General features: G+C 49.0%; 6 protein-coding genes across 6 annotated transcripts in view; 3 read left to right on the top strand and 3 right to left on the bottom strand.

Moving 5' to 3' along the window:
* The window catches only part of LOC311354093 (plastin-3-like), a 17676-nt gene extending 10138 nt beyond the window's left edge, over positions 1-7538 (top strand). Inside the window, exons 5-16 of the mRNA XM_084473890.1 lie at positions 1-46; positions 354-435; positions 2108-2273; positions 2387-2529; positions 2823-2918; positions 3426-3621; positions 3981-4059; positions 4331-4448; positions 4625-4755; positions 5103-5226; positions 5785-5909; positions 6419-7538. The exon at positions 1-46 is cut by the window's left edge and continues 87 nt beyond it. Of these exons, the coding sequence (XP_084330016.1) occupies positions 1-46; positions 354-435; positions 2108-2273; positions 2387-2529; positions 2823-2918; positions 3426-3621; positions 3981-4059; positions 4331-4448; positions 4625-4755; positions 5103-5226; positions 5785-5909; positions 6419-6551 (1439 nt within the window). The 3' untranslated portion in view covers positions 6552-7538. The remainder of the gene's footprint in view (positions 47-353; positions 436-2107; positions 2274-2386; positions 2530-2822; positions 2919-3425; positions 3622-3980; positions 4060-4330; positions 4449-4624; positions 4756-5102; positions 5227-5784; positions 5910-6418) is intronic.
* Positions 7539-12417: 4879 nt separating this feature from the next.
* Positions 12418-16005, top strand: cnga2b (cyclic nucleotide gated channel subunit alpha 2b; the record flags this gene model as incomplete). The annotated part of the gene is made up of 6 exons (XM_084473660.1): positions 12418-12518; positions 13239-13331; positions 13618-13788; positions 14009-14116; positions 14219-14325; positions 14537-16005. 6 exons carry the CDS (start codon positions 12418-12420, stop codon positions 16003-16005), a joined length of 2049 nt encoding a protein of 682 aa, XP_084329786.1.
* A 3060-nt stretch (positions 16006-19065) lies between these two features.
* rraga (Ras-related GTP binding A) lies at positions 19066-23326 on the bottom strand. Its single transcript, XM_084474707.1, has 10 exons — positions 23262-23326; positions 22720-22817; positions 22533-22632; positions 22384-22450; positions 21816-22038; positions 21604-21699; positions 21159-21281; positions 20855-20946; positions 20180-20295; positions 19066-19408 (listed from the first exon to the last, which is right to left on the bottom strand). The coding sequence occupies exons 2-10, from the start codon at positions 22744-22746 to the stop codon at positions 19305-19307; spliced, it is 948 nt and encodes a 315-aa protein (XP_084330833.1). The 5' UTR covers positions 22747-22817; positions 23262-23326; the 3' UTR covers positions 19066-19304.
* A 333-nt stretch (positions 23327-23659) lies between these two features.
* chmp1b (charged multivesicular body protein 1B) lies at positions 23660-27683 on the bottom strand. The gene is made up of 8 exons (XM_084474176.1): positions 27537-27683; positions 26707-26804; positions 26471-26617; positions 25910-25978; positions 25715-25822; positions 25023-25066; positions 24690-24762; positions 23660-24259 (listed from the first exon to the last, which is right to left on the bottom strand). Exons 1-8 carry the CDS (start codon positions 27550-27552, stop codon positions 24215-24217), a joined length of 600 nt encoding a protein of 199 aa, XP_084330302.1. The 5' UTR covers positions 27553-27683; the 3' UTR covers positions 23660-24214.
* Positions 27684-30154: 2471 nt separating this feature from the next.
* LOC311353950 (uncharacterized protein) lies at positions 30155-32479 on the top strand (the record flags this gene model as incomplete). Its single annotated transcript, XM_084473736.1, has 1 exon — positions 30155-32479. The coding sequence occupies one exon, from the start codon at positions 30155-30157 to the stop codon at positions 32477-32479; it is 2325 nt and encodes a 774-aa protein (XP_084329862.1).
* Positions 32480-34940: 2461 nt separating this feature from the next.
* Positions 34941-55488, bottom strand: brwd3 (bromodomain and WD repeat domain containing 3). Its single transcript, XM_084474683.1, has 40 exons — positions 55323-55488; positions 55111-55169; positions 54967-54996; positions 54709-54768; positions 53615-53765; positions 53267-53365; positions 52609-52769; positions 51746-51967; positions 51373-51473; positions 51219-51289; positions 50526-50626; positions 50303-50343; positions 50080-50184; positions 49584-49734; positions 49089-49223; positions 48831-48959; positions 48324-48549; positions 47817-47966; positions 47436-47658; positions 47247-47340; positions 46879-47052; positions 46519-46592; positions 44992-45253; positions 44534-44644; positions 44200-44307; positions 43674-43798; positions 43153-43235; positions 42665-42776; positions 42445-42506; positions 41824-41979; positions 41518-41638; positions 41046-41171; positions 40589-40664; positions 40248-40301; positions 39875-40015; positions 39519-39671; positions 39038-39210; positions 38629-38756; positions 38200-38337; positions 34941-38018 (listed from the first exon to the last, which is right to left on the bottom strand). Exons 1-40 carry the CDS (start codon positions 55354-55356, stop codon positions 37033-37035), a joined length of 5706 nt encoding a protein of 1901 aa, XP_084330809.1. The 5' UTR covers positions 55357-55488; the 3' UTR covers positions 34941-37032.
* Between the last annotated feature and the right edge of the window lie 13660 nt (positions 55489-69148).

The raw sequence follows: 69148 nt of genomic DNA on the forward strand, positions 1-69148 counted from the left end.
ACACAGAGGCCCTGTTCCGGGCCATGGGGGACGGCGTTCTGCTCTGGTGAGTCCTGCCCATTCCACGCCACCGTCGGGGTCTGTTAGTGGGGGTCAAGCTGAGGCTGGCCACCCTAAAGTGGGGTAGCTTCAACTAACTTGTGATCAACTTTTAAAAATGTAAATGCATGCTTATATCAGCGATATGCATAGATACATGTTAATGATCCCAGTCTTTCGAGAATGTATTGCTTGTGTTACAGCACCCAGTATCTTGGGGGCCCCTCGACTAAAAGTATCTGGTGGGTCTGGACATGAGGTGGTGAACCGGTGGGCTAGGTGTCGAGTCTAAACTCTGTCCCTCACCCTCACAGTAAGATGGTGAACCTGTCTGTGCCAGACACCATCGATGAGAGGACCATCAACAAGAAGAAGCTGACACCGTTCACCACACAGGTGGGTGACGCTATCATTTCCCCAGTCTGCACCGTCTGCTGGTCCTAAGGACCTCATTTACATTAAATGTAGGGCATTTAGCAGCTTTTATCCAAACTGACTTTCAGTAAGTACACTTCAGAAAAAAGAGAAACAACAATATATCGCTGTCAGTACAGTAAGGATGTTCATAGAACCAAGTGCCAAGCACTAACAATTAAGTTAGGTTAACCCATTCCCTGTATACAACAAAGATGGCTAGGATAAGATGCTACACAATGCTAAGTACTATTTTTAAGTGCCAGGACGTACAACATACAATAAGTGCGTACATTAAGTGCCAGGACATACAACAAACAACTAGAAAATGCATTTCCTGCAGAAAATGCGGTGAGTGCTGTAGTGCAAAGTGAGGTTAAAAATATGTTTTAATAAAGACACATAGTTTAAGACGTAAATAACAGTTAAATGGCTGTGACTGTTAAAATCAAATGAAGGGATTTGAATAAAAGTTCAAAAGTCTAAATGGAGTAAACAATGTAAACATGCACACCATTTAAGAAAATGTAAATGGTTGGAAACAAATAAAGTGACAGCTGAATGAAAAGCGCAAAGCATTGCTAAAAATGCAGAAAGGTCAAATGTATTGCCCTTCACTGCTGAAAAATCGGAAAGGTCAAATGTATTGCATTGCACCTGGAAGCTGAAATCGAAAACTGACTGACGCTGAATTAAGTTAAGTTACCCTTTACATTACCTGAAGAAGCAAAGTGCTGAAATATATTGTTACAAAAGCTGGAAGCTAAACTGTAATACTGTCAAAGGTGGAAGGTAGTAGTAGTAGTAATAAAGGTGTGGTATTGATTGATTTAATTTTTGATTGATAGAATTATAATAATCCCGCCAGTTTTCTTTTTTTTTAAACCAGCCGAAATTGTATTTACTCGCCTAATGCTCATTTTCCCAGCCTAACGTTATTAAAAGTAGTCAAATTGGACGGGAAACTGCCCAATCTGGCAACACTGCCTGCACGTCCTCGTGCTCTAACCTCAGCGTAAATCAATGAGACCAACTGAAAACAAGCTGACATGGAACTTAAACTCTGATTTAGAAAAAAGTATAAAGGTAATAGAAATTCTGTTTCCAGATTATTGAAGATACAAGTGTGTTGATTTGTTAAACCTTTGAACATAGGTTAACGATGAAATATTGACCAAGTTACGAAGTGTCTGACGGCTCAGCCGTCCTCCCATTGACTTCCATTGTAAAAAAATAGTATTTTAAAAGTAGAATATCTTAAAAAGTATAAAATATTTTAAAAATCTGAAAAGAAGCGCGTGATTCCAAGCTTATCTGAACATTTTAAAATTGGAATGGAGTCTCTAGGTGAAAAATTGAGGTAGGAGATAGGTCCCAAAGTTTGTAGCGAATAATAAAGAAGAAAGAATAAAACTTGAGAACAATAGTTGAGCGCTGCATGCAGCACTCACCCAATTAGTGCGTACATTAAGTGCCAGGACCTACAACATACAATAAGTGTTGACATTAAGTGCCAGGACGTACAACAAACAATTAGTGCGTACATTAAGTGCCAGGACCTACAACATACAATAAGTGCGTACATTAAGCGCCAGTCACCTCCTTCTGACGGCGTTCTCCTGACTCCACTCCTATGCTCTGTTGTGTTTGGTAGGAGAACCTGAACCTGGCTCTGAACTCGGCCTCGGCCATCGGGTGTCATGTGGTGAACATCGGAGCTCTGGACCTGAAGGAGGGCAAACCCCACCTGGTGCTGGGCCTGCTCTGGCAGATCATCAAGATCGGACTGTTCGCCGACATTGAACTCAGCCGGAACGAAGGTGCGCTCACATTTAAAGGCCTGCTCCCATGCCAGGCATTGTGTTTGGGTTTGGTGTTTTCAGCCATCAAGGTATAACTGTCCTGCTCCTCCTCCTCCTGCTCCCCCCTCCAGCCCTGGCTGCTCTGCTCCGGGACGGTGAGACCCTGGAGGACCTGATGAAGCTGTCCCCAGAGGAGCTGCTCCTCCGTTGGGCTAACTTCCACCTGGACAACGCTGGCTGGCAGAAGATCTCCAACTTCAGTGGAGACATCAAGGCAGGGAGACACACTGTGGTTATGATCATCAGGATGTTAGCTAGTAGCAATGACTCTAGCATCCTGTAGACATGGTGCATTCCATGCTTGTCTTTTAAAATGCTGGCTCCTTTACAGGGTTATTGGCAAATATACACACGCATACCATGCACAAACATACACACATGAACGCACACAGACTAAAAGCCTACACTGACCTCTTTAATATACAGTCTTAACATATCATAGATAGATTTTATCATCTAGATTTTTTGACTAAAGTTTGGGAGTAATGTTGACCTCTTGTCTTCCAGGACTCCAGGGCGTACTTCCACCTTCTGAACCAGATCTCCCCTAAAGGCACGGAGGAGGACCAGCCCCGCATCGACATCAGCATGGCCGGCTTCAGTGTAAGGTTCCCTCTCCACCAGACAGCTCAATTTGACCTAGTGTAGGGAGCGTTGTGTCACTTTGTGTGTAGCTTGGCTGCATGGAACACCATTTTGTTTAGCTTAGCATATCTGGAGCTAATGCATATAATTTTTTAGCTTAACTTTTAGTGGGGGCTAACATTGTTTAGAGTCATGTAGATGAAGCTACCATAGCTTTGCGTTGTTTCAGCTAACTTTGTGTTGTTTAGCTTATAGTATCGTAGCCTAGCTGGATCCAACCTTTGTTGTTAGCCTAGCTCTATCTAACACCATGCTGTGGAGCCTAGGCTAACATAATGTTGTTTTCCTGGCTCTATCCAACAACATGATGTTTGCCTAGCTCTAGCTAACGTCCTGTTGTTAGCCTAGCCGTAGCTAACGTCGCGTTGTTAGCCTAGCTCTATTCAACATCATGCCGTTAGCCTAGCTCTAGCTAACGTCGTGTTGTTAGCCTAGCCGTAGCTAACGCGGTGCCGATCCCCGCAGGAGAAGGACGACCTGAAGCGGGCGGAGATCATGCTGCAGCAGGCCGACCTGCTCGGCTGCCGTCAGTTTGTCACGCCCACCGACGTCGTCAGCGGCAACCCCAAGCTCAACCTGGCGTTCGTGGCCAACCTCTTCAACAAATATCCGGCGCTCACCAAGCCTGAGGGGGAGGACATCGACTGGGGACTGCTGGAGGGTGAGTCCGCCTGGGTTGAAGCTAGGGTGGTTAATGATGATGCCTATTGGAGTGGAGATGGCTGTTTGAGAAGCTATAGATGTGTAAGGGGTTAGCTCTCTTAACGGTCCTATACAAGCAGACGGTTTATAGCCACAAGCTAACTACTGTGTTGAGATGCTAATACCTTCATTATTGATATTACAGTAGGCTGAAAGGCTACTGTAGTTGATTAAAACGTATCGATGCACAAAAAGATGTAGTTGGTGCACAAACATTTTCCAATCTAAAGTTTTGATCCTGGGCCAGAAGAGGTTGGACACCTCTGGGGACGGGCTTTTAGGGTTTAGCCCCGGTCTGATTGTTCATCTGCTCTACAGGTGAGACACGAGAGGAGAGAACGTTCCGGAACTGGATGAACTCCCTGGGAGTGAACCCACACGTCAATCATCTCTATGGGTATGTAAAAAAGGCAACCTTCTTTGGTTCCATCAACTTGACTGACAACCAGTCAGTCAGGTTTTAAACCAGGAAATGAAATGTGTAGTGACTCTGACAGTGGTTGTCTGATCACATGGCCGAATGTGTGTAACACAACGCCCTCATTCGCGTAAAGGATATGGTCCCTCCCCTTTAACACGCCGAAAGCCGACGCACAACATAGGCTGTCCCATGATCCTTTTTGTGATGGTGTGTGTCAAATAGTTGTGTGTTTGTGTGTGTTATGTAGGGACCTTCAGGATGCGATGGTCATCCTCCAGCTGTATGAGAAGATCAAGGTTCCTGTGGACTGGAGCAACAAGGTCAACAGACCCCCGTATCCCAAGATCGGGACCAACATGAAGAAGGTAGAGAGCAGTGCATCAATATACAGTATATACAAGCTGTATCTGTTCAGACCTGCTTCAGACCTGCTTCCGTTTACGAAATACTGTGTTTTGTACGTTGTGGCATTTCATGCTTTTACAATACACTTACAAATATTGCGTTGTTTTTACAATCTCCATGGTGTTGTTTTGTGTAGCTGGAGAACTGTAACTACGCGGTGGATCTGGGGAAGTCTGCTAAGTTCTCCCTGGTGGGCATCGGAGGTCAGGACCTGAACGATGGAAATGCCACCCTGACCCTGGCCTTGGTCTGGCAGCTGATGAGGAGGTGAAGACCCCTCCCTGGTTACCCAGGAAAACACTTAAAAAACACTTTACCAGGAACAGTTGTCCTTTGATCTGCTGCGTTAATCAGAAATTCCAGGAATAGAGAACTTTCTTTTTTCTTTCTATTGAACTTAGACAGTCCTCTTTGAATTGTATTTGATTGATTGGTCATGTCTTTGATTAAGACAGAGTAAGCGTGACAATACACCACTCTGATATCTGTGCTACTACTATGCTAGTACAGATACTAGGTCGCTGCATTGTCTTCTGTCACTGTAAAGTAACAGGAAGAGTACTGCCTAAAAGTGCAGTTTTCCCAGACTGAAGGCCTTGTCCTCCTCGCTCCAGGTACACCTTGAACGTTCTGGAGGATCTGGGAGACGGGCAGAAGGCCAACGATGACATCATCGTCAGATGGGTGAACAGCACCCTGGCCGAGGCAGGGAAGACGTCAAAGATCAACAGCTTTAAGGTGGGTCCAGTTCTACAAAGTACTGCAGTAATACTCTTTACATTCATGGTCTACTGCAGTAATACAATATTAAAGTCTGGATGCTTGCTGATCAATTTTATGGATATTAAGGACCTTACATTTTCGATCAAGTCTTTTATCATGTTAATTTTATGAACTTGGTTGGCTATTAGTATTGTTATAAAAACGCTGTGGAAAACGGAAATGTTTTGAGCCCCGATTTGAAAGAGGAACTTTGTTCATGTAGTAATGTGAAGCTGTTCTATCCAACCTGTTAAGATCTATATTTGATACATAATCTTTATATGTTCTAGTAATTACAGACAAATGTATCCCCTGTCTATCTACATGTGTGCTAGCATGAGATGTCTCACCTGTCTAGATCTACATACATTCATTAACATGATGTATGTATTCAGGTCTAGATCTGCACTTCATCCATCCATGATGCATGTATTACCTCAAGGAGAGGGAGATCAGTAGCAGTCTGGTGCCGATAGTGATGTTAGATGAATGGGGATGTAATAATAAGTTACTGTAATAATCTTGTACCTTCAGGACAGGGAGATCAGCAGCAGTCTGGCCGTGGTGGACCTCATAGACTCCATCCAGCCCGGGAGCATCAACTACGACCTGGTGAAGACCAGCGACCTATCAGACGAGGATAAACTGGAGAACGCCAAGTAAAACCATTCAATCTAACTTTATCCATACACGCTCTTTCTGCACGACAGCAGGAATACAAATAGCTGAACAGATTTGTCTAGGTAGATTCAAACAAAGAGGATTACTAATGCATTGGAAGGAAGAAAGCAAAACTAAGAATTGGTTTTAAGATGTTGACAGATGGATTCCCTCAGGTCCAGAGAGAAGACCATGAACAATACTTAATGCTTAATTATGTACAACAGTATAACCGCACTAGCCAAATGCTGAACGTTTCTGATGTTCCCATTGTGTCTTTAAAGAGAAATCTGTGATATATATATTTTTTTTTTCTGTGAGAAATCAGATGGTTTCACCTGACCTTCTGTCACACATAAAGTTCTTGGAACAGAATTCCTCTCATTTTTAAAATACCAAATCCCTTGTTTTGTCTTGCTTTATTTACAGAGTAAATTTTTTAAGAAAGGAAAAACGACTGGAATTTGCACAGTGATGATGGATAAACAACATCTCTTACCTTCCATAGATACGCCGTTTCCATGGCGAGGAAGATCGGTGCGCGGGTCTACGCCCTTCCTGAGGACCTAAAGGAGGTCAAGCCCAAGATGGTGATGACGGTGTTTGCCTGCTTGATGGGCCGCGGGATGAAGCGGGCGTAGTCGGGCCGTGACCTCTGACCCCGTGACCCTCCCCAACCTACCCCCACCCCCTCTCTTTGACGGAGCGCCCCGCGACCAGGAAGGATATGGATGATGTCAGGGTGGCTGCCAGCACCCATAAATGTTGGAAAGGTGCCGGCCCCTCCCCCCATGTGTTGCCTGGACGAGGCCGGGTGCTGAACTAAGTCGTACGGTGGTCTGGGAAGAGGTCGCCTGCGTTACCGCGTTGCTTTGCAAAAGAAGAAGAAATTAAGGGAATTGTGTTGGCGCCTAACGGAAAGCCTCGTCGATAAGAATGCTGTTTGCTGGTATTGTTTTGTGATCGTGTATGCGTTTCCAGCTGCAAGGTTGTTTACATTATATTGTTCTCACCGACAGAGGAGTTAAAGATGTCCACCAGATGTAACGCAGTCCTTATTTTTATACCAAAGGAAATTTCAATATGGCAAAAAAATATTGAAAAAGATTTTTTCAAGTTTCATATTGAAATTAAAATTTCATTATAGCAAAAAATATAGAAAATCACAAGATTGTCACAGTAGTTTAGAAAAGTGGACGTGAAGGTTGAAGTGGTATCTGGTTAAAATTCGGCATCGGCTGGTCCTCATCTCCTGTATTGTAGCCACACCTACAGACGCCATGACTCCCTGAACCTTAAGGATGCCTGTGTTTAATTCCTGGGATTGCGAAGTGTGTGTGTGTGTGTGTGCGCTGGTGTCGTTTCTTCCGGCGTCTGGCCTGGCGATGAATCAGACGGTTACCATGGAAACAGGATCTGACCTTTTGCTTGTCCTTGATTTCTGCCGTGCCTTGTCGTCGTGGCAACGACCCCAAGCCGCTCTATGAACTGTCTTGTCTCCTACCCTTATTATAATTCTTTTGTATTCAACTCGTTAGCAAATATAAATAAAAAACGTCTCATTCCAGGTAACTTTGTGACTCTGTGCGACGGACCATGTGATATGTTAACGGTCACGCCTGCTATGCAAATGCTTTATACATAAACAATAAATAAGTCTTTAAAAAATACATTTTGTCTGTTACTGTTAACAGTAAAAAAAAAAAGTTCTTTTTTTAAAGGTGTGCCAAGGTGGTCCTGTCCAGCCAGATGTGAGATGGTTCAGCCCGCCAGTGGGTGTGGTCCACTGGGTAGGCAGTTAGGTTGATCTTCCCACCATGCAACTGGTGTGGACACACCCACTTGTGATGACACCGAGGGTAGAGCTTACAATGGCTCAATCAATATCACACCTGGTTGTGAAATAGTGACCCTTTAAATTATCTTGGAACGATATCAGGGACATTTTGTAAAACCTAAATAGAAATTAAGTATTTATTTAAAAAAAAATGTAATCTAGCCCGTAAACATCAAGTCCAGTCCCTTTCCAGGAAATAATTAAACTATCTTCTGCCGTGCATCACGTTGAAAACGAGGGAGCTAGGCCATGGGTACTATTTGCCATTCTCTAATTTAGCCAACGATGACTCCATCTTGTTCTTCCAGTACCGGAACATCTCGGGGTATTCTCTATGGGTCAGGGTGTGCGGCTCCCAGCCAAACGGTTCTGGGTTTGATTTCCAATGTCCTCACTCTTACCTGTAGGCGTCTTTGAGCTAGATGAGCCCTAACCCCTACCTGTTCCTGAATGACATGGATCTGAGAGCAGTCTCTAATGTGTCTGGCACATGTAGCTCCCAGTTCGGAGATGATGTCACCAGCTGCTATCCACACTCCAGCATCCTGTCCCTCTGGTGGCGGTTGAAGTGATCTGTTTCAGGAGAGGTCCCAGCCTGCTGACACGCTCCTGCAGGAAATGCTGTAAGCAGAGTTAACATCTGCCGACCCCTTTAAATCCAGGTCTATCATGAACAGCTGTGAAGATACGTTGTTATGAATGTCAAGCCTAGAGTAGGTGACAAACACCAGTACTGTTGTCCTGATTCCAAGTAAGGGCTTAATAAATATAATCTTGTCTCATCTCAGACCTTCTAGAAAACGTCCATGCGGTCCAGTCCTGTGATGGTAAGGTCCAGGGGTGGAGGGATCTGAGGAGGAAGGGGGGGGGGGGGTCCTTCACACATGTCCTCCCCTCTGCTGGTTACCACGGTGACCCAGGCTGGAGGGCCGTGGCAGGTGGTCCACCTCCCCTCAGAGGATAATCAGATGGGATCACAGCTCCAGAGATGATCTCCTCGTTCTTCAGCTGGACTGGAGTGGGAGGTCCCTGGGGCCACAGAATGAGACCCAGACAACACAGAGCCTCATTGCTCTGATGGCTTCACTGTTGAGCACCAGCGGTCATCCAGAGAGACATACAGGGCAGTCAGAGACAGGTCATTAAGAAGCAGGTAGGGGTCAGACAGTAGAAAGACAGGTCATTAAGGAGCAGGTAGGGGTCAGACAGTACAGAGACAGCTCATTAATGACCTGGGATGCCTACAGGTGGGCTGTGAGTGGATCAAACCCAGAACCTCCTGTCTGCGAGTGAAACACCCTAACCACTAGACTATCCTGATATAAAACTCTGAACAATAAGTAGGTCAGAATTTATTTTTAAGCACACTCAATGTAAAATGGAATGCAGTTAACTGTTAAAACATTGCAATTCTGCCCGCTATTAAACAATGGAAACTGTGAGAGTACTCTCACTTTCAGACGTTATTTATTTTTAGACAGCAGGAATTCTCATCGCTGTTATTCTCATTTTCCCTGAAACGAGACACTGGTCTCTGGACATTTGGTACCCCCGCTACACTCCATTCACCGGCAGATTGCGGTTCACTGTTCATGGGTATCAGGGCGGGGCTGTGATTAACTGACAAACTGCAAGCTTGGAGCAGTTTGATTAACGCTGAGTTTGTCACGCTCCGTCAGAGACCTGGCTCTCTCTGTTCAGCGAGATGAAACCTAAACCTCCATCACGTGAGGAATCATCACTTCACTTTGAAGTACTCTTGTACTTCAGTAATTAATTTACTAATAATGTCAAAATATTCTCAAAGTGTTTGTGTGTGTTTGTCTCTGTGTGTGTATGTGTATGTGTGTGTGTGTGTCTGTGTGTGTGTGTGTGTGTGTGTCTCCACTCTGTTTGCCTCTGTTTGCCTCTGCTGAGGACATGAAGGGTTCTCCCGGGTGGCCTCGGGTCTCAGGGAGGTATCCGGGGAAGATCTCCACACCCTCCACATCTCCTCCCCCGGGTCAGCTCAGCCTATCAGAGGAGGCCCTGGCTCCTGTGGAGGAGCAGCCCGGATCACGCAGGAGGCCCAGCAGTCGAGCTCATCTGGGCTGGGAGGAGGAACCGGGGGAGGACTCTTCTGTACAGCCATCTCTGCACCTTTATCCACCTCCGACTCCACCTCCACCTACCATTTGAACCTCTGTTCCTACCTCTGTCTCTATCGCTACCCTCCATACCTCCATCTCTACCCTCTCCACGTTATCTCCACTGCTATCTACCTTTTGTACCTCAATCTCATCCTCGGCTTTCCACTCCTCCACCCCTACCTCCACCCATCCCTCCATCCCTACCTCCACCGGCTCTATCTCTCCCTCCATCTCTGCTGCCATGGCCTGGGAGGGGGGCCGGGCTGTGGGCAAGCAGGCGTCTGAGTGCTGGCTCTCTGGGAGGTCTTTGTTGGATTAAAGGAGCAGGAGGAGCAGGTTGAGGGAAGCAGGTGAGCCACAAATCTCTCTCCTTATCTTTCATTTACATAACTCGCTTGCCTCTGATCATTGTCTGCTGTGAAGTGCTTTACATCTCAGCCCGACACTGCATGAACGGCAGGAATCAACGTTCACCAAGTTTAATACTCATAAGATGACCTGATAGGAATTGATCAATCAATTCAATCATCAATCACATGATAACAACATAATTGTAAACTTAATTTGTTGATAATTATGCGTAAAAAAAAGTATAAACATATAAACTTAACAATAAAGAATATGTATTTGCATAATTTGTATAATCTATTTTAGTTTAAGTTTTAAACTGATGACAGCCTACCATGTTTGAGTAACTTTCATTAACTCCATATAAAGTGACTTAGAACAGTCTTCCATCTGGGGGATGGTGTGAGTGGGCTGCTTTGATACGTGATGAGTGCTTGTTTAGCTCCAGTAAATGACACAATAAGCCCACATATTTGTTTAGCGTAGCGACTAGCCGTCACACGCACTCACTGCGTTCCCTCGCCTGGCCGGTTACCGTAGTGACGGCGGTCCTCGGAGACGGCCCTGATTGGCTCTCGGCGCGCGTTGGTTTGTGGCAGGCGGTTAGTGTGTTTTCCTTAATGACACGCCAATTAGCCACATGATGATAACAGTTGTCTAAACACAACACTCAGCTGTCTGAGGATCACGGCTCCCACCGACAGAGAGAGCATCTTCTCCATCTGATTCAGTGTTAGGAGTGAATCAATGTTTACCTTTTATATTGACTACTTAGTGTCCAAGCTTTGGTCCAGAGAGGATCACGAGTCAGTCTGAGAAGGGTTGAGGTACAGAATCTGAGGAGCACCTGAAGATGCTGTATTTCTATATTAAGTCTCCATGTTGTGTTCTATATTAAGTGTCCACTTTATGATAGCTAAAAACATGCTCAACTAGGTTCCCAAGGTCGACCTCTCATTGGACGGTTTGACAGTGACTCGTCATGGTCTCCGTAGCAACGTGGCGGACCCCATGAGGGAGCTAGGCCCTTCTAGACCAGTCTGGTCCCCCGGCTTTAAGACATAATACTGAGCTGACACCGCAAACAACCAGCCTGCGTTACATCCTGTAGTCATAATACTGGGCTGACAACCTGTGTTACATCCTGTAGTCATAATACTGGGCTGACAACCTGTGTTACATCCTGTAGTCATAATACTGGGCTGACAACCTGTGTTACATCCTGTAGTCATAATACTGGGCTGACAACCTGTGTTACATCCTGTAGTCATAATACTGGGCTCACAACCAGCCTGTGTTACATCCTGTACTCATAATACTGGGCTCACAACCAGCCAGTGTTACATCCTGTACTCATAATATTGGGCTAACAACCAGCCTGTGTTACATCCTGTACTCATAATACTGGGCTGACAACCTGTGTTACATCCTGTACTCATAATACTGGGCTAACAACCAGCCTGTGTTACATCCTGTACTCATAATACTGGGCTGACACCGCAAACAACCAGCCTTCGTTACATCCTGCACTTCTAATACTGACCTAACACCACAAACAACCAGCCAGCATTAAATCCTGCACTGTTCATACTATATACAGTATACACCGTCCATCGGGGATGCTGGGCCACATAACAACACATTGGGTGAGTGGCTGTCTGACCTTCCTGTAAATGAACAAGGCCATGAGTATTCCCAAACACGTCACATTCCCAACACAAGTCACAATGCTAAACAAATACACTGGCTTCATGCAGTTTATCCAAGCCCTCCAGTAAGGGCGGTTTGGAATCAGTACCCCAGTAAACCCAGCTGCACCGTATACGCTACAGATACTGTACAGATCCAAGTGTATAGGAGGGTAAGAGAGGTCCATTTGAGGGGCAGCCAAGGCTTATGGGTCAAGTGGGTCAGTGGGTTCCAGCAAAAAGGTTCTGGGTTCAATCCCCAATGTCTGCAGCCTAATCTGTAGGCATCCTTGATCAAAGATGCCCCCTAACCCCTACCTGCTCATGAACTCTCTCCAAACCGTAATAGAAGTCCCATAAAAAACAGTATTCAAATGCGGAAAACGCTGGAGTTCGTTCCCGGCGTGGCACGTATCCTGCTTCTAGCAGGCTAGGAAGGGTAAAGCAAGACAGATTATTCACCATCTCTAACCTGAAGCCATCTTCTCTTCCAGAAGAGGTGAAGATGACGGGCCAGGCTGCGGGGGAGGATCTCTCCCCCCACCACCTCTCGGTGAAGACCACCCTGGAGGAGGAGCGGGGTAGGGACGACAGGCCCCTCAGCAGGTCAGAAGTCACATGCTCTGTTTGGTTCTCTTAGTTCTTCAGAATACTGGATTAGCAAGATGGTTTTCTCAGAAGTTGTGGGGGCCGGATAATGTAGGGGAAAGGTTCTCGATTCGATCTACAAAGATCAACAGGCTACCTGTAGGCATCCTTTAACAAATGCCCCCTAACCCCAACCTGCTCCGAAATGACCTGTCTCTGTGCTGTCCAACCCCTACCTTCTCCTCAATGACCTGTCTCTGTACTTTCTGACCCCTACCTGCTCCTTAATGACTTGTGTCTGTACTGTCTAACCCCTACCTGCTCCTTAACGACCTGTCTCTGTACTTTCTCACCCCTACCTGCTCCTTAATGACCTGTCTCTGCTGTAAGGCCAGATTGTACCTTTGCATTGAATAGCTATCTTAGGCCTCTGTGGGCTATACCAGGGACATAGCGGCGTAAGCTACATGCACCAAATGGTAGAACTACAGGGCAGGGCATTTTCGTCTTTCCTGCTACATTCCTCGGTTCATTTATGACAGGTTACGTTAGAAAGATTGTAGATGTCGATGTAGAGTAGAGAGAGTAGAGCAGTAGATGTCACTGAACTATATCGGGATCCCATAACAATAACTACACTTCTTTGTTTTGTAGCGTTGTACACACATTTGATGCAGAAGTTGAAACCCATGTCTCCTAGTTGGGAATCATGGTGGTTTCTGGTGTTCCTCCTCCCAGGGTGTCCTCGGTGTGTGATGACACCTCCTCGGAGCTCGAGAGGGTCGCTGACATCGAACCAAGCACCTCCTTACGAGTTGGAGCCATATCGAGGTAAGGACCAATCAAAACTGTGGACCAGGGTAACGGTAACGCACCATCGCACACTTGTACCAATGAGGGCGAAGCTGCTCCTGGGAAATGTAGTTTTTGTTCTTAAGAACTCTGGTGGAAGTGGTCTGTCCTCCCCAAGTGTGTGACTCTGATGGGTGTGGTCTGTCCTCCCCAAATATGTGACTCTGGTGGGTGTGATCTGTCCTCGCCAGATGCGTGACTCTGGTGGGTGTGGTATGTCCTCGCCAGGTGTGTAACTCTGGTGGGTGTGGTCTGTCCTCCCCAGGTTAGTGACTCTGGTGGTGACGCTGAGGGAGTGGGCTCACAAGAGTCTGAAGGAGGAGGAGGAGCGACCAGATTCCTTCCTGGAGCGCTTCCGGGGCCCAGAGGTCCGGGTGGTGGCCAGCCCCAACCCCCAAACAGACGCGAACGGGAAGACAGAGAAGAAGAAACCGAGGTAGGTCGGTCGGTTCATCTGCCTACCTGCCTGTCCTTCTGAGTTACTTTATTTCTGTTGGACTGTCTATCTGTCTCCCTAGCTGTCTGTTTGTCTGCCTTCCTCTCTGTCTGCTGAAGGAATGCTAAACCATGACCATATCTGTTTTTTAGTAACTCAGTAATGTATTCTTGAACTTCATGCCAGTTTAATCAATATAATTCATTCCTCAACCCTCCAGGAAGACATGGGCCGACATGGTGGTGTCTCCCTCTGATGACAGCTACTACCACTGGCTGTTTGTGATTGCTGCTGCCGTGCTCTACAACTGGGTCCTTGTCGTGGCAAGGTAACAAATGGAAGAGATTTTCTTAAGCTGTCAATCTATGTGTATAATATATATGCCGGTGTTGTAATGCTCAAGTCTGTTGGGTTCATGATCCATTCCCAGGGCCTGTTTTGACAAGCTGCAGCTGGAGATGTACATCTGTTGGCTGGTGTTGGACTACATCTCAGACCTGGTGTATCTCATGGACACATGTGTACGACTTCGCACAGGTAGATCAAGATCAAAGCATGTTTAGAGGAAGGCTCTCCCCTCTGGATTTGGGGCTTTGGGGGTCAGGGAAGCTTTGAGATGGTTGCTGTTACTGAGGGTAATACAGACAACTGTACACAGTTGGACACGATAAGACATCACTTCACTATTACGAAATGATGAGGAGAGGTGCCGATTACGATGCCATGTACTTCCTTCCTTCCTTCCAAGGGTTCCTGGAGCAGGGGCTGCTGGTAAAGGACACGGCCAAGCTGAGAAAGAACTACTCCCGCACATTCCAGTTCAAGCTGGACGTGCTGTCCATCCTGCCCACGGACCTGGCCTACATCGCCACTGGGATACACACCCCCCAGCTCCGCTTCAACCGTCTGCTGCGCTTCCCACGCATGTTTGAGTTTTTCGACCGAACCGAGACACGCACCAACTACCCAAACATCTTCCGCATCTGCAATCTGGTGCTCTACATCCTCATCATCATCCATTGGAACGCCTGCATCTACTTCGCCATCTCCAAGTCCCTGGGGTTTGGCTCCGACACCTGGGTGTACCCCGACATGTCGGACCCGGTGTATGGCTCTCTGACGCGGTGTTATGTCTACTGCCTGTACTGGTCCACCCTGACCCTTACCACCATTGGAGAGATGCCGGCGCCCGTGCGAGACGAGGAGTACCTGTTCGTGGTCTTTGACTTCCTTGTCGGGGTGCTGATCTTCGCCACGATCGTGGGAAACGTGGGCTCCATGATCGCGAACATGAACGCCACTCGTGCTGAGTTTCAGGCTCGTATTGACGCCATCAAACACTACATGCACTTCCGCAGAGTGAGCAAAGAACTGGAGGGGCGTGTCATCAAGTGGTTTGACTACCTTTGGACCAATAAGAAGGCAGTTGACGAACAGGAAGTGCTTAAGAACTTGCCCAACAAACTGAGGGCAGAGATCGCCATCAACGTGCACCTGCTGACCCTGAAAAAGGTACGGATCTTTCAAGACTGTGAGGCAGGACTGCTGGTCGAGCTGGTCCTGAAGCTCCGCCCCCAAGTCTACAGTCCCGGAGACTACATCTGCCGCAAGGGTGACATTGGTAAGGAGATGTACATCATCAAGGAGGGGAAGCTGGGTGTTGTGGCAGATGATGGTGTCACGCAGTACGCCCTCCTCACTGCCGGCAGCTGCTTCGGAGAGATCAGCATCTTGAACATCAAGGGCAGCAAGATGGGGAACCGACGCACGGCAAACATCCGCAGCATCGGCTACTCCGACCTCTTCTGCCTCAACAAGGAAGACCTGATGGAGGCGGTGACGGAGTACCCGGACGCCAAGAAGGTGCTGGAGGAGCGTGGCCGTGAGATTCTCATGAAGGAGGGTCTTCTTGACGAAGACGGGGACGGAGCGGGAGGGCTGGGCAAGGAGGAGACGGAGGAGAAGGTGGAGCGGCTGGAGTCGTCTCTGGACATGCTCCAGACGCGCTTCTCCCGGCTGCTCAACGAGTACTCGGTGACGCAGCAGCGGCTGAAGCAGCGCATCACTGTTCTGGAGAGCCAGCTGAACCACATGGCCGACTGCGACTTTGACATGCTAGAGGAGGAAGCGGCCCTGGAGACAGACAGCCTGCTGGCAGCCCGTGACTTAGAGGCCTCCACACATGGGAATCATATGCAAACCAAGGCCAGCGCTTAGAGGGAAATGACAGCGATGAGGTCACATTAACTCTGAAGCTTGGAATAAGCCGTACAAGAACACCTAGCGTGTGCATGTTCTTCCACCCAACCCTGGGTATCGGACTACCTCCTGGGTACCAGGACTTAACCCTGGGTACCAGGACCACATCCCGTCGTCCAGGACAACCCGCTGTTCCACCTCCCTACTCCCCCAGGGAGTGCGCTCCTCTGAGGGATCACAGAGATGAGCGCTGCCTGCAGAACCACCACACTTATTACCCAGCTTCTCTCCTTTAAGTTATAAAGAACTTCTCTGAACAAGACAGCTAAACACTTTTTATATATATACACATCTTTTGCGATGAATTGTGGCTTTTGTAATGTAATTATACATTTTCTGCTGCATATAACTATTTCAAGAAATAAAATGCACTTTACGTAATGCAATATACACGTTATTATTAGTATGGCCATGAAAACGTACTGCCAATATAGATGGACTGATGTGGGACTAAACAAGACGGCTGAATTGTATAACTAGTGTTAGAAATATACTTAGAGTTGGTACACTTTTTCAGTTTCTATCTACCAATCAGGCAAACAAACGTGGTATCCAAAACACGCCAGTATGTGGCAGCAGCGCCCACTGCAATACAAACGTGGAGCGTGTGTTGTCTAAGTTGAACATGGACCTATAAAAGTTGAAACAATAAACCCACAATGAAGAGCTCAAATATGGCTCCTTAACTAGGTCTATTTGTTAACCAGAGCTATGGTCTGCACTAGGTCTTAACCAGAGCTGTGGTCTGAACTAGTTCTTAATCAAAGCTGTGGTCTTAACTAGGTCTTAACCAGAGCTATGGTCTGAACTAGTTCTTAACCAGAGCTGTGGTCTTAACTAGGACTTAACCAGAGCTGTGGTACTGGTCTTAACTAGGTCTTAAAGGTCCCATGGCATGAAATTTTCACTTTATGAGGTTTTCTAACATTAATATGAGTTCCCCTAGCCTGCCTATGGTCCCCCAGTAGCTAAAGATTGTGTTAGGTGTAAAACGAGCAGTAGGTATCTTGCTCCGCCTTTGAAAAAATGAATGCTCAAACGCGCGGATTTGGGATCAAGTTACCGCCCCTTTCTCTGCTTGGCCAGCCCAGAGAATTTGGCCCGCCAATGAGACAATGAGCTAGGACCGTGCAAGCGCCACATGTGTGTGTGAATACACACACTGTAACACAAGTGTTCTTTGTATTTTGGATAACCGTTCTGCTGTTGGTGTTATGGCGCATAACATGCAACACAATAACGCAAGCATTGCACGCTTGCATAAAGCTCCCATTTGGTGAAAAGACTAGTCGGGTTCTCTGAGGTCTCTGGTATTTCCACAACGAGATTCGTAGTGAGGATTATCTCGGCCATGGTTGAGAAGGAATTGGGAACCGCGACATGGAGGAGAAAAAGATTGTTGCCCAGGATTGTCCGCCGGAGCCCCGCTGCCCGCTGAACGCTGCCCGGGGTTGTCTCCCGCCGGAGCCTCGCTGCCGCGGTAGCGGGGCTCCGGCGTGGGCAACAATCCCTTTCTCCTCCATTTCGCGGTTCAGTCTGTACTTAATATTGACGTGGAAGTGGAAGAACCAGAGGCGTCTGAGAACCCGACACAGTTGTTTGAGATTCATAATATCATCCGGAGGCGCAAACAGCTTTTGACCATGATAATATATATTATATTATATAGATCTAAATATAATATATTATTTCTATTATATATATATTATTATTTAAATATAGTGGCTGTAACTCTGCACCAAGGCTGAATTTCTTGATCTTCAAGTACTGTATTAGGGGCCCACTAACACCTATATTAAAGCATCCATAAAATAGCATGCCATGGGACCTTTAACCAGAGTTATGGTCTTAACTAGGTCTTAACCAGAGCTGTTATCAGGAACCTGGGAAATTCCTAAACGTGGGCCTATTTTACAATAGAAAACTACAATATTGTAAACCTTATCTCTGTATTAACTGCCGATTAAAATAACTACACAGAATACGAAACAAGAAAAATGGACAAACAGCCGCACTTTCAACCGCAATAGGCCTAATCTATATTGACACATTATAGCAAACAGTTGAAATATAGAAGATGGCGACGTAGACTTTCTAACGGTTTTAGTTCGTTATGAATAACCATTAAAACGTTACATGATAAACAATAACCGTTAGCCTTAAGTTATCCTGGGTGCTGTCGACCCCCTGCGGTGGACCAGACCACAGCCGTGTAACGTTACCGTAACATATGGTGTACAAAACCTACCGTGAACCACGGTCCTCTGCAGCCCGCCAACAGGTCCTGAAACCGGCTGGTGAACCCCCTCCTTTTCCTCACCCAGACCCACCGTCCTGGGAGACCCGAGACCAGCTGGTGAACGACCTCATGGTCCTCACCCAGACCCGCCGTCCTGGGATACCCTGGACCTAATGAGACCCTGAAGCGGCTGGGGAACCACCTCCTGGTCCTCGCTCAGACCCGCCGACCTGGGAGACCCTGGACCTAATAATGACACAATGTACCTGAACCTAATGAGACCCTGGACCTAATGAGTCGACTAATTAAGATGTGCGGACGAAGACCTCACTGGATCAAAAAAAAACCGCTGGTATTTAAAAATCGTTGGTAGACGCGGTACAATTTAATTTACGGGATTTAAAAAAATAAACAGAAATTATTACGCTGGAATAATATTTAGTAGCCTATTTTAAATGTAAAAATAAATAAACGAAGCTTGTGCGTCAAAGTCCACTTCACTCCTTCCCACCGGATGCGTTACGTACAGCTGGTCAAATAAGCGGTTAGCATTCTTTTAAGGTTCCCTTTTTTCCAAGGTGAAAATGAATATAAATAAATATCGTTGTACCATTGATGGACTATGGCCTGTGGTGAGAAATATCACATTTGACGTTATCAATATCATGTCCCACCCAGGACTGTCGCACCCCTACCCAACCTCCCCACACAACTGCGTTCAATGACCCCTGACCCCAACACATTACATCTTAGGTCATCTCAACAACAGCAAACAGGGGCATTCTTTGTCCTTCTTTAATATGTAACAAATTTCTGAGGAGCACAAGGTCATAGGTCATGGCCAGTCCATCCGCGGGGCGGCGGTAGAAAGAGGATTTCCAGATAAAATCGATCATAAAAACAACGACTGATTGAGTGTGACGAGACACAGGAGTGGGGGGGGCGGGGCTTCACACAGCCTGCAGCAGTCTCTCTATGCCGATTGGTCCATCAGAACCGCAGGCACGATTCCGATTGGCTAACGCATGCGCATGTGCAGACTGTGTTTGGGTCCGTCGACCCGCTCCAGCTTCTCGAAGTGCTTGCGGGCGTTCCGGATGTTAATCAGAGTGGCTGCGGACGCTGCAACAGAGGACAAACACGTCAACACTCACACACGGGCAGGGGAGACAGGGACACCTTTAGGGGGTCCCCCACCTGGGTGCCGTGGGGTCACTGATATGCATACGGAGACGGCTGACTTATAAGACGGCAGACTTATAAGATGTTCATAAGATGGTGCATTCTTTATCTAAAATCGTATTTGAAAAGGTTTGAAAAGTTCTAAGGGCCTGAGATAATGACCTCACCCACAAGAAAAGTAACTAAGGATGTCAGTAATTAACTAATAACTATGGATGTAAGTAAATAACTAACTAAGGATGTAAGTAACTGTCCAGTGCACATCCATTCCACCACTCAAATGGGTGTGGGGTGTAGTTGGTGTTCTTACGTACGTATACATGATTGCATGGCGTGGGTGTTGGAGATGGGTGGTGTTCTTAAAGGTGACATATTATACCACCAGGTGTGAGTGTGACAAGCCATTACAAGCCATTTAAAAAAAACTGACTACTACTACTACTGTCTACTGACATCACAAGTGGGCGTGTCCACCTAGATGTATCACAGATAGATAAGCAACGTTTGCTACAGTCCACTGTATAGGCTGGTAGACGGATCTATCCAGCACACCTCTAGGTGGACACATGTCAGAAGAGGCAGATTTTCAAAACGGCTTGTAACGACTAATCACACTCACACCTGGTGGTATAATATGTCACCTTTAAGTATAGAGGGGTCACATGATGATATGACCTAGGTGTTGGAGGTGGGTGTGGGTGGTGTACTTACGTATGGAGGGGTCCGACATGATGACCATGACGTAGGTGTTGGAGGTGAAGACGTCGATAAAGGCGGCGAAGTTGGAGTTCCTCACCTCCATACTCTGGAAGGAGGCGGCTAGTTTACTGTGAGATGAAAACACATTAATCATTAGTCATTAATGTCATGCTTCTCTGGACACAAACATTCCAAGCCGCCATCTTGGTGCTTTTTCACACGTTATTGTAGAATGTTTGGTCCAAGTACCAGGATGGTTCTTAAAGGGAACTTCTGATCACATGATGAAACCCTACCGTAGATTCCAAGAGCTATCAAATACCCATAAAAATATCTCATAATAACATTTAGAAAGCACTCAAACTAAGAGACAGAAAGAGGTAGAGGGGAGCAGGGGTGGACGTTAAGCAGAGTACAGGACCTGATGGGACAGACCATAAGGTGAGGCCTCAACGGACAGACCTCAAGGTAAGGCCTTATGGGACAGACCTTAAGGTAAGGCATTAAGAGACAGACCTTAAGGTGAGGCCTCAACGGACAGACCTCAAGGCAAGGCCTTATGGGACCAACCTTAAGGTAAGCCGTTATGGGACAGACCTTTAGGTAAGGCCTTAAGGGACAGACCTTGAGGCTTAAGGTGAGACCTTAAGGGACCTTGAGGTTAGGGTAAGGGTTAGAGTACGTTACCTGCAGCTGAGTTTGAACTGTTTGATAATGTTGCTGATCTTCTCGAAGCGATGGGCGTCGCGCTGCTCTTTGCACTGATAGTGAGAGATCACCTGCAACACACACACACACACACACACACACACACACACACACACACACACACACACACACACACACACACACACACACACACACACACACACACACACACACACGTTTGAGTTTACATAAGTTTAAATACAATGCTTTACTTGTTCCTTGTATCTACTGGATGAACTCAGTGGAACGCAATATGTGTGGTGCTAAGGTGTTGGCAGCATACCAGAAACGTAGCTCTCTCAAACAGCAGCACCTCGTCCGCCTCTATGATCTGAGCGAAGTTCCTCAGGTTGGTCTCCAGCTGCTGGACGTTAGGGATGAGCTGGTACACAATGCTGGACCAGGCCTGGGGAAGAGGGGCGGAGAAGAGGTGTTAGAACAGATCCGCCTTCATCATCATCTTCATCATCATCAGGCTCCAAGCAGAGGGCAGTGAAGGTCCACTACATAGCTGAAGTATTGCTATCATTTAAATCTCTGAAAGGTCTGTTAAGACACTTTTTCTACAGCTTTTCCATGTCTCTGATCTAATGTTCTTTCTACTGTGGTTTGTGTGTTTGAGCTCGGAGCCGTCTGAAGGCCTGTGTAGAACTTGTAGAAGAAGAAGTGTAAATGACAGTAAATAAAGATGAGGAGGATTCGGTTCTTCTGGGTGTGATGAAGATAACCTTGTAGAGCGTCTCGTCCCAGATGGACGTCCTGAAGCAGGTGCATGACAGTGGTCTGGACAGCCTCCTCAGGTCCTCCTGGCGCTCATTAAAGATCTGGAGCAGAACCACAGCAGAACCAGGGTCAGATGGAGTGGATCCACACACACCTAAACTACAATGTGACACACACACACACACACACACAGGGGGGGGGGGGGGGGGGGTCTCACCAGGTCTCTCTGGTCCTCCTGCACCAGGTCCATCTTGTGGACCAGGCAGAAGACCTTGGCGTCAGGGGAGTTCTGCAGGATGGCCTCCAGGCAGGACTGGTAGTAGTGCATGTCCTTTTCCAGCTCCCGGCTCTCCACGTCGAACACGTAGATCAGCACCTCCACGTTACGGAAGATGTTGTCCCTCTGGCTGGTGAAGTAGTTCTCCATGAAGGTGTCCTGGCTGGAGGTAAACATGTTGTACATGTTATATACGTTATATATGTGATATCTATATCATGACTACTGAACTAGTTCTCTATCAAGCTGTCCAGGCTGGTAGAATACACATATGTACATGTTATATATTTCTGATATCAATATCATGACTACTGAACTAGTTCTCTATGAAGCTGTCCAGGACATACATCATCCAGGTCATTGATAAAACATTACCCTATATAGGGTCAGGATAGTCTCGTGGTTAGGGTCTTGGACTCCCACAACCCAGGAGGTTTGTGACTAAATATGACTGAAATGTGGTGTCATGACAGTCCTGTTATATATATAAATTATGAACTCCACTTACCCTCCACAGTCCCATAGATTCAGAACCAGGTTCCCCAGGAATCTCACATGTGAGTGTTCCACATCAACTACGAGTTAGAAAGAAACATTATTAATCGGTGCAATACTTGAACCCTGTAAACACTGAGGTCGTGACGTCATGGAACTCACTCGTCGCCCCCAGACGCCGGGTGTCTCGAGCGATGTAGTTGGCGAAGATGATGGACCTCATGCTGGTCTTCCCGGACCCGCTCTTCCCCATCAGCAGGACCTGGATCGATTAGAGAGCACAGACGGGTCAGATCGATGCGTCCGTCCTCCACCACTGGACCAGTAACCCTAACTACCGAGAACGCACCTTCTTCTTCATGGCTGTGCTCGACATCCCGTAATACTGTTGAATCCTCCCGTTGAACTTGATGTTGTTGAAGCAGCAGATTTGTTACCGCACACGTCCTACAGCGGTTGGGGAAGACATATAACATTTGCAAGACATAAGATCTATATGATATATTTAGACCCATCACCCAGGTATGCACCGACACAGATGACCAGCCACCAGGGGGTCTATGCTCGGCTGGTTCGGACCCCGGACGCTAAATATAAAATATCGAGTTACACGTCCTACTCGGTGCACTACGAGTCGATAAGTGAAACCATCCAACACGATCATCACTAAACACCTGACCCACATCATCAACCGTCCCCGTAGCTAGCGTTCCCTCTCGATGCTACCGTGAAGCTAATGCTAGCCGCATTTACATAAACACAACCAGTGACAGGTCGGATAGCTGTTTTTTAAACGTCCGAAGACCAATTTGCAAGGCAGATAAAATCCTACCCATTCTACTTTATATAAATCTGTGATAAGTCATGCGAAGGAATCCTGATAAACATTACTTGGTCCAGGCAGCCAGAAGTCCAGATCAGCTGCTTCCTGTTTACGCGCTACAGTCACATGATTTTGTTATTTATGGCTGTCACATGACCTGTTCCTCGTTGTGGCCACTAGGGGACGACAGAAGCAACACCGAGCCGGACATCCACTGATAACCAGTGGTGACCGCTAGGGGGCGACAGAAGCTACATCGAGCCTGACATCCAATGTCGCTGCTGACATCGAATCTGTTGAACTACGAGAACACGGCAGAGGAACAGAGTAGTGACAAAAGTAGATAATCCACTATCACCCTTCGACCGAATTCAACCCTTTTGATAGCAACTGTCATTTTTCAAGTGAATAAAATCCACTGTAACATACAAAGTTTAAAATACCCAAAGACCACAAGAAAATGTCACCGGCTTTATAATGAATTTATTGAAAACCAAGGCAAAAAGGATAAAAGTGTTATATAAAATGCACCCTCATCTCATGATCCCTGACACAAGGAGTACAGCAAGCATCATATAGGCAGTCGTCCTGACAACAGGGTCTGACGATATACATTTGATAAACATCGGACAGGACTTTGAAATGGGGATCCTTTTTCGGTTGTTGATAAAGCTCTTCCTCACTACATGGAGGAACGGATTTCCCCCAGGTTATTTAAAGTTAAACCATAACTTTGTTAACGAGAACGTCCCCGTCTCCTCTGAGCCCCACAGAGTGCCGGAATAGACTCTTAACTGGTAAATAATACAAACAAATACAAATAAACCCAAATGTTGAAAAGAGAATTCCCATGATTCAAACGTCATAAATACACTGCTACCAGAGATACAATGAAGGAAACCATAAAGCAGCAGTGACCATACGCTCCTAAACATACAACAGGAGACGTCTAGTACACAGATGCATCCTGGGAGAGCGTCCGTGATGGAGTAGAGAAGGGTGGTGCGCTGGAGGACGTGTCCTACATCTGGTCTCTGAGCTTGGCCAGTCGTGAGGACAACTCGTCCTGCAAACAGGAAGCAGGAACATGAGGAACATAACAGTAGTAGTACAAAAGTCTAAAAGTATAACAGCGTACTGGGCCCCAAGTGTACCTGCTCTGTGGATAATTACGTATATATAGATGTATAAATAAGTATATATATATATATATATATATATGATTATGTCTAGTAGTATAATAGAGTCTACCTGCTCTGCTCTGTGTTATTAGTAATTAGTCTTCTTATTTATACCTCTACCTGCTCTGTGTATAGCCATGTATAATATATATATATTAATATATATAAATATATATTAGTATGTGTATGTCTACTTGCTCTGTGTATAACCATGTATAATATATATATTTATATTAGTATGTATATCGCTACCTGCTTTGTGTATAACCACGTATAACATTTATATAAAATATATCTGAGTCTGTATCTGTGTACCTGCTCGGCGGCGGCCACGCTGCTCCCCACAGAGCCGCTCTGTCCCTGGGGAAGCTCCAGGTTCAGGTCCAGCCTGGAACACACAATATTACATCAAATACACAACATTACATCAGAAACACACGTTACATCATCCACAGCACTAATGACACAAACATTACATCATTCATATTATATATATATATATATAGATAAATAGATATACTGTATATATATATAGCATCTTCATTTCTCATATAGGGGATCATATAAATAGACAGGATGACGGTGAATAAATCATGAAAATAAATAGGACGATGGTGAATAATCAACAGGCGGATGGTGAGCATTTACCCGGCTTCGTCGGCCATCTCGTGCAGCAGCCCCTCCACTTGGCTCTGAAACACAAGACATCAGTCACACCTCATCACAGAACAACCACCAGGAGGGCTGGGGGCGTGCTTGCATGTGTGTGTACGAGTGACTGTGTGCTGGTGTGGATGTGTGTGTGCGTGTGTGTGTATGTGAAGTCAGGGTGGAGGTGGTGTGTGTGTGTGTGTGTGTGTGTGTGTGTGTGTGTGTGTGTATGTAGTCAGGGTGGAGGTGTTATGTGTGTGTGTGTGTGTGTGTGTGTGTGTGTGTGTGTGTGTGTGTGTGTGTGTGTGTGTGTGTGTGTGTGTGTGTGTGTGTGTATGTGTGTAGTCAGGGTGGTGGTGGTGTGTGTGTGTGTGGAGGTGGTGTGTGTGTGTGTGTGTGGAGGTACCTGTGTACCTGGGGTGGGGTGGAGGTGGTGTGTGTGGAGGTACCTGTGTACCTGGGGTGGGGTGGAGGTGGTGTGTGTGTGTGTGTGTGTGTGGAGGTACCTGTGTACCTGGGGTGGGGTGGAGGTGGTGTGTGTGTGTGTGTGTGTGGAGGTACCTGTGTACCTGGGGTGGGGTGGAGGTGGTGTGTGTGTGTGTGTGTGTGGAGGTACCTGTGTACCTGAGGTGGTGTGGTGGTGGTGGTGGTGGTGGTGGTGGTGGCGTTGGTGTGTGTGTGTTGTGTACCTGGGGTGTGGTGAGGGTGGTGGTGCTGCTCATGGAGTCCTCCATGTGTGCGGTCTGCACGTCCAGCGTCTCAAACTGGTGCTCAAACTTATCCATGAGTATCGAGATCTGAGGAACAGTCGTTATTATTGAAGGGACTCTTATTAAAGCATAGGACCAGAATGACCAATCAGATGGATCAGAGAGGGGACTAACCTTCTCCAGGTTCATGGATTTCAGCGTAGCGTCCATCCCCTTGACAACACCCGCCATGGACTTGGTCACCTGCAACAAAAACACTCAAGTCTCAAAATCATCAACAGTCAACACAGTGAAATCCAATCACAATCACTGCAACAGTCAGCACAGTGAAACCCAATCACTGCAACAGTCAGCACAGTGAAACCCAATCACAATCATTTACCTATAACCTATTACCATCCCTTCACTAGTTAACCTTCACTCATTAAAATACACTCCCACGGTGTCCACCCTGATGTATATGGTACTATTGCACTAGTAGTAGTAACTAGTACCAGTAGTAATTAGTAGTAGTAGTCCTACCTTGTTCATGGTGAGGGTGGTCTGCACGCAGGACCCCACATGGTGTGTATAGTACTAGTACTAGTAGTAGTAGTACTAGTACTAGTAGTAACTAGGTCCTAACTTGTTCATGGTGAGGGTGGTCTGCACGCAGGACCCCACATGGTGTGTATAGTACTAGTACTAGTAGTAGTAGTAGTAGTAGTACTAGTACTAGTAGTAACTAGGTCCTACCTTGTTCATGGTGAGGGCGGTCTGCACGCGGGACCCCACGGCGTCCACTCTGGCGCTCATCCTCAGGAAGTTGACCGACTGGTTCTTCTGGCGGATGGCATTCTCAGCGTGGATGCGGGCCACCTCCGTGTTCCCCTTCTGGATGGCCTGGGGAGGGGGGGGGTCATAGGTCAGGAACCTTCTGGAAACAGCTCAAAACCACGGGACACTCTCCGCCCTGGACCACTGCTCCTCACCTTCTTCACTTTGTTCTTCTCGATCTTCTCCTCCTTGTCACACTTTTTGGAGTTTCTCTGGAGTTCTTTGGCGGCGAACTTCAGGTTGAAGAGATGTTCTGGGCAGCGGGTGAAGGAACCGACCGCAGACTGGATGAGCACCCCTGTGGCTCTGAGGGGTCTCCATGAAACAGGCCGGCCAGAGATACCATCCCTCTCTAATAACAGCCCACCACCACCACCACCCCCATCACCATCACCACCATACAAGACACAGACTATTGAGGACAGGATTAACTCCTCTCTGCCGGCCGATGGTAACTTGAATAGAAAGTGTGCGTGTGCGTGCGTGCTAAACGATAATGACGTCATGAAGACGTCCACGTCAGGTGACGTCACCCTCATTGTTCCCGCTCAGGTGTCAGGTGACTCGACGCGTCAGGCGGTGCCTCCACCTGTGGGTGGGGCCCAGTGGGGGTCGGAGGCCTACTGCGGTGTGACACCGGGTTGGAGCTGGTGTCGGTGTCTTTAAGTTTCATGGTTCATGACGAACGAAAGTTTGAAAGTTTGATATAAAGTACAGTTCGACATTATATAAAGATATAGTACTGTAGCCACGGCCGGGTTACTACACACGAACCGAAGTTTAATACACACCGAGGACAGCAAAGTAGACTGGACACAAAAGAGTCGTAAGACATGAACATAACGATACACTAAAGACATGAACATACACTAAAGAGATAAAGATAGTATATATATGTAAGACAGTCGGCGGTGATCAGTCTCAGTAGTCGACGTCCTTATTTAAAGGACTCTGTTTTAAGGGGTTTAAAGGTTTTAAAGGATACTCTCCATATTCGACATCCTGGCGACTTGTTTCGGTGGAGTTCAGCTAAAGAGAAGATGACGAGCGATCGGAGCGACGTTTCGACCAATAAGTACAACAACAACAACTGGAAATCAAAACTTAGCTTCGCCTCGTCTTCGCTCTCACTTCCGGGTCGACTGACCAAAATATCAGTGACGTCGCCGTCACGTGGTCGAGACTGACGTCAGACCCACCGAGGAGCACCCTTGAACGTCACACACACGCACGCACGCGCGCGCGCATGCACACTCACACTCTCTCTCTCTCTCTCACACACACACACACACACACACACACACACACACACACACACACACACACACACACACACTTTTTATTCAAGCTACTATTGGTTTCTATAGTGTGGCTGCGTTTTACACGGTGTTCGTATCCAAGAGGTCCTGGGAGTCTGATCGATGATTACAGTCTGGTGACAGAGGAGGGAGACATAGGGAGAGAGGAGAGGGAGAGAGAGAGAGAGAAAGAGAGAGAGAGAGAGAGAGAGAGAGAGAGAGAGAGAGACATAGGAGAGTAGGAAATAGAGAAGAGGGGGAGGGAGAGAGAGAGAGAGAGAGAGAGAGAGAGAGAGGGAGAGAGAGAGGATAGGAAAGGAGAGAAGAGGATAGAGAGGAGAGGAGGAAAGAGAGGAGGTGAGAGTAGAGGAGGGAGAGAGGAGGAGAGAGAGGGGAGAGGAGAGAGCGAGAGAAGAGGAGAAGAGAGGAGGACAGGAGCAAAGAAGATGAGAGGGAGGGAGGGGAGATGGGAGAAGAGGAGTCAATAAAGAAGGAAAGGAATGGAGAGAGAAGGGAGAGGAGAGGAAGAGAGTGGGGAGAATGGGGGGGGGGAGAATGGAGGGGAGAGGAGGGAGGAGAGGGGATGACTCACACTCTCTGATATCGTGTTGCTCAGCGGTAGAAACAACACAACTTGTAATGTTATGACACTGACCGGCAGCCTCTCTCTCTCTGTCGCCCATCCATCAAACCAGACGTTATCACACAGGCCCCGCCCCCCGCCCGCCTCAAAGTTCACCGCTCGTCGCTCCCAGCGAACACGCGCATCCCATGTCGTGATGACTGTGGAGTCGTGACGCGTCATAACCATGGAAACCCCTCTCCTCCGCGGAGGGAAACGTGCGTAACCTTCAACTTGGACATCAGTGCGTCTGACAGCGCGTCGCTCCCACAGCGTCCAGAGGAACCCTGTTCGATACCGCGTCGGTCATCACAAGTCGCTCCCCACTTTAGTTGTTTGACCACAAAAAGGTGAGTGATCCAACCTACGTTTGTGTGTGGTGTGTGTTTGAGTGAACGGAGTTATGTATTTTTGTGTGTTTTATGTGCATTGGGGAAGTCTGAGACGGCTGGGAATCGTTGCGTCGATGAGCCAAGTTAAACTTGACGTGTGGAATGCCTGGCTGTAGGCGAATATCTTCAGTAAGAACATAAATAATATAAAGAAAACCAAATACAACGAAGACTAAAAGCCTGCCAGGCACCTTATATAAAACTGAGATACAATACTAAATAACTGACACCGTCACAAGTATTCAAATTGATGTCCAGGCGACGACCAAATGTAGGAGTTACGTCTACATTCTGCATGCTGTATTATCTCACATCATCGGTGCGTTTACAGTTTGCATGCGTTCGAGGACTGGAGCTCTGTGACGATCCTCTATGACTCATGTGGTCCAATCTTTAAAAACAACTCACAACACAACAGTCGTGCTGCGCTGAGCGGCGGTTCTCGTCTTGGCCATCAGAGGCCGCTGTTCAGGCCGCTGGGCAGATGCACTGTATTATTCAGACTTCATCACATTCAGTTCGTTATGGAAACAATCTAAAGATAAGAGGGAGGATTTAGAAAAGTTTAATAACTGACAATAGCTATCTCCTCTCTGCTGCAGTTTTGCAGCAACTCAATTTACACTTACGTTTTAAACATGTATTTAATTTACCTTTAGACAGTTGGTATTTCTCTTTTGTGCATCTGAATTGAAATAATTCCCTAAGCTATCCAACAAAACTATATAGACAGTTGGTGAGAAAGGTTGGTTTTTCACTGCAGGACAATCTAAGAAGGTTAGAGAGTTAATCATTAACTCATGTTTATCCACGCGTCTACTGCATGAAGGCGTTGCAGACAGTTGATTTCATCCTCACTTGATTTAATAGAAGCAGGGTTCTGCAGATATGCTAAAGATCGGTTCTCTTCTCCACAGAAAGATATACCGTGACACACGAAAGGGACTCACTGGTCCTTCACTGTGAGAAAGAGTGATGCCTTAGAGAAACACTGCAATACCTTTAGAGAAACACTGCAATACCTTTAGAGAAACACTGCAATACCTTTAGAGAAACACTGCAATACCTTTAGAGAAACACTGCAATACCTTCAGAGAAACACTGTAATACCGCTAGAGAAATATTGCAATACCTTCAGAGAAACACTGTAATCCCTTTAGAGAAACACTGCAATACTTTGAGAGAAACACTGTAATACCTCTAGAGAAATACTGCAATACCTTTAGAGAAACACTGTGATACTTTTAGACGAACAGCCTTGAACCTTGTCATTACTCTCCAGGTCGAGAAGATGGATCTCCAAGCTGACAAGCGGTTCCACAACCTGACAGTGGAGCAGGTGCAGGCTCTGGACCAGGTGCTGACGGAGGTGCTCCCCATCTACGGCCGGGGGAACTTCCCCACGCTGGAGGTGCGGGCCAAGGACATGATCTGGGGGGTGCGGCAGCGCCTGGCCGAGCGGAGCATCGTGGTGCGCGACGTGCGGCTCAACGGCGCCTCGGCCAGTCACGTGATGTTGCGGGACAACGGCCTGGGCCGCCGCGACCTGGACATCGTGTTCGGTGTGGACGTGCCCCGCCAGGAGGACTTCCAGGTGATCAAGGAGGTGGTGCTGGGGGTCCTGCGGGACCTCCTGCCGTGCGGCGTCAACCGCCGGAAGATCACCTGGCTCACCATGAAGGAGGCGTACGTGCAGAAGATGGTGAAGGTCTTCAACGAGCACGACCGCTGGAGCCTCATCGTGTTGTCCAACAACCGCTCCCAGACGGTGGGCCTCCGCTTCGTCAGCTCGCTGCGGAGGCAGTTTGAGTTCAGCGTTGACTCCTTCCAGATCATTCTAGACCGTATGCTGGAGTCATACTGGGAGAGCGACAGGAGACAGGAAGGCCGGATGGAGCCGAAGGAGGAGAGGTCGGCCGATCTGGATCAGCGGACCTTGCCGCAGACAGAAGCGGCGGAACCTCTGATCGCTCCGGGTCTCTCCGAAGCCGAGGGAAGGGACTTAATGATGGAGAAGGGAGGAGGAGACCAGTTGAAGAACCAGGGTGCTGTTGTGTCCGAGAAGGATCTTCTGGAGCCGTTGGTGGAGGCTGTAAGTGGACCGCCTGACGTCCAACAGATGGCAGAACCGGAGAGCGCTGGATCCGAAGGGACTCAAAGTGAAGAAAGGGTGAAAACGATTAAAGATGATCCACTGGAAGAGGATGTTCATGAGTTAGATCTGAGTGGGGAAAAGGTGGAGGAGGAACCCAATCAAAGAGAGCCTTCTTTGGTTCCATCGTCCGTGGACGTCATGGACCCTTTGGCAAAGCAGGTCTCTCGGAATCCACCGAAGACCGAAGAGTTGTATAAGTCTGAGTCTTTGATAGAAGCGTCCGTCCTACACCCAGAAATATCCCTGAGCTTGGTTCCGGACATTATCCAGGTCCAACGTAAGGAAGGTGCTGGACCCAAAGCAGGTCTGTCCACCCTCAGGACTAACAACTCTATCATCCAAGATCCGAGTCTAGAAGGTTCCTTCCCTCCTCCGGCCAAGAAAACATGCAGTGGCTCCCAGGGTGCCGTGCCAAAGTTCTGTCCGTCTCCAATCCTCCAGAGGAAGATGTCCCGCAAGACCCTCATCAAGTCCCCCCCTCCTCCCCCCCCCGAGGAGAAGTGGTGTCTGCTGACGGAGATGACCACACAGCTGTTCCCTCCCATCGAAATACCCAAGACCCTGCAGACCCGGGCGGACAGCGTCAAGGACCACCGCTCCAGGTCCCCTTCCCTTCCAGACTCCCAAGGCTCAGGGCCCCTCGTGGAACAAGTCAAGGTCGGTCCGGCGGGTTCCTCACCAGAAGTGACCGGTGTACCACAGAGTGTGGAACCCAGGAACATCCAGCCACTCCTCTCTACAGAACCTCTGGACCCTAAAGCCCCCCGAGGCGTCCAGTCCGCAGACCCGCCGACCGGGCCGACCAATCAGAATGTCCCACCGACGGATGTGGCACCTGGGGGTGCTGCGGGGTCTTCCTGGGTGGGGGTTGGAGGGGAACCCCTGGTCACCGTGGCAGCGGAGTGCATGTACGGGGACTTCCAGCAGGCCATGAACCACCTGCGGGGTCGGCTCATTGCCACCCACAGCCCCGAGGAGATCCGGGGCGGGGGGCTGCTGAAGTACAGCGACCTGCTGGTAAGGAACTTCCGCGCATCCAGCGAGGCGGAGATCCGCTCCCTGGAGCGCTACATGTGCTCGCGCTTCTTCATCGACTTCCCTGACGTGGCCGTGCAGCAGCGCAAGATCGAGGCGTACCTGCAGCGCCACTTTGTGGGCGGCGGTGAGGCCAGCCGCTACGACTTCCTGATGACGCTGCGGCGGGTGATCGACGAGAGCACCGTGTGCCTGATGGGCCACGAGCGCCGGCAGACGCTCAACATGATAACCGTGCTGGCACTGAGGGTGCTGGGCGAGCAGAACGCCATCCCCAACACCGCCAACGTCACCTGCTTCTACCAGCCGGCCCCCTACATGGCCGAGCCCATCTTCAGCAGCTACTACTACCCCCAGCCCCAGCCCCAGCTGGTGTACCACCACCCGTACCCCCTCCATGTGCAGCTGCCCTCGGGTCTGGTGTAGCACCGGCACGGCCCTTCGCATGTTCGCTGCACACGGTTGCATTGTGCTTGAAGCCCCATGGGTTGAAGAGGAACTGGCTAGCATGGGCGCAGTTATGTGGAACGCTTTAACCCGGCTGCTGTCTGTCTGCACGAGCTGAGGACTGAGGAGAGCTGGGAACGGGAGGTATAATCCAGCAGGTCTTTGTCTGTCTGAGGGGAGAGACGGTTTCACTGTGGAGGAAGAGACGATTGCTACTTTGGCTGGGCTTTGAAAGAACCTCTGATTGAAGGGTTCTAGGGTGTGGGGAGCAAATCAACGGTTCTCAGAACCTCTGAAGGAGACTCTCTCGTGAGATACTTGATAAGATGGTCGAGTATCAATTGAAGATGAATTTAGCTAATCAATGTTTAAATAGGTGTAAAAGCCCATACATGCCTACTTGAGTATATGGATGCATACTCTAAGAAGAATCTTGACTTATCTTAGTGGAGTGGTATCAAATATACATATGTCAGCATGTATGTTTACTGTATAGGAAAAATAGATAAACCCTACTTTGTTAAGAAATTGCAAGATTTGTCTCTCGTACCACAAAGAAGTAAGTTTAGTCTCTTTGTTTGCTGTCTTGGTAGATTTGATTTTGCCAACTTTTCACCATTTTTTATAGATATTGTCTGTGTATTAAGTGTTGACAGTAGTTATGGAAATTGTCAATGGAAAATGGGTGTGAACACGTATCAAGGTATGCTCCTTCTTCACTTTGTTCGTGTTCGTTCTAGTTCTTGTGTTTAAATGCAAATCACCGAACCGTCAAACATTTAGGTGCAGGATTGTTGTGAGTTCAGAGCACAGTGTTAATGTTGATGGTTGTGAGTGGTGATATCGTTGGACGTTTACAGGTATATTCGTCTTCCGCCTCAAGTGTCTCCCGCCGAGTTCTGCATTCTGTATTCTGCTCAGAACTTCCGGTCCTCAGATCTGAACTGTACTTCATATTTCAATATTCACTCAAAGACTTTGGTCCATCTCATCAACTTTAGTATGCGGATTTCCAGTGTATGGTTTGGGTGTGGTTTGTCAAAGTGATAATAAACACTGTCAGTCAGTACTCACCAGCTAACTCAATTATGCTCACTAAGTTAAGTTGTCAAGCTCTACTTTAAGTGCAAAGTTAAGTCAAGAGGCAGCATACTCAGTAAAGAAAAACTGAATTCCAAGTTAGGTTCAAAGTTAGATTGTTAAATACTAAATTAGGTACCAAGTTATTTGAGTTTAAGTGCTATGTAAATTTTAGCTTAAGTGCCGAGTAGGGATGAGTTTAAGTGCTCAGTAGCGATGAGTTTAAGAGATTCTAAGTAGAAACCGATAACCGGGTTTATATTTCACCATAAATATCATAAAGTCCTATATGGTCATGTACGTTCCATTCATATCTGATGAAGACCTCAGACCCTCACTACTAAGACCAGCTCAGCCCCGGGGGGTCGTGCAGGGTGAAGACCCCTGATTCCGGACCCACACTGGTGGGTCGGCCCAGGTCAGAGTCCAGGCTGAGGAGCTCTGTTGCGTGGATCCAGACCTGGAGAACGAACACAACACTCTGCTGTGGGAAATCCATCGCTCAGTGGGATCCGAACAGAAATACTGAATCCATAAAGTCCAGACGGAGGCAGAGTGTCTCCAACTTGAGGCTATCACAGCCTGAGGGCTAAATACACTGCCACTGGAACATTCACCTATGATCAGTCATAGTAATACTGCTCTTCAATGGGAGGCTTTGACTGACCGTGTTACCGATAGCTAATGAGGGACAACAATGTGTGTGTGTCATCTTTAAGATAGAAGATATCCACTGATGTGGAAATGCAGGCCTATGAACTTCCACATTTTCCTCACAAAAATTATATGGCAACAGTGGAAATAAACCATTAGCTGTATTGACCCCACAGGTCAATATATAGTAGTCATATAGACACAAAAGTGGAGAAAAATCATTTGGTTAATATTTCACAGGCCGTTTCAGTCCTCCTTCCACCGTAGAGATGTTTAGTGTTTAGAGGTATGTCTAGAAAACAATGCAAGACGCAGAATATCGTAAAACATGCAGCTGGTTTCTCTCCACATCTGCGCGGCCATTTGTCAGAGTCCTGACGTGGGGAGCAGGATGAGTCACCGACCAGCACACAAAATGGAAGAGAGAGGAGTGCTCTCAGGGAGTGAGAGTGAACGAGTGAATCAGGTACGGAGCACAGATACCCCCCTGGCCTGCGTGGGGGTCCGGACGGATTGTAAACGACGGCATAAAGCCCCACGGAGCGGCACCGGCGCGTGAGTCACAGGAATACAGAGACAGGAATGAAGAGGAGGAAGAGGCTGAGGTATCACCACCGTTTCACACAAAGATACGCAGTAGCCAGCCTACAAGAGATCAACTTCTTTATTTAAAAAAAAAAAAAAAACTAAAAAAAACAAACTAATATACAATCATAAAGTGTAAAAAAAAAAAAGAAAAGAAAAATATTATTCACCGAAGTTTACTTCACCTAAATCGATTGAGTCACTGAAAGGGTACCCCTAGATAATCGTATGAAAATACATTTCCAAAGCAATAGTCGGGCGCTGTTCTCACACCACACATAAAGAGCAACGGAAGGCGACTGTACATCCCTGACTCTAACCAAGCTCTACTGAAGATGCGTGGAACACCAGCCATCTACTGACGCTACTGAGATTACATTTCATAGTTGGAGGTCATCTCCTCTCTCTCTCTCTCTCTCTCTCTCTTCTACCGCCGCAGGGTCAGAGTCTCGATGGGCAACTCAGAGGTCAGAGGTCAGAGATCTGTGGTTGACCTCTGAGGGCAACGAGGAACCTGATTGGTTGCTGAACTGGGTGACAGCACGGGGCCTCGACCACAAGGAATAGTTCATGAGTTCTTGTGAGGGCGCCGTCAGCACCAGGCTCTGTAGCTACCTGGTGCAGATGTTCTGGAGCTCAGTGTGCTGGTGAGGTGGAGACGATGGAGAACGTATGAATGGAGGAGTTCTGCCTTCGGCGTATGAAACTGATTTCCTCCGACAACTTTATTAGCCAGCTGCCAGAATGATTTAGTGTGCAAAAACAAAACTTAGTATTCTCGTTAATGAAGAGGTGTTTAAGCGCGGAGGACACGACAACGCTGACAGAGGAGGAGAGGGGGAGGGGAGGAGCGGGGGAGAGGAGGAGCGGGGGAGAGGGGGAGGGGAGAGGGGGAGGAGGAGCGGAGGAGAGGGGGAGAGGAGAGGAGAGGAGAGGAGGATGAGGAGCAGGGGAGAGGGGGGAGAGGGGGCACCAGGGAGGGTGGAGAGAGAGAGACGGGGTCTCGGAAGAAACAGTCAATCAGTGATGTTGAGATAGTAGGACACAGACCAGATCCGCTCAGAACAAGCACACGAGGGCTCCCATGTATCAACCAAACAAAGGAAACTAAAGGAAAGGGGACTTTCCTTTAGGAAGGAAGGGGGGGAAGGGGAGGGGGACTGAAGAGTGAGTGACACGGTGACAACATGGGGCCTCCACACAGTGGAATGGACCGGTCTAACGTTCACTGGCTCAGGAGGAAGAGACGGCCAGACCCCCCCGGTCCTATGAAGTCCACCACCACCATCTAGACCTCCCCCGGTCCTATGAAGACCACCACCAGCATCTAGACCTCTCCAGGTCCTATGAAGACCACCACCAGCATCTAGACCTCCCCCGATCCTATGAAGACCAGCGCTTAGACACAGCCAGGGGCAGAGCCAGCTGAGGGAGAGACCGCTGTTGTGACGATGAGAGTTTACCTCGAGGCTAGAAAGACGTGTTGTCGTGACAATGTAATGTTGACCTCGAGGCCCACCGGGATTGGAGCAAATGGCAGAGTAGATGACATCATGCCCTACACTATGAGGGCACCCTAGACCCCCCCACAATGACACCCACAAGGTGACGAGGTTTACGGCTCAGCAGCACACCAGAGGAAAACAACAACAAAACACGAAACACACTACACTCTGCAAAAAAATAAAAAAATAAAAAATCGAATGAGCACCGTTTTGTTTTGGCACCTCCCAACCTTTCTTTGGTGTCCGGGGAGCGGAGAGAGGAGGAGGACAGGAGGACATAGGATCTAGAGTCTGGAGGAGGAGTGGAGAGAGGAGGAGGACAGGAAGAGGAGGACATAGGATCTAGAGTCTGGAGGAGGAGGAGGAGGAATGGTAGGGCAAAGGAGGAGGTAGCTAAGAGCAGGAGAAGGAGGGCGGGAGGATGAGGAGAAAACGATGAAGAGGAGGAAGAGAGGAGGGTCAGGCGGCTTTGTTTTCTGTTGTCCTCCGCCCTCCCATTGCCCTCGACGACGGCTCCTTGGCAACAGACCTCATCTGGAGCACCGGCCGTCCGCTGAGTCATGACTCACCTCGTATATATATATATATATATATATAAAAACACAACAGACGGTTATCCCTGCAGTGGAGCCCGGAGTCTGGGGTCAGGGTTCAGGGGTCAGGGTGCAGAGGTCAGGGTGCAGAGGTCAGGGTTCAGAGGTCAGGGGGTCAGTGGTTCCAGCCCATGAGGTGGCTGACCCGGGCCTTCTCAGTCATCTTGCGGACGCGGCCCGACCGCGACTTCCCCAGGTTCAGGGGGTCGTCCTTCGACCTTTGACCCTCATCGTCCGACTCGTCCACGTACTGGACCGTCCGGCGGCCCTGGTTCCTCGTGTTGACGCGGGCCGACTTGGAGCGCCGGGGCCTCCTCGCGTCCCCCGCTGCTCCTCCTGCGGCCCCCTGCTCCGACTCAGAGGCCTCCTCCTCTTCCTCCTCCTCCGGCTCCTCCTCTTCATCAGGCTCCTCCTCCTCATCGTCAGGGTCCTCTTCGTTTCCTACATGAGCGGCTTTCACCTCCTCCTCCTCCTCCTCTTCTTCTTCCTCCTCCTCCTCTTCATCCTCCTCCACCTCTTCCTCCTCCTGCTGGGGCTGCAGCACCTCCTCCTCCTCTGCTTCCTCATCTTCTTCTTGCTCATCTCCATCTTCATCATCATCATCCCCATCTTCCTCCTCCTCCTCCTCCTCCTCCTGCTCCTCCTCCTCCTCTTCTCCTGCAGACTTTACCCTCGCCCTCTTGGGTCTCTGTGTGGGCGTGTCGGGCACCGCCTCCCGTCTCCGTTTGGCAGTGGTGGTCACCGTGGCAACCGCCTTTTTGCCCTTGGCGACGGCAGCCACCCTGACGGTCTTGCCGCCCTTGGCGTGAGGTCGCGACGGCGGGGGAGGGGGCGGGGCGGACTTGGAGAGGGGAGGAGCCTTGCTGTAGTCGTGGTCACAGCCCTCCACAAACTTCTCCGTCTCGGAGTCGGAGCCACTGTCCGACGAAGACGAGGAGGAGGAAGACGAGGAGGAGGACGAGGAGGACGAGGAGGAGGACGAGGAGGCGGAGGAGGAGCGCGAGGAGCCGGCGGTCGCCGCCACGCTGGCCACCGCCGCCGCCACCGGGCGTCTCAAACTCTGTCTGGAGCCGTTGCTAAGGGCGACGGGTCGCTGGGGAACTGACACACACAAGATGGTTGGTACAACAACAATAACCACAACAACAACGCTCTATTTGATGCTGACAGGAACAACAGATCAACGGAACAGAACAACGTCCTACAAAAACAAAATAATACATTTAGGTAGAAACACAAAAACAACAAATAAAGGTAGAAATCAAACTTTATTCCCAGTTACCTGTTTTCTTTGCAGGGGGCGTGGCCCGGCTGCGTGCAGAGGTGGTGTGGGGCGGAGCTTGGCTGGCTGTCCCTGAGGTGGAGGAAGAGGAGGAGGAGGGCTGGCTGTCTTCATCCACCTCAACATCGCTGGGGGGAGCTGTGCGAGTCAGTGAGAGAGAGAGATGTCGGACGTCACCAGATGAATCAGATGAAAATAAAACAACTATGCATCATGGGTAATAGAGTAGAATGTGTGGAGCTCTAGTGGTGTTAAGAAGGGCACTATATAGGGAACCAGATCTGTACACTCAGTATGCACAAAAAAATGGCAATACTATAAAAGGGAAGGAGTGAAGGATGTGGACACGGCCCTGGAGACAGAGGGGGACACAAACCATGTCCGTCTAAATCATCATCATCATCCTTCTCATCATCACCACCATCTTACCCGGGCGGGGCCGTCGGGACGAAGAGCGGCTCTTCTTGGAGGAGCTCTCGCTCCGGGCCCTCGACTTGTTTGGCTTTGACTTCGACTTCGACTTCTTTGTCTTCCCTGACTTGTGCTTCCCTTTGGGGCTGGAGACCAGAGAGACAGACACACAGACAGACATACAAAACACACAGAGACACAGACAGACACAGAGAGAGAGACACAGACAGAGAGACAGAGAGACACAGACAGACAGACACACAGACAGAGAGAGAGACGGAGAGAGAGAGAGAGAGACCGACAGACACAGAGAGACAGACAGACAGTTAGCGAGAAAGAAAGACCAACAGAGAGGCACACTTGATTTATGAAAGGCCCCCCCACATCATATATGGGCGGTTTCCAGTCCCGGGCTGGGCGGGGGTACCTGGGGGACGGGCTCCCCTGGGAGGAGCTCCCTCCTGGGCTGTGGAGCCTCTTCCTGTAGCTCAGCCTCTGGCTGCTGCGCCGCTGGTTCTGGACGGCCGACTTGTGGTCCGAGATGATGGAGATGATGCGGCTCTCGAAGAAGGCTGACAGACTCAGAGTCATGGTGTAGATCTGGAGGTAAGGAGGCACAGTTCACTTTAAGAGTCATGGTGTAGCTCTGGGAGGCAGTGAGAGTCTTACAGCAGGGTGGTACATAGGGCCTAGGCCGGCACTGCTCACCATGAGGGGAACTAAGATGTCAATAGATATGAGTTAAAAGTTAAAAGGAAAGAGGGATCAATGATTTAATTGTGAACTGATGACATTCCCAGAATGAGGAGAACCTCAGACCGTCTGTCTGTCCGTCCTCTCTAGGAATGTCATCAGAACGTTCCCAGAGAGGACAGACAGACATCCCGGCAGTCCGAGGGGTCTCCTACCTGGGACTTCTTGTTGGGGGTGTAGGCCTTGGAGTTGGTGAAGATGAGGCGCACGTCCTTGCTGAACTCCATGGGGTTCTCGTAGTTCCCGGCCACCAGCGTCTCCGACACCGTGCTCAGGTCCATCGGGGTGTCGATGATGTCCCGGTAGTCCTGCACACACACCCACACACGTTATTCCTATCCATCACACCTGTTCTCATTACATCCAGTCTCCTCTTATCCATCTATCTATATGCTATGTTTTGGACTGGCTTACAGGGTTTACAAAGAGTGAGTGAGTGGGTGAGGCTTACCGGTACACGAACAGGATGACAGTGAGTGAGTGAGTGAGTGAGTGAGTGAGTGAGTCTTACCGGGTACACAAACAGGTCGACGGGCTGCCTGAAGGGCTCAGAGTCTCTGCTGGTGATCATGTGTCTCAGCAGGTCTCTGACCTGGCCTTTCCACGCGTTCACGTCCAGCTCCACGCCGCGCTTCTTTGAGCTGGACGAGGCCTGGGGAGACACCAGCACACCGGTTAGTCACTAGGAGACACCAGCACACCGGTTAGTCACTAGGAGACACCATCACACCGGTTAGTCACTAGGAGACACCATCACACCGGTTAGTCACTAGGAGACACCATCACACCGGTTTGTAACTAGGAGACATCATCACACCGGTTAGTCACTAGCAGCTGGAGTCAGATGGACGCGGTATTATACGATACGATCACCAGTCTCTTACCCGGTTTCCAGAGGACGTCCCCGGGGTGTCTGAGTCCACGTCCACGTCAGCTTCCTGCAGACAGACGGACACAGTTACACCACCCAGACAGACGGACACAGGTACACCACCCAGACAGACGGACACAGGTACACCACCCGGACAGAAAGACGCACAGTTACACCACCCAGAAAGACAGACACAGTAACACCACCCAGACAGAAGGACACACAGCAAGAGAAAGAGAGTGAGAAAGTGATTGAGAGTGAGAGGGGGCAAGACACAACACCACCCACAGGAGAGAAAGAGTGAAGAGTGACAGAATGTGGAGCAGAACTTCTGGGAGGATCTGGATCACTCACCTCCAGCTCTCCTCCACTGCTGACTTCTGACCTCAGCCTGTGGAACAGATCCAAGATGTCCGTGCAGCTCTGATCCCTGATGATGGAGCAGAACAAACACACCAGCCAATCAGAGACTTACAGAGTCAAACACATGTTCACAGTATCTCCATGGTATCATGTTGTAAAGGAGGACCTATTGGAGTTACTTTAATAAATCAAACATTAAAACATGATTCTGAAGGGCCCATTAAAGGAGGGGTTGACCATTCTGGAAAGATATTCTATGTTATATTATTCTGTAAATTGTTCTTTAGTAAACTGTTCTTTAGTAAACTGTTCTTTAGTAAGATGTTGGGTGTGGTTGTGTGGGTGTGGGGGCCCAGTGGGGAGGGCCTGTGTGGGGGAGGAGCTGGGGGAGGAGCCCCAGGAGGAGCTGGGGGAGGAGCCCCAGGAGGGTCGGCGTTGGGCGGCGTACCCGATGTAGTGCAGCAGGATGTCGGTCACCACCTTGGCGGCGGCCACGATGGGGCTCTGCGGCTCGTTGAAGGTGCGGGCGTTGTGCTCGATGTAGCGCACCTCCCACATCAGAGCAGAGATACGCCTGGGGAGGAGCGGGAGGAGGAGGAGGAGGGGGAGCAGGAGGAGCAGAGGGGAGAGGAGGAGGAGGAGGAGGAAGAGGGGGAGTGGGTCAAGGAGCAAGAGGAGGAAAAGGAGGATGAGGAGCAGGAGGCGGGAGGAGGGAGAGCAGGAGGAGGAGCAGGAGGCGGGAGGAGGAGGAGGGACCACAGCATATGAGTCATGAGGGGGAGATTGCTTTGAAAAAACAATGTAAAAGGTTAGAAAGGTTTCATTATGAACGGGTGTGTTCCCTGGGAGGGGCTCGTTTAGTGGGCGGGGCAGGCCTATGGGTGGAGCCTCCTCTGTGGGCGGAGCTGGAGGCGGCCTACCTGTAGAAGCGGTTGTCCAGCCGCTGGCGGATGGTGCTGAGGTCGGTGGGGTAGGCCACCACGGTGCAGTAGAGCGGGTAGTCCCGCAGGTCCACCGGCAACGCAAACGCCTTCGCCACGTCTGGGTGGAGACAACACGTCAACAGTGAAAAAGTGAAAAACACATCAACAAGTGAAAAACACATCAACAAACATGTCAACAAATTATTATTTTTTAAAATAACAAATAAGAAATCATATTCTGCTAAATGCTAAACGTGTGCATCCCCTCACGGGGCCATTAGCCTAGCCCAGCCGTTAGCGTACCTAGCGTGAGGAGGTCTGTGATTCCTTGAAGGACCCGCTCGCAGTCCTGGTCCCGGGTGTGGGCCCCCCACTCCCCCTCCTGGGGCTCGTAGAGCAGGGCCACCAGCTCCTCCTCCAGGACCTCAACGCCTCCACCCTCCTCCTCCGGCAGGGCCGCTGGGGAGCACAGAAGGAGGTGTAGAGTCAGGGGGAGAGGTTAGAACATCAGAACAGGAGGTGTAGAACGTCAGGAAGGTTTAGAACGTCAGGAGGGTTTAGAACGTCAGGAAGGTTGAGAACATCAGGAGGTTTAGAATGTCAGGAGGTTTAGAACGTCAGGAGGTTGAGAACGTCAGGAGGTTGAGAACGTCAGGAAGGTTGAGAACGTCAGGAGGTTTAGAACGTCAGGAGGTTTAGAACGTCAGGAGGTTTAGAACGTCAGGAGGTTTAGAACATCAGGAGGTTTAGAACATTAGGAGGTTTAGAACGTCAGGAGGTTTAGAACGTCAGGAGGGTTTAGAACGTCAGGAGGTTGAGAACGTCAGGAGGTTGAGAACGTCAGGAGGTTGAGAACGTCAGGAGGTTTAGAACGTCAGGTGGATAGGTGAGACCGTCAGCACAGAACCGAGGAGTAGAACCCACCATCTTCAGGAATGGGTTCCATGTCCCATGGACTCATCTTCTCCTGCTCCCCATTGTCCCACCTGAGAGCAGAGAGGGTTGAGTTACTACTACTACTGATACCTCCACCCATCCCATCTGTACTCCATCTCCTCAGCTCTGTCAGTCTGTTACTGACCTGTACTCCATCAGCGCTGCTCTGTCGGTCTGTTACTGACATGACAGGCTGTCTGTTACTGACCTGACGGCGTAGCTCTGGAACAGGCTGTCTGGGTACTCCAGCTGCAGCGGCTCCTGGCCTTCCACCGAGCCGAACCACCAGGCGTCGTCAATGATGCTGCGGAACCTCATGCCTGCAGAGGAGGACAGCGGGTTGGTACGGGGAGGAGGGGAGGTCGCCGTTAGCAACCAGAACACACAGTGACACCCAATCAAACGATGGCCAACAAGTCATTCAGCGGTTAATGGAGAACCAAACCCCTGGCCACGGTTCTGGTTCATCCTGGGTCAGGGCACCCCTGTAAACCACCCTTCAATCACTATCAATGAGTGCAGGACAACAACACTTCAGGTGACCGGCTCACCCCTCAGCCAATCGCAGCTCACGCATTCAGTAGCATGTAATTAACCTACAGAGGGAGAGCTCTGATGCAGACTGAGCTAAAAGGACGGTTGGGGTTGGGACGAGGGGTTGGGTCACAGGGAGTGAGGTTCCGGAAGGGGACTCACCTGGCTGCCAGTTGTGCTCCTTAGCCTCGTTGTAGAACTGCAGCAGAACCAGGAAGTCGATGACATCGGGCATGTCGTGGTACCTGGGGAGGAGGGGCCACAGACACATGATCACCTGTCCTCCCGACCGCGGCCCGGTCTCCTCAGGCCCGGCATGGCGGCTGAGTCTTCTGACCCAGAGCTCTGATGTTTGTGCATTTCTCTGTGCACTGTTTTAACCCAGCCCCATAACACCATGACCCAGTGACTGGTGTGCATGGCAGCCCACAGAGGGACTGGGGGGGGTGGGGGTTGCTCATGGGTAAGAACCCCAAGGCAGTCTGATGGTGTACACAGGACCTTTAGAACTTTATACGTTTTTCTTTTAGCACAACAATGTCTACATCTTCAGCAATCTCACGGGACACCACATGCAAATCAGCGGGCGCCAGGAGGGCCGGGGACCCCTGGTTGGGAACCCTCCTGAAGGGGCCTCCACCTGTATGAATCTAAGCCCCATGTAGGGCTGGCTCTGGGCTCACTTTAGGGAGAAGGAGTCGCCCGTCATTTTGCCGGAGCGGAGGTCCAGGAAGGCCAGCTTCAGGCAGCACAGGGTGGGGGAGCCGACCTCGTACTTGATGCCCACCACCTTCACAGACTCCTGGTCCTGAGACACAACACCACCTTCATTACAAATACTGTCATATACACCACCACACCACCCTCATTACAAATACTATAATATACACCACCACACCACCTTCATTACTAATACTATCATATACACCACCTTCACTACAAATACAATCATATACACCACAGTCATTACAAATAGTATAATTTACACCACCCTCAATACAAATACTATAATATACGTACACCACAACACCACCTTAAGTATGCAATAAACATTAAAAATATTAATCATCTAAAAAATATATCAGAACTATATTCACTCAACGAAGACCATAACCAACTGCTGTTTAACAAACACTGGTGAAATGGTTAATAGATACATTAAACATGTTAGAGAGGAAAAGGCCTGTATAGCCTTGAGGGAGCAGGTACCCTGAGGTTGAGCTTGTTCCAGGGCTGCTTCTGGGGGTTGATGGTGTAGGCCTTGGCTCTGCGGACCGCCCGCACATACGCCTGGTGGCCCTGCCGGAAGTACATCAGCTGTGGAGCAGGGGACACCACCACCACCATCATCATCATCATCATAACCACCATCACTATCATCCTCATCATAACCATCACCATCATCACCATCCTAATCATCATCAAGCCTAGACCTCTACAAGTGGTCTTGGTAAGAGACCAGATGTGAAGCCCAGAACTTGTACCCTTCACACCAGTTCTGGTGGAGTAAGAACCAGGTTAAAGCAGAGCTTGGGCCCAGTACCTCGTCTCCCATCTGGGGGACGAAGGGCGACCGTCCGGGGACGATCTCTGTGATCCAGGCAGGCGGTCTCCACTCCTCCGGGTCCACGCCGGTCAGGGAGGACGTGGGCTTCTGAGGAGACATGGACAGCCTGGGTTCAGAATCCCTTATTCAGCTGTGACCCCCAGGTCTGCCTCACATGACCCCCTCTCTGATGTCTTTAATAGTCATTCTAGTGGATTGATGTCTTGTTTTCGATGCACTGGTTCCCTTGTTAAGTCCTTTGTATTTTACATTTTGCTGGAAAACTCCTTTATAAATAAAGTTGTGGACTGCAAATTGGCCAGAGATGGGACAGATGAGAGATCTTAATCCTCTGCATAGAGGATTAATAACATATCTCTTTAGATAAGATAAGGTATAATCGATCTGCTTAGATGAGATGCCATAAAGATAAGATAAGGTTTAACATATCTTACCTGCTTAGTCTCCTTTGACTTCTTCTTCTTCTTCTCCTTCTTTTGCTTCTTCTCCCGGTCTCTCTTTGGGGGTCTCTCCCCGGCCTCCCTTTCCTCCCCCTCTCCCTCCCCCTCCTCCTCCTCCTCCTCCTCCTGCTGCTGCTCATCCTCCTCTGAGCTGCTGTAGCCCTGAGGTCTCGTCAGCCTCCTGGTTGGTCGCTTGGGAGGCTGCAGGTTGATCCCTGCGTCCGCCGTCCAATCAGAATACTCGCTGGAGGAGTCACTAGGGAGGGGCCGGGGCAGAGGGTTAGTTGGTCTGTTAGTAGTTTAATCACCTGGAATATACTGTTGATAATGTCTCCACCATAGACATGATAAAGAGTAGACGCCGCATTGGCTGCTTGGACGCATGAAATGCGAAATGCGCCATCCTGGACCGGTCATACTCTGAGTTGCGTAGAAGCAGAAGACACAAGATGCCAGAGCACTGTGCAGCATATTCCTGCTCAAATCGGCGGACCATCGCAAACAGGGCCTGGGGGATTACTTTTCAGGAGGAGACACATTTTGGCATCGACAACCAGACTTGTTGTCATTGGTTGTGTCTGTGTTTCACAAGTTAATGCTGCACCACATTGCCAAACTCGCCTCTCTTGAACTGCAGTAAGGGAGCACGAGAAAGAAGCTCTGCAAAACAGTCCTTTCAGGGGTTTTAGCTCACACAAAAACTTTTGTGCTTGGTATTCAGTGAGGTATGATTAATTAAAAGCGCTGACAGTTCATTGCACCAGCCAAACAGATTACACTGAGTGGAGCAGTCAACCGGTCCAAGATGGCGGCCCCGCGGCTCGTCAGCACCAGTAGGCAGTAGTGGTCGATGTGGCGTCTACTCTTTATTATGTCTATGGTCTCCATTGCCTGCAAGGTTTTCACTTCCTTTACTTTCCATTTCTACTTCCTGTATTTAAGTAGATAGATAACTTTATTGCCATGTCAACACAGTTGATTGGAATTTGTCGTAGTGCCACACCGGTTAAAAAAAGGCAATACACAAACAAATAAATGAAAAAAATAAAAACTGATAAAAACCAGATGGCATAGAAAATGGGCCTTTAAAATAACTGGTTAAAATGAATAAAATAATAGATAAAGGGAGAGGTGAACATACAGTACACAAAGGACAATGACACAGACAATCATTCAAACCCGTAAAAAGATAAAAAGATCTTGTGCTATTGCAACTTCCCATAAAGTGTTTGTGCAGTCTATAAAGTGCAGAGTGCATTTAGTACAGGTTTACTAATGGTGGCTACTTGTCCATGTACACCGTTCCTCTCTGTATTTCGTTTTTTTTGGGGTATTGGTTTATTTGGTTTGTTGTATTTTTGTAACTCTTTTCTAAGATTTATCGTCTTGTACTTATCACTGTGACACCTGCAGTTCCTGTCTGGGGTTAGTGAGTACACGTTTTCTCCTCTGGGGTTAGTGAGTACACGTTATCTCCTCTGGGGTTAGTGAGTACATGTTATCTCTGGGTTTAGTGTTTACCTGGAGCTGCTGTCACTCTGCCACTGGGCGTCGCCCTCAGACGAGCCGTCGCTGACCTCCTGCTGCTCCGTGGCCTGGGGACCGAGGTCACATCATCATCATCATCACTATCCACTCCATCAGAGTGACCAGTTAACCCAGCACAGCCTGACCCCAGGTCTGTGGAACCATAGAGGGCAGGCCCAATCCACACAGCCAGGTTAGATTTCAGAGGGTGGGTGCTCTTGGAAACTATTCAACCCCTGGTGGCCAGAGAGAACTTTCTGTCCAGTCTTCAAGGCATGAAGTCACATGATGTTCTATATTGACTCCGCCTCCTTTCCATCCCCCCCCCCAACCCGACCCCTGACCCTGACTCACGTCTCCGTCGCTGTCCGACTCCGCCTGGCTGTCGGCCCCCTGCCGGGCGCTGGTGGTCCGGGTACGGTTGCCACGGCGACGGACCTGGGCCGAGCGGGTCTGGTAGGCGTGGCCCTGCTTCTTCTTACTGCTGGCAGGACGCAGGGAGCGGATCCTGGGGGTCAGGGGGTCAACCTGGGGGGGAAGGAGAGGGGAGGGAGGAGAAAGGAGGACAAGGAGGGAGGATGCAAGGGAGGAAGGGGATGTGAGCAGGGAGAAGAGGTGAGGGAGGAGAGGAGATGAGTGGGAGGCATAGAGGGGACAGTTGTTTTGACGGGTGGAATTGGTTGCCATGGCGATATGAGGCCTTGAAAAGGGGGGGGTCGTACCTTGACCGCGCCGCTGGCGGGTTTCTTGCGGCGCTCGGCATTGTACAGCGAGCACTCCACCTCTCCTTTGGCCCGCCTGCACTCCTCCATCACCCTGGGTCAGAGGTCAGAGGTCACACCGTCAGCCTCCACACAGAGCCAGCACCGTCGGGGGTTATTGTGACATGAGCTACTAGTTAGTGTACTAACCTGAAGGTGGCGTGGGGCAGCTCATTGACCACCGTGCGGTGGCTCCAGGCCAACAGGTCTCTCTCGGTGGCCTGCTGGCTGGGGAGGGCGTTGTTCTGGATCTGCCACACCCCCTCCGCTTGGCCCTCTCCCTGGCCCTCCACCGGCTCCTCAGCCTGGCCCTCCGCCTGGCCCTCCGCCTGGCCCGGCTCCAGGGCGGGGTTCTCCTCAGCTGCTGCTCCGTCTGGGGGAGGAGGTGGAGCGTGAGAGGCCGGTGGTTCCAGGTTCACAGAGGGTGTAACAGGTACATGGTGCACTCAGAGACATGTAGAAACGCTCACACACTGTAGGACGGTGCCTACATGGTGGGGGCGGGTCTCTGGCTGCGCCCATGAGGCCTACCTGCTGGGTCCGGGGGCTGCTGGTTTAGGCTGGGCGCCTCTCCCAGAGCGTTCTGCTGGTTCTGCAGCTGCCTGATCAGGTTGTCCAGAGGACTCTCCTCGTTGTCCACCGTCTGCTGGCCCAGAACCTGCTCCACCACCTCTCCATCACCTGGTGAATAAAGAGTTTAGGGTTAGGTGCAGGAATAGATTTGAATTTAAAAAGCTGTGGCAAAGAAAAACCTTTGGAGCCCTGCAGCTACAGCTCTCACACAGGGACAACAAGAGTCTTTGTGAAACAAATAAACGAGAAAAAAACTCAGAAATCCTGCCTTTGGACAAGAGAGAAAGAGAGAAATGGTTATCTTCTAGAGTTCTTCTAGAGTTTAGTGGTGGCTGCAGCCTGGAATCGTTCAGGTTGAAGATAAAGTGGTTACTGTTAACGATGTAGCCTAGCTGAGAGGTTAAAGAGTGGTTGTTTACTGTTAGCGATGTAGCCTAGCTGAGAGGTTAAAGAGTGGTTGTTTACTGTTAGCGATGTAGCCTAGCTGCGGCACCAGCTGCTCCTCGTTGCAGCTCTCGCGGCCCGGCACAAGGCGCTGGTAGCGGGGTGGGTGGGGGTTCCCGTCGATGTCCACCAGGAAGGGTGGGGGCATCAGGTGGGGCGCCTGCTGCGTCTGCTCGTCCAGGACGTAGTTGTTGGTGTCGCGGATCAGCGGCCGGTAGTCCGTGTGGAAGAACATCTGGTCCGGGATCTACAGATCACAGCTGGGTTTATAGAGAGCTTGCAAAGCGCTTCACACTGGGAGACGAGATGCATTGCATCAGGTCGAGTTTAACCAAGACTATTACAAATAATGCTGAACTAAAAGGGAGGTTTCAAGATGTGGACAAGAGTGGAGAAGGGAGGAGATAGGGGAGAGGAGGTGATGAGGGGTGAGGATGGAGAGGGAGGGAGAGAGAGGAGACAGAGGATGAAGGAGAGAAGAGGAGGAGAGAAGAGGGGCGATGGAGCGGAGGAGGAGCGGTGGCTCACCTTCTCGTAGGGCTGGCTGCAGCCGAAGCCGAACAGCAGCAGGTGGCCGTGGGAGTCGGTGCAGGCAAAGTGCTGCCCGTCGGCCGAGAACTTGCAGTCGAATATGGCACCGTGACCCTGGCCTTCGATCTGGACACACATCATCATCATCATCATCATGTCGTCATGTCGTCATGTCGTCATCACGTCAGTGAAGGAGCTCCATGAAACTGTGGAGGTACAATGTGCTAAACGAGTCAGGGGGATTTGAGGAGGTACCATGTTGAAGAAGTTCCTGATCCTGGCTCCTCGGCTCAGGTCCCAGATGTAGATGTTCCCGTCATGGCCGGCGGACAGCATAACGCGGGGGTCAAAGGGGTGGGCCTCCAGCACAAACACCTCGTCATCGTGACCCTGAGAGAGGAGGGGGACCGGGGAATCTTTAGAACCTTTACTGACACACACGTTTAGTTACAGAGGAACCAACCAGGGCACAGTGCTCACCTCTCCTACAGAACCAGCTAGCCTACAGGTGTGCTGTTCCCATGGGAACCAGCTAGCCTACAGGCGTGTTTATTCTGTTACCGTGGGAACCAGCTAGCCCACAGGTGTGCTGTTCCCAGGGGAACCAGCTAGCCTACAGGTGTGTTTATTCTGTTACCGTGGGAACCAGCTAGCCCACAGGTGTGCTGTTCCCAGGGGAACCAGCTAGCCTACAGGCTTGCTGTGACCATGGGAGCCAGCTAGCCTCCAGGTGTGTTATCTCCTACTCACAGACAGCACGTGCAGCAGCTGTCCGGTTCGGGAGTTCCACACTTTAAGCAGGAAGTTGGAGACCGCCGTGACGACGGTGCGGTCGCCACGGTCCCACGCCACCATGGTGACCACCAGCTTGGTCTTGTCGTCGCCGTTGACAACAGGACTCCTAACATATTAATGAAAAGAAATAAGAAATACAACAAACTGCCATTCACTTCCTGTATGTGTATGTGACAAATACATTTCTTGAAGATTGAATCAACATACACTCCTTACAGTCACCGGTAAATAACTGAACTTACTAAAGTTATACTAAAGTATTATTTAAGTGTCTCGTCATTTTTCGTATTTATTTTTTGCTGTTTTCAAACTAACTGACTTTTTTTTTTTTAACTGTCGTGTACATTCTGATGGGTGTGGGATTATTGAAGCCCTATTTTATGTTTATTATAGCAAGAGCACTCGTGGGATTGAATGAGGGCATGTTGCTATGCATTGTGGGTCGTGTTACCCCGGCAGGCGGGCAGCAATGTCCAGACTCATGCTCTTCCACTCCTGCTGCTGGTACTGCCAGATCCTCGCCGTGCCGTCGCGACTGCCACTGACGAACCTCAGACTGGACACACACACACACACACACACACACACACACATTAGGTAATCTCTTCTGGTAAAGGACGCCAACACGTCTCTACATGGCAAGGGGCGTGTCCGTCGATACTGTTGATGTTTACCTGTCGCTGTTATTGCAGAACTGGACGACAACCACTTTATCCTGAGGGAGGGAGAGGGAGAACAGTCAGTCTCTGGTTTTAAGAGGGGGAGGTGGGTGAGTGAGTGAGTGAATGGGTATGTCAGTTAGTGAGTGAGTGAGTAAGTGAAGGTGTGCATTTGTGCGTGAGTGACTATGTAAGTGAGTGAGTGAGTAAGTGCGTGAGTGCGTGCGTGCGTGCCTACCCCGTGTGCGTCCATCTCAGAGAGCTTCATTGGGGCATCAGAGCCGAGGTAGTAAACCCTGATCACGTGATCAGTGCTGCCGGTGGCCAGGAACATCCCCCCTGTTACGGAGACATGACATCATCACAGTTCATATTAACTCATCCACCTCAATCACCATCAAGTGTTTCAGCTATAGAGACAGTGAGAGATGGGTGAGACTGTGAGAGAGGGGTGGGACAGTGAGAGAGTAAGGGAGAGGTGAAACAGTGTGGGGTGAGACAGTAAGAGAGAGGTGAGACAGTGAGGGGTGAGACAGTGAGAGAGGGGTGAGACAGTGAGAGAGGGGTGAGACAGTGAGAGAGGGGTGGGACAGTGAGAGAGTAAGGGAGAGGTGAAACAGTGTGGGGTGAGACAGTAAGAGAGAGGTGAGACAGTGAGGGGTGAGACAGTGAGAGAGGGGTGAGACAGTGAGAGAGGGGTGAGACAATGAGAGAGGGGTGGGACAGTGAGAGAGTAAGGGAGAGGTGAAACAGTGTGGGGTGAGACAGTAAGAGAGAGGTGAGACAGTGAGGGGTGAGACAGTAAGGGGTGAGACAGTGAGAGAGGGGTGAGACAGTGAGAGAGGGGTGAGACAGTGAGGGGTGAGACAGCGAGACAGTAAGGGAGAGGTGACAAAGTGCGGGGTGAGACAGTGTTTCGTGGGGAACGTACCACTACTAAAGGAGGAAGTGGAGACCTGCACCCCGGGACGCGACCGCTCCACAAACTTGATGGGCTGGTCGCTAAAGGAAGACACATGTTAGAGAGCAGCAGGACACAAGGACCACAGCCAGCTGTGAGGAGAGGAGGTCTGGTGAAGGTCTACCTGAACTTCATGCTACAGGAGTGCCACTGCCAGAAGCACACCATGCCGTCTGCTCCGGTGGAGGCCAGGTACCGCCGGGTGCCCCGAACACCTGGACAGAACTACACAGGACCACAGGTGTGTTAACAAGCTGTGTTAACAAGTTGTCTTAATGAGCTGTGTAAACAAGTTCTTAATAAGCTTTGTTAAAGAGTGGTTTTAAACCAGCTGTGTTAACTAGGTGTGTGAACAAGTAGTCTACGAGCTGTGTCACAAGCTGTGTTTACAAGTTGTCCTGACAAGCCGTGTTAACGAGCTGTGTTAACAAGTGATCTTAACGAGGGTTGGTACACAAGGCGTGCCAACGGGTGGTGTCCTGGAGCCTGAGCGTCACCTGTATGGAGGTGATGGAGGCGGCGTGGCCCTGCAGCACGGTGACGGGGGCGCAGGTCCTCAGGCACCACACCCGGATCACCTTGTCGCAGCTGGCCGACGCCATCAGCGTGTTCTCGTGGTTCACGGCCATGTCCGAGATCTCAGCGGCGTGGCCGCGGAGTGTGGACAACAGCCGCCCGTCGTCCGTGGCCCAGATCTTCACCAGGCAGTCGTCTGAACCCTGGAGGGAGAACACCAGGAGACACGCGCTCAGGGGGACGCACTGCAGGAGGGGGGCCTGAATCGAGACCTCCGTGGTCACAAAGTGCCGGTGTTGGATTTAGAACACACTTTTACCGAAAGTACATTTGTCAGAAGAAAGAGAAACAAGCTGTCGGTACAGTAAGGATGTTCATAGAACCAAGTGCCATGCATTAACAATCGCTAGGTTAACCCATTCCCCGTATAAAACAAAGATAGCTAGGATAAGATGCTACACAATGCTAAGTGCTATTTCTAAGTGCAAGGACGTACAACATACAATAAGCGCGTACATTAAGTGTCAGCTTCAGTCTGTCCTAATACGGATCTCAGCTTTATCTGATTGAACTTAAAATATCTAAATACAAATTAATCTGTTTGTGACTCTGAGGACTATTGTGAGTCCTCAGCCTCCCTTGTTAGTTGCGTAACCAAGTAATAAATCAAATCGTCATGTCCTATTAGCAGTTATAATTGAACCGTATCAGAAATGAAACATCAACTTAATAATGTAATAAATTATTATAATTTGTGATGCATTGCACACGCACACTGACACACATACAGACTCACACAGACAGACATGCGTACAGACACAAACACACACACAAAGACACACACCGTGAATATGCGGCGGCCGGTGCGGTCGAAGGCGACGCAGTAGACGGAGGACAGGTGGCCCAGGATGCGCTTGTGGGTCTTCATGTGCTGGTAGGTGAGGGTGGGCACGGCCTGGTCGAAGCGGGCCGCCCCCGTGGCCTGGCGCGCCCCAATGATGGACACTAACACACACACACACACACACACACACACACACACACACACACACACACACACACACACACACACACACACACACACACACACACACACACACACACACACACACACACACACTCAGTAGAGGACAGGCGCGGGTAGGCGGGACTACACAACCGTTCCCTCACCATTACAACGTCATAGCCAGGGCCGGCGGTTAGAGGCTGATGGTTCAATGGGTTTTGAACACAAGGTGCAGAACGGCTGAATAGTAGACCTTGTTATTGTGTTTTTCCACATGGAGTCAATAGACTTATGTAATTAATGGTAAATGTTTATCTACCGGTAATAACATTGTGACACTCTAGATACAATACTTTATTTTTCTATATTTGGAATAATTACACTCGTTTGAGATCATTTATATAGATGATTACCAATATGTTGGCAGCTATGCTCTATGGCTTGCTGCCTCTACAGACAGACAGACAGACAGACAGACAGCAGGCTCATGACCTACCGACGCTGGGCGAGTGGTATGTGATGGCGGGGGGTTCTGGGGGCCGCCCCCTGTGGAGAGCTGCTCCTATCGACCCCCTGCATACCTGGTGGCTGCAAGCTAACGACAGAGTAGATACACAGTATTAATACTACAAGCTAACAGACACGTTGAGTATTAATACTACAAGCTAACAGACACGTTGAGTATTAATACTACAAGCTAACAGACCCAACCGAGTATTAATACTACAAGTGAACAGAGCCAGTAGAGTATTAATGCTACAGGCTAACAGACACACTAAATAAACAGAATTAATACTGCAAGCTAACGGACCCAGCAGAGTATTAATGCTACAGGCTAACTCACTCTTGGGGGTGCGCAGCAGAGACTGCTTCCCCAGGCCCAGCAGGGTGCTGACCCCCGGCACACTGGGGGGCACTTCCTTCTCGATCAGGGGTCCAATCCTCCGACATACCCTCAGCAGGTAGTCCGCCGGGAGGTGCTGGTTCACCACCACCTGCACACACAGCTCACATCTTACCAGGACTCTGGAGAAAGGTCCTGGGTGCTTTGGAAAGGGTTTAGATAAAGCTTTCACTCCTGTCTCGATTCTGTTAATATGTTTTTTTTTCAATCTTGTACTGCAGTAATATAACATACTTTTACCTGAAATTGTCCCAGGCAATAAAACGGCTCTGATTCTGATTCAGTGTTGGTTTAACTATTATAACACAGGCAGGGACTTCATCCACAGCATAGTACATACTAGTCATTCAACTCTCATAATCTGATCTATAATAAGGGTATGGGGTAATCACCACACAGACTACTGTCCACACAAAGACTTATTATAGTATTCCTTATGTAGCATATGGAAGATCATGTTTATTTAAACTGTTGATTCATTCTATGTTTAAATAGATTTCCACTTCTCACCTGTGTGCATTATTGCTGTGATACACACATTTCAAATATAAAATATGAATATAGCTTTTTAAACCATTGGACGCAACACACACACACACACACACACACACACACACACACACACACACACACACACACACACACACACACACACACACACACACACACACACACACACACACACACACACACACACACACACACACACACACAATCAGCTTAGAGTGGAAACAGCAATCTCATTGGCTCAGCGTACAGACCGACAGCTCTATAGGCCTATGATAGCCTTCCTATCAGCCCCGCACAAGCCCCGCCTCGTCTTACACCCACACAATGCCTGGGCATAGATTTGTCATCCATCCGCATATTACAGTGCGACTAAATAAAAAAGTAATCACTAATAAACACCATTGTGTTTTAAATAACCACCATTCACCCGACTATACAAATGACTCGGACACACAACGACCTTTCATTAAAACAGTCGCAGACAACCTTGGAGTAAAGATGCAGTGTTGCACATGTCCACTCACCCAGTCGGTGAAGCTCCGCCGCTTCTCCTCCCCATCCCAACTCCACCGCCGAGGAACCAACTGCAACAAAACACAACTTTACCAACATACACCGACCCAACCCCCGGCTCAGGGGCCGGGGGAAGCGTCTGGACCGCGGGTCGGGGCTGTCCAACCGGGCCCACCTGTTACCGGGGAGGGATTCAACCCAACACACACACACGGGGTGACATGAGGAGTAAAGAGAGGAGCAGCAGCGTGTTGAGTGTTTATATTCACCTCGTACTCCTCCAGCTCCTCCACCAGGACCTGAGAGCGGATCACACACACAGCGTTAGCCGCTAGCCCTTAGCAGCTAGCTATTAGCATCCTCTACAACCTCTTAATTTCGGACCAGGGAGCGACATCGGGGTGTCGTGTTACCTGCGCTGCCTTCTTACAGGGTCCAGACTGCAGAAACCGGGCGATGAGGTAATAAAGTTCTGGAAAGAAATATAATAAATAAATGGATGATCGCCGTAGCGGCTACCCCTGTTAGCCGCGCTAGTGGGGTTCTATGGGAGGGTTAGCCTTAGCACGCCAGCTAGCGGATAAAAGCTGGTAAATATTATTTTTACTGTCGGTCCGTCACTCACCGGCTTCGATCTGCGAACACTTTTCCTTGGCCATCGCTTGACAAGAAGGGCGACATTTAGACAAAGTGTATGTAGTTTAGCATGCTGGCTAGCGCTAGCTATGTGTGTTTAGCTAGGAGGCTAGTGACTGGCCTCCTCCTATCTCAACCTAGTGCTTTGTGTTAGCGCCCCCCAGCGGTCGGACCGCGGCATTACATACACACTGTTGTAAAACTCACCCTTACACAAGCGATCCTCCAGGAATTGAGAAACATAAAGAGGGTTAAGCTCATAGTTGGGAATTCATTTCTCATAAGAAGTACATTTTTTCTAGCAACATGCCAAACCTTTATATTAGAATAAAAAAAAGTATTTGTGTGGCTGTTGTTTCACCACACTAACAAAGACTGAGAAATACATTGATTATACCATGCAACCAACTGGGGCAGTAAATTCACCAAGTAGCCTATAGTAAGTTTGACCTCACAAGAAAACTTGTTTTTTAAGGGAGGTTTTAGAAAAGCAAGTGTGAAGCCCAAAGGCAAGGAGAGAAACCTTAACCCATGACCAGATATTTCCATTTGGCCAGAGCTGAAGTTATGGAAATATTATTGCAGGCCTACATCTGGGTGAGCTAGCAGCCAGAGTGACCATTTCATGAGTAACTTGGCGAATGGGAAATGTCAAACCAGTTTAGCTTGAGGATCTGGGATTTCACCATCACATCAGGATCTGGGATTTCACCATCACATGAGGATCTGGTTTCACCCTCACATGAGAATCTGGTTTCACCCTCACATGAAAATCTGGTTTCACCCTCACATCAGGATCTGCTTTCACCCTCACATGAGAATCTGGTTTCACCCTCACATGAGAATCTGGTTTCACCCTCACATTAGGATCTGGTTTCACCCTCACATCAGGATCTGGTTCCACCCTCACATGATAATCTGGTTTAACCATTACATCAGGATCTGTGGTTTCAACATCACAATCATAACCTCCACTCCTTCAGCAATATATATACAACCAATCCTTTATGGGACATCAGCCATTTGTCTGTCTGTCTATATATCTGTCTGTGTGTCTGTCTGTCTGTCTGTCTGTCACTTGTCAGGGGACTTGATAAATTAAGGCTGATAATCTCTTCCTGTAGAGCCAATTACCAGAGTTACCAGACCAGTTACCAGTATTGCTCCCGGGTGAGAGATAAACAAATAGCACATCTTTAGAATCAGAGGTGTGGGGACAAAGTGAGTTTCCTGTTAGTGTGTCTCTGCTCCCTCCTCAATGTTCCATCGCTGCAGCAGAATACTCTGATAGTGAGCGCTGGCAGGAAGCTAACAAAGAAGTACTTGCTGATGTAATATCCTCCATGGGCATCATGTATGAACCAGGTGACACATACACACAAACACACACACACACACACACCGCAGAATGCATGCACACTCGCACACATACACACCATGCATACACACACACACACACACACACACACACACACACACACACAAACACACACCAGTGTGCACACACACACACACACACACACCGTTGCACGCATATATAAAACAACACACAAACACACAACAGCATGCAGTCAAGCACACGCACACACACACACTGTTGCACGCATAAACACACACACACACACACAATCATTCTCCTCAATGGACATAAAACGGAAATGCTCTTGAGAGGTTTGGTGTTATTGAAATGATTCTGAGAGTGGACCCAATCACAAAAACATTCAATATTTACCTGAAATACAGCCGACAGAAGACAGCAGACAAACAGACAATGACTGAGTTTGATGCCATTCTCACATCCATGATATGGAGGCATTTAAACATGGTTTGTATACGTCAGATTCTGATGGATGGAGAACACGACTGTTATGATACAAATACAATGTTTAATACAATGAAACCACCCAAAACGCCTTATTGCCTAATATCGATAATACACATCCCGTAATATGTCTACCAGACCACATACAGGGTAGTACAGCGTTATAGACGCTTGTATTCCAATGTGCATTTGTATTAACATATGTCATATTTAGATCCCTTCGGCCGGCGGGCCCACACGTGTGTTGTTATTATTCAGCACTTCTGACGTCACAGGCTGACCTCTTTCTGCGCCGTCAGCGAATAAAACAGGAATCAGTGACACGCGTTTATTCTGCGGTTCAGTGGAAACGAACCAGGGGGTCGGGATGGCTTATGAATCCCTCATTATAATATGCATATAGTTCCAGAGGGCGGGTACACCGGGGATACCCGGGTGATGCACACAAGGAACACATACTCCTGTGACGTTTTAAATGTAGTCCCCGTCTAGTCTAGTCGGGTCCTCCGTGGTGAAGCGAGTCACGTCGCCGACCGCCTGTCGGGGTCTACGGCGGGCTGCTGCTGGGCTGCATGAGGTAGGACTACCGCGGTTTGATTTCTCTGACAAAAGTCGACGTCGAGTCTGAAATGCATTGAAATTACACGGTGTTTAATAATGGGAGGAGAGGTGGAATAAAGTCTCTCACTCGGTCAGATCTGTGCTGCTGGATAGGAAGGAACTTGAGGTGGTATCGTTAATGTTGGTCTATTTAAATGGCCACAGCTCCAGGGATAAGGGTTTATACTTCACGGATTTATTTAGTGCATAACGGAGTGGCATGGGGTTTGAGAAACAGTGTAGTGATAGCAGTGATGGATGGTGGGTTTAAAAGCAGGTGTTTCCAATAGGAACTCATTTAACACCAGAGCTACACTCCTGCCTGCAGGTGGACAGGCTACCAGACATACACTTATCCTTACCACTGTGAAACAGTGAATCAAAGTAGGCCTACAAAGTGGGCTTTTTGTGGACCGGGCAAGTCGCCTCCATCTCCAGGGTCTGTCCCCATAAGAGAAGAGAAGGACTCGTTTTACTTTACTGGTGTGATCTTTGTTTAGTTGAAGTTCAGGTCTGCAGACGATTTAACAGAGCAGCCCTCTGGACAACTGGTGTCTCTGTCCAATCATGCTCTATACTTTATACTTTATATTGTAATATATATATCTCCGGTAACAGCACGTCTAACATGGTTGTTAAGTTACTTATTTTATTAAACTAGTCTAGATGTATGCGCCATGGGACGCACGTGTCGCGTGTCAGCGTGACGTCATTCATCTCTGTATTCAATGAAGTTATTGTTATTATGCTGAGCGATGGCAAAAGTAAAAGCGTGCATCATTTTCCGTGCAACGCCTGCCCCCTGCTGGCGTTATTAAGTTCTGAGAGAGAGAGAGAGAGAGAGAGAGAGAGAGAGAGAGAGAGAGAGCGAGAGCGAGAGCGAGAGCGAGAGAGAGAGAGGTTAGATAAGTGACGGTACACCGCCCGCTCTGCGCCGCGGTTACGGGGCTTGTTGTGGGGGTAAGTAGGTCAGTGGGCCACGTCCTCCAAGCTCAGACCGGAGCGGTGCTTACGGTGACAGGCCAGGCGCAAATGGCCCCGGCCGGTCCCCCAGCGGGCCGCGACCAGGCCGCATAACGTCGGGACTGCGTAACGTCAGTTATGTCATGAATTGACGTTGGGACAGCGTTACGAACGTTATGAACTGTCATGTTGTCTGCGGCGTGCTGTATGGTTGCTCTAAATAAAGGATGTCTTCTAAAGTGTACTTGCTGCAGTCTGTACATTCTGTGCAGGGGGGAAACGTGAAAAGCCTTTGATAGTATGAGTTATGGCGGCCGTGCTGTAGGCTGTAGGCTACCCCGTCTGTACTGGTTTATCCCCGTACGTGACTGGGCTTTTTTTATTCGCAAAAGGCAGATACATAACATTCGGTATGTCTGAACGGATTCACTGATTTGACATATGTAAGTGATATTCAAATAAAAATATATACAAATAAATGAACAAAGGATTAGCATTGGTTTGTATTAGTTACATTAGTATTATATACGTTTGTGCCCTCATTCAGCCTGAGATGAGTTCGTTCCATTCATTACAATTAGTATTAGTACAATTAGTGACCCCGAGGCGGTTGCGTCCAGCTGACAACGGGCGGATCACATGACCCGTCATGTGTCGTCATCACGCAATGGATGAATGAGAAGGGGGCGGGGCCTTTTCTACTAGGATGATGGTGGGATTATTCATTATTATTATTATATATTTTGCATTCCGCACGCAACATGAGACATTTCACTGGTTTAGCATAACGCCGTAGGAACCAGACTCTCAACTTTGATTCACATGAACATATCAGATTCTGGGGCAAGGCTAACACCTACCTGCTCCGTAATGACCCGTCTCTGTACTGTCTAACCCCTACCTGCTCCGTAATGACCCGTCTCTGTACTGTCTAACCCCTACCTGCTTCTTAATGACCCGTCTCTGTACTGTCTGACCCCTACCTGCTCCTTAATGACCTGTCTCTGTACTGTCTAACCCCTACCTGCTTCTTAATGCCATGTCTCTGTACTGTCTAATCCCTACCTGCTCCTTAATGACCTGTCTCTGTACTGTCTAGGTGTATTAACTAGTGTTATATAAGTTGTTATATGAGAGGTGCATTAATAAAGTCTTCTGCAAAGGTGTGTTCACTGGTATGAACACACCTTTGCAGTGTTCAAAGGTGTGTTAAAGGTGTGTTCACTGGTATAACACAGCTTATAACAAAGGCTGTTACATGAAAGGTGTGTTATGACAGATGTCATGCACGCTGTATAATTCCCCTTTGGTTTTCTTGTCTCATCCGAACAGTGTTGTAGTCTCGCAGATTCACCTATTGACCTACATGCACGGGGTCTCGCTGGGGGGGCTAGCTGATTGGCCGTATTATCACACTTGTTATGTTGTGGCTCAGAGATGAGGTTGATGTATGGGACTGCAGTATTATAGCTCGGCTCTTAAGTGGAAGAGACTGTGGATAAGTATTCACAGATATCTGATTCAGTTCTACTGATGACCAGAGGGAGTGCAGTGCGGTTCTGACTGGTTCGGGCTAGTATTCTAACTTCTATCCGCAGCTGAAGTGCGTATTCATTTCCGGCTGGCCTCATATGAACGTCTGCCTGAGGTAATTTCTAAAGAAGACGAGGAACGGACGAGCAGTCAGGGACACGCTGTCTTTAATGGCCTTGATTTGTGTTATCTGGTTCACCCTACTAGCCCCGGGGTCCAGGGAAACGTCTCTGAAGGACACTTGACTGCAGGCTGATCTGGGGTCTGCACTAGACTGCAGGCTGATCTGAGGTCTGAGGAGACTGCAGGCTGATTAGACTGCAGGCTGATCTGGGGTCTGCACTAGAGTCAGACTGCAGGCTGATCTGGGGTCTGCACTAGACTGCAGGCTGAACGGGGACTCTGACTCATCTTTTTTAGATGAGTATTGTGATGGTAGGATCAGTAACAATATCATTATTGTCATTGTTTCTTGTTTTAAAAAAAACCTGCTCAGATTTTGAGACTTTAAGGAGGTGACCCTGTGCTCGCTCCCCTTTAAGGAGGTTACCCTGTGCTCCCTCCCCTTTAAGACGACCCTGTGGTTTAAAGAGGCGACCCTGTGCTGTCTTGTCGTCTGTGTTTCTGAGTTTGGTGGGGAAGATGTTTCTGGATGCAGTGAGGAAGATGTTTCTGGGTGCAGTGAGGAAGATGTTTCTGGGTGCAGTGAGGAAGATAGGGAGGAAGCAGCGCAGGGCTCTGAGCAGAAAGAGAAAGCAGAAATCGCTGCGTGGTGCTTTCCACCCGCGCCCTAGAACACTGACCCACATATTTCCTCCTCACGAGTGGCCATCGGTAATTATAGCGCAGGCCACACACAAGCTCTGCTTCCCTCCAGCACAATACGGCTCAGGTTCTATCTGGGATTGAATCTGTGCGGTTTCGGTGGATTTGATTTGAGTTTTGCTTTGTTTATGAAAAGTGGTTTTCATACAAAGACTCATTCAGTCTCATAAAATATATCTTCCCTTTATGAAGGGGGGTTGACTACTCTATGATTTATGCCTGTGGATGTGTTGAATGAGATTGAACTGAACGGCGTGGTGATTTCACACCGCTGTGTGTGTGACATGAAGGCCGTAACAAGGCCTTCAGAGAGATGACAGTGTCTCTGTGGGATGAAAGCATAAGGATTCGCTCCTCGCAGCCTTGTCAGTGTGAGGCCACAGCTGACTCCTTTGATGGGCTCAAGTCGTCTTCAGAAGCCAGTCAGAGCTGCCTTTATGCCTTTGAATCAGGGTTTAAAACAGAGGCTGGACCTCAGGGTTTAGTGCCTCCGGGTTTAGTACCTCAGGGTTTAGTAAAGAGGCAGGGTCTCAGGGTTCTCGTTGGCCTCTCTTCGCCAGCTCCCTGTTCTTACGCAGGAACACTCGTCCTATCCTGAAGCAGGACGTTTAACACTGATACCAAAACCCATATATCTAGAGCCAGCACTTGCACTAAACAGTTTTCTTTGTCCCATTACAGAAGGGCTTAAAGAGAATCCCAGAGCATCTCATCTGCGCTCCAACAAAGGATCCGTTGTTATAGCCTGACCTGCCAGCATAACATTCACTTATGTTTACAGTCCCCGACCTGTGTGTGTGTGTGTGTGTGTGTGTGTGTGTGTGTGTGTGTGTGTGTCTAGTAGTGATTTGGCCATTTGTAAGAAACCTGTGTATGTGTGTGTGCGTGTATGTGTCTAGTAATAATTTGGCAGTTTGGAAGAAACCTTTGTGTGTGTGTGTGTGTGTGTGTGTGTGTGTGTGTGTGTGTGTGTGTGTGTGTGTGTGTGGCTTTGTGCGTGTCTAGTTGTGGCTTTTGCTGTGGAGGGGGGGGGGGGGGCTCTGAAGAGAAGACGACCACATGCAGCACATCTCTAACCACGGAGCGTTGTCATGGAAACACAGCGAGGGAACAGCGAGGGAACAGCACGGCAACACGGCCTAATTAATGACAACGCCGTGGCGGAGCGGTGACATCACCGGCAGCCGCGGTTACAGGCGGCTGCGGGGGGGACGGGGGGGGGGGGGGGGGGGGGGGGGTTGTCCGCGGCGTAACTCATGACCAATCACAGACCTCCTAGCACTTTGTGTGTGTGTGTGTGTTTGTTTACGGCCCTGTGAGTTTGTTGTTTCAATGTCAACAATCTCTTTACAGGAGCAGGATGTAGAAACATGCGCTCGAACCGCCACGGAGACACAGCGTCCTGTGGTGGTTCGCCGATATGCTGACCTAGATAAGGCGGTGAATAATGTACGATCCGTGGCAGCCTCGGCCAGCCGTGAGTCACTTGTTGCCGGCTGGCATGGCAACGGTCGGATCACTGCGATCGCAGAATCACCAGAAGTTGGTGTTGACTACTGATGGTCTCTGTTGTCGTTTATGTTTATATTCTGTTCACGGGGTCCACTGGGCTGACAGGCAGGACGGTCTCGTTGTTATTGTTGTGTTTGTGTTCAGTTTGTGACGCTGCTTCTCGCTTGCTCTTCACTTACTCTGTACTCGTTTATCAAGGGTTTAGCACTCAGAATTTGACAGATGGAGAGCGTCGGAGCATCAGAGTGCCTTTGCTTCCCGTTCTCGGAGAGTATGAGGCTATATAACCGTGCTGGGGCCTTGAGCGGTCGTATGTACTGATTGAAAGCTGCAGGAAAGTGGTGAGAATTGATGTGGGATGAAGTGAAAGTGCGACTCAAGCGTGGGCAGGCGGGGAGTCTTTCAGTCCGCTGCCGTCAGAATTCAGCCGGACGTGTTCTGTTACCAAGACTCTTATCTGCGCCTCTATTCAGCACTCAGAATGAATGGACCACAGTCTGGTGAATTGGGTTTGCATTGAGCACGCACGCCGACTTCCACCGGAAACGACCGATCTCCGAGGGCGACAGCTGGCTGAGGCTGTTCTACATATCCCAGCTCCTGTCACAACGACTCTGGAGGAGAAATCACTTCCTGTTTCCATTGACAAACATGACTCATCAGACACATGCACACATAAACGCATGTTAAGCATTCGTTATATAAGGATTTGAAAAGACACCTAGAAATAGTTGCATTTCTGAAGCTCTAGCTACAACATTGCCAGCTGAAAGACGAGAAAAATGTATTGTTGCTCCGCGGAACCACCGAGAGGTAATCACATTGCAGGTTTCACTGCATCCCATCGGTCACTGGCTCTAAGAGTCTCCCTGACGGCTCCAGGTCAAAACAGCTGATGTATGCTCCCTCTGCGGTTTCCTCTACCCAGAATTCATCATTCATTCATGTTAACAAGCTTAATGACAGCAACTACGCAAACTTTAACTAACCCTCCCACCACCACTATCACCACTATCACCATCACTGACATCACCAACACCACCACCACCAACCGCACCACAACCACCACCCCACTATCACCACTATCACCATCAATGACATCACCAACACCACCACAGCCACCCCCATCATCCCCACCAACACCACCAACACAAACACCAGCCACACCATCCACAATCCCCATAACCACTACCAACACCACCAACAGCCCCACCATCCACAACCCCATCACCAGTCCTCATCCTCATCCTCATCTGCTTATCTGGGGTCGGGTCGTGGGGGCAGCAGCTCAAGCAGGGGGCCCCAGACTTACCTTTCCCGGTCCATATTGACCAGCTCTGATGGGGGGATCCTGAGGCGTTCCCAGGCCAGTGTTGAGATATAATCTCTCCACCTAGTCCTGGGTCTTCCCCGGGGTCTCCTCCTCACTGGTCGTGCCTGGAACACCTCCCAAGGGAGGCGTCCAGTGGGCATCCTTACCAGATGCCCGAACCACCTCAACCGACTCCTTTCTAAGCAGAGGAGCAGCGGCTCTAATCCAAATTCCTCCCGGATGACTGAACTTCTCACCCTATCCCTAAGGGAGAAGCCAGCAACCCTCCTGAGAAAACTCATCTCGGCCGCTTGTACCCGTGATCTCGTCCTTTCGGTCATCACCCATCCCTCATGACCATAGGTGAGGATAGGAACGAAGATCGACCGGTAGATCGAGAGCTTTGCCTTGCGGCTCAGCTCTCTTTTCGTCCCAACGGTGCAGTAAAGCAAACGCAATACCACCCCCGCTGCTCCGATTCTCCGGCCAATCTCACGCTCCATCGTACCCTCACTCGTGAACAAGACCCTGAGGTACTTGAACTCCTTCACTTGGGCTAAGGACTAATTTCCTACCCGGAGAAGGCAATCCACCGGTTTCCTGCTAAGAGTCATGGCCTCAGATTTAGTGGTGCTGATCCTCATCCCAGCCGTTTCACACTCGGCTGCCAGCCAATCCAGTGAGTGCTAAAGGTCACAGGCCGATGATGCCATCAGGACTACATCATCTGCAAAGAGCAGTGTTGAGATCCTCAGATCACCGAACTGCAACCCCTCCCCACCACGACTATGCCTCGATATCCTGTCCATGAATATTACAAACAGGATTGGTGACAAAGTGCAGCCCTGGCGGAGGCCAACACCCACTTGGAACGGAACTGACTGGCTGCCGAGAACGCGGACACAGCTCTCGCTTTGGGAGTACAGAGATTACCCCTTACCCCATACTCCCGCAGCACCTTCCACAGTTTCTCCCGGGGGACCCGGTCATATGCCTTCTCCAGATCCACAAAACACATGTAGACCGGATGGGCATACTCCCAGGCCCCCTCCAGGATCCTTGTGAGAGTGAACAGCTGGTCTGTAGTTCGACGTCCAGGGCGGAAACCACATAGTTCCTCTTCAATCTGAGGTTCGACAATCGGCCGAACCCTCCTTTCCAGCACCTTAGAGTAGACTTTCCCAGGGAGGCTGAGAAGTGTGATACCCCGGTAATTGGCACACACTCTCTGGTCCCCCTTTTTGAACAGGGGAACCACCACCCCGGTTTGCCACTCCTTTGTCACTGTACCAGACTCCCACGCAATGTTGAATAGGCATGTCAACCATGACAGTGTTACGGATCAAGACAGGAAGGACCCAAGCGCACGGCATGAGTAACAACAGACGAGAGAGGTATCAGTTGAACAGTTTATTAATCCACGGATGGTAACTGTTGGTGCAGGTGGTTGCATCCGTTGATGGTAATCCTGGCTCCACGGACCGGGTGGTCCGAACCGGGGTGGAATGAGTCGGCTGGCAGCCGAACCGACAGCCACACCCGACGATCCGGTGGTGATGGTAACTCCGGCAGTAGAGCAGGCTTGAAGGGTGGTCGTGATGGTGATGGCTGGTAGAAAGACAGAGTATCAGGAATGCGCAGACTAGAACACGAGTAAACTAGGAAACTAGGAATACTGGGTGAAGAATCAAGAAGCTACTCAACATGGTAGTACAACTGACGATCTGGCGACGAGTGGTTGGAAGGCTGGGGAAGATATACAGGTGATCCTGATTGGAGATGACTGTCAGGTGCGGGTGATCAACGAGGCTGGTTCGGGGAATTGCGCAGACCACGCCCCCGCACATGAAACACTGACACAACAAACAGGAACAGACAAGACGGACAAGGAGCGAAACTAGCGGCAGCTAGGACCTGGTAGGAGAGACCGTGACAGTCAGCCCCTCAACACCCAGAGCTTTTAGAATTTCTGGCTGGATCTCATCAATCCCTGGGGCTTTGCCACTGTGGAGATGTTTAACTACCTCAGTGACTTCCACCAGGGAAATTGACGACAAACCACCATCAACCTCGAGCTTTGCCTCCATCATAGAGGGCGTGTTAGTCGGATTCAGGAGTTCCCTTACTGTACACAGCTTGGATGTTTCCCCGTTTCCCCCTTCTGAGGTGGCGGATGGTCTTCCAGAAACACTTTGAGGAACCCTTGAGGAACCTAAGACCCTGAGGCCACAGCTCACCGCCACAGCTTCAGCAATGGAGGCTTTGAACACCGCCCACTCCGGCTCAATGCCCCCAACCTCCACAGGAATGCTAGAAAAGCTCCACCTGAGGTGTGAGTTGAAGATCTCTAGGACGGGGGCCTCCTCCAGACGTTCCCAATTCACCCGCACTACCCCTTTGGGCTTACCAGGTCTGTCCAGAATCTTCCCCCATTCCCTGATCCAACTCACCACAGTTCCGCCCCTCTCTTCACCCGAGTGTCCAAAACATAAGGCCTCAGATCAGCTGACACGATCACGAAATTGATCATCGATCTTCAGCCTAGGGTACTCTGATACCAGGTACACTTATGAGCACCCTTATGTTCAAACATGGTGTTCGTTATGGACAATCCATGACTAGCACAGAAGTCCAGTAACAAACAACCACTCGGGTTTAGATCAGGGAGGCCGTTCCTCCCCACCACGACTCTCCAGGTGTCTCCATCGTTGCCCACATGGGCATTGAAGTCTCCCAACAGAACTATGGAGTCCCCTATACAGGACTCCATTCAGGGTCTCCAAGAAGGGAGGTTCAACCCCTATCAGGGGGTCCAACCCCTATCTAGGAGTACGGTACCAGAGCTGAGACTGTGCGTAGAGGTAAGCCCCACCAGATCTAACTGGTAGCGCTCCACCTCCCTCACAAGCTCCGGTTCCTTTCCCTACAGTGAGGTGACGTTCCACTTCCCCAGAGCCAGCTTCTGCCGCTCGGATCTAGTCCGGCGGGACCTCTGACTTTCACTGCCACCCATGTTATGGGTGGCAGGACGACCCATCACCAGTACCAACCTTATCTTCACCACCAACATCATCAACTTCGCCACCACCATCACCCCTTTTACTACCATCACCACACACACACACACACACACACACACACACACACACACACACCCATCAACATTGATTTATCATCATGGTGTGAACCTGCTAGTGAGGTTTATGTATCATCCTCAACCTGCTAGTGAGGTTCATGTATCATCCTCAACCTGCTAGTGAGGTTGATTTATCATAATGAACCTGCCAGTTCGGTCGATGTATAGTCCTTAATCCCAGCTCATTAAAACAAGCTGAGATCCATAAAACCTGATGGACAGGTAATATTTCCACTCCAATCGTTTAACAAGAAGCATCTGAATTTCTGACACGTTTCCATGAAATCTGTTCAGTGACGTTACGTGGAATACCATGGTGCAGGTGAACACGTTCCACTGTGTCTACGGTGGAAGGAGCATTCAGGGGAGACCCCTCAGCCCACCACTCACCCATCATCAGGGTCCGGCGGAAACAGAACCCTCCTTGTTATTAAGGTGCAACACCTGCAATGAATGGACAAGGGTGACTGACTTCACCTCCCTACCCACTAACTCCACCCTCCTAACTCCACTCTCCTCACCCCACCTGACAATTCAACCCTCTCACCTCCACCCGCATGACTGCACTAACACACACACACACACACACACACACACACACACACACACACACACACACACACACACACACACACACACACACACACACACACACACACAGGGAAGGGAAGTGAGTAGGCTTGATTGATGATTGCTATTTGCAACAACAGATAACAGTGTGAAACTAACAACCAATCTAAAACAATGTATTAGATATGTTACCTGATCACTTCTCCTGTTCTTACAGAGAATAGAAAAGTGATGCTTGTTCATCCATCAGGACTCTGACCTGATTGTCTGAGAGGCAAAGTCTATAAATATTTTAACGTTTCTTTTATTTGAGTATCACGGTATGCTTCTAGATACTATAATAAAAATATTATAATCTAATAATAATAATATTTGGGTATGAGTAAAACGAAGAATTAATAGGCTACTAATAGGCTACAAAGCACATGTGAATTGTGGTGTAATATTATATAAGTATAATTATATTTATAACTAATAGTTATATTATAACTATTAAACTATAACTATTAGGGATGTAACGATACACTCATTCGTACCGAAATTTTTTGGTACGGGTCTAACGGTTCGATGCACGTTTCATTTCGATACGTAGGCCTACCAAGAAAAAAAAATATATATATAATTTTTTGACTAAAGTTTTTATTGATTATGACACACTGTGAGTGTCTTGACTTGTCCTGATGTTTTTTGTTGAGGACCACAATGGAAATAAGTCCTGGACTTTATTGTGTTTTTATCCTCAATTGTATTTGATGTCTTTCCATTTGTGTAAGGCATTTGTTTGATACAATTTAATAAATCAAATCTAAATCCAATTGTTTAATAAAAATAAAATAATAAAAACTGCTGTACCGAAAAACATACCGAACCGTGACTTAAAAACCGAGGTACGTACCGAATCGGGACTTTTGTGTATGTCACACCCCTAATAACTATATAACTAACTAATTAATTAATGCCTGATGTTGTTTGCTATAGATAGTCACAATGTAGGCTACATCAAAGACAAAATAATCACCACACAACCGGATAACATTGATCTATTACATCCATTGAAGTGATCTCTGAAAGGTTACCACTCAGTTAAAGTATGTCAGGTAAAAAATAAGAAAATAGTCCATAAGAAATTGTCATGTTTCTTAAGTGTTGGAAGTTCTATTTACTTCGGGCACGGGTCAATTGACCTTCCAACACGTGTGAGTGTAAACGCGGAGCCCCGACCCCACAGCCAAGTGCATGTTACCCGGTAAACAGGACTCAGCAGACGGGAGCATTTAATCGCACAGACCGTTCTCACCGTGGAGCAGAAATCCCCTTCTCCTCCACCCGACCCGTGTGCGCTAAAACACACGATACAGCCACTAGACTCTAGACTAGAGCACCGCGTCCTGCTCTTTAACACCACGTATTACCGCGCATCACGCACTTGTGCAAGACCTGCAGTCTGGTGTCCCGTCACTAGGCGCTGGTGCTCATTGCGCACACAGCACTCCGCCGGGGATGTCGAGTGGAGCTCCTGCCGGCTGACCTACTTTCTCCCCG

The sequence above is a fragment of the Micromesistius poutassou genome (genome assembly GCF_964030765.1).
Source record: "Micromesistius poutassou genome assembly, chromosome: 10".
Classification (NCBI taxonomy): domain Eukaryota; kingdom Metazoa; phylum Chordata; class Actinopteri; order Gadiformes; family Gadidae; genus Micromesistius; species Micromesistius poutassou.

What these genes read in the sequence shown, in the direction of transcription:
- rraga (XM_084474707.1), bottom strand. Translation starts at nt 22,746, where the DNA reads ATGTCGAGCACAGCCATGAAGAAGAAG. An exon ending in TTGAGAGAGCTACGTTTCTG is followed by an intron (nt 20,947 to 21,158) that starts GTATGCTGCCAA and finishes TGTGTGTTGCAG; the next exon opens with GTGATCTCTCACTATCAGTG. An exon ending in CATGTCGGACCCCTCCATAC is followed by an intron (nt 19,409 to 20,179) that starts GTAAGTACACCA and finishes CCTCTGTTGCAG; the next exon opens with CGTCCGCAGCCACTCTGATT.
- chmp1b (XM_084474176.1), bottom strand. An exon ending in CCGCCCTCACCATGAACAAG is followed by an intron (nt 25,979 to 26,470) that starts GTAGGACCTAGT and finishes TTTTTGTTGCAG; the next exon opens with GTGACCAAGTCCATGGCGGG. An exon ending in GCGTGGCCGCCGCCGAGCAG is followed by an intron (nt 24,260 to 24,689) that starts GTACACAGATAC and finishes TCCTGTTTGCAG; the next exon opens with GACGAGTTGTCCTCACGACT.
- brwd3 (XM_084474683.1), bottom strand. Translation starts at nt 55,356, where the DNA reads ATGGCCAAGGAAAAGTGTTCGCAGATCGAAGCCG. An exon ending in CTGAGATGGACGCACACGGG is followed by an intron (nt 50,344 to 50,525) that starts GTAGGCACGCAC and finishes TCCCTCCCTCAG; the next exon opens with GATAAAGTGGTTGTCGTCCA. An exon ending in AGCTGCTGCACGTGCTGTCT is followed by an intron (nt 49,224 to 49,583) that starts GTGAGTAGGAGA and finishes CTCCTCTCTCAG; the next exon opens with GGTCACGATGACGAGGTGTT.